The sequence below is a fragment of the Pseudochaenichthys georgianus genome, chromosome 11, assembly GCF_902827115.2.
Source record: "Pseudochaenichthys georgianus chromosome 11, fPseGeo1.2, whole genome shotgun sequence".
Taxonomy (NCBI): Eukaryota; Metazoa; Chordata; class Actinopteri; order Perciformes; family Channichthyidae; genus Pseudochaenichthys; species Pseudochaenichthys georgianus.
In genome coordinates this window covers 13,929,329-13,991,969 of record NC_047513.1, presented here as the reverse complement: position 1 = coordinate 13,991,969, position 62,641 = coordinate 13,929,329, and the positions used below count along the sequence as shown (strand labels likewise).

At 41.2% G+C, this 62,641-nt stretch overlaps 3 protein-coding genes across 4 annotated transcripts; all 3 read left to right on the top strand.

Moving 5' to 3' along the window:
* The first annotated feature begins 4,909 nt into the window (after window positions 1–4,909).
* Window positions 4,910–7,697, top strand: LOC117455560 (zinc finger protein 595-like). Its single transcript, XM_034095108.1, has 5 exons — window positions 4,910–4,990; window positions 5,447–5,578; window positions 5,657–5,772; window positions 6,263–6,406; window positions 6,506–7,697. The coding sequence occupies exons 2-5, from the start codon at window positions 5,479–5,481 to the stop codon at window positions 7,235–7,237; spliced, it is 1,092 nt and encodes a 363-aa protein (XP_033950999.1). The 5' UTR covers window positions 4,910–4,990; window positions 5,447–5,478; the 3' UTR covers window positions 7,238–7,697.
* Window positions 7,698–12,813: 5,116 nt separating this feature from the next.
* On the top strand, window positions 12,814–44,279 carry kmt2ba (lysine (K)-specific methyltransferase 2Ba). Of its 2 annotated transcripts, XM_034095106.1 has the most exons (36): window positions 12,814–13,187; window positions 17,050–18,487; window positions 18,720–18,892; window positions 19,317–19,403; window positions 19,701–19,857; window positions 21,771–22,056; window positions 22,484–22,545; window positions 22,699–22,944; window positions 23,048–23,157; window positions 25,976–26,080; window positions 26,403–26,516; window positions 28,672–28,818; window positions 30,560–30,652; window positions 30,814–30,931; window positions 31,072–31,185; window positions 31,452–31,642; window positions 32,646–32,747; window positions 32,932–33,042; window positions 33,540–33,616; window positions 33,778–33,959; window positions 34,342–34,427; window positions 34,589–34,723; window positions 34,892–35,050; window positions 35,520–35,637; window positions 35,768–35,846; window positions 36,258–36,418; window positions 36,590–36,751; window positions 36,856–39,331; window positions 39,845–39,964; window positions 40,251–40,369; window positions 40,589–40,714; window positions 41,393–41,645; window positions 41,775–41,885; window positions 42,486–42,569; window positions 42,655–42,784; window positions 43,314–44,279. In XM_034095106.1, exons 1-36 carry the CDS (start codon window positions 12,888–12,890, stop codon window positions 43,587–43,589), a joined length of 8,808 nt encoding a protein of 2,935 aa, XP_033950997.1. In that variant the 5' UTR covers window positions 12,814–12,887; the 3' UTR covers window positions 43,590–44,279. The 2 variants fall into 2 exon arrangements, with proteins under 2 accessions (XP_033950997.1, XP_033950998.1); XM_034095107.2 differs by lacking the exons at window positions 12,814–13,187; window positions 17,050–18,487; window positions 18,720–18,892; window positions 19,317–19,403; window positions 19,701–19,857 and adding exons at window positions 20,785–20,841; window positions 21,170–21,232.
* Window positions 44,280–47,046: 2,767 nt separating this feature from the next.
* Window positions 47,047–51,100, top strand: LOC117455105 (trypsin-like). The gene is made up of 5 exons (XM_034094474.2): window positions 47,047–47,086; window positions 47,237–47,387; window positions 48,297–48,550; window positions 49,204–49,340; window positions 50,454–51,100. Exons 1-5 carry the CDS (start codon window positions 47,047–47,049, stop codon window positions 50,601–50,603), a joined length of 732 nt encoding a protein of 243 aa, XP_033950365.1. The 3' UTR covers window positions 50,604–51,100.
* Window positions 51,101–62,641: the final 11,541 nt, after the last annotated feature.

Below are 62,641 nucleotides of genomic sequence, written 5' to 3'. Positions count from 1 at the left end.
AATGTTCACTTGCATAAAAATACATATTTTTTAAATATATTTTCCATTACAACTGCAACTTTATTTATTACAACCTCTCAAATCAGTCATTACAACTTGACGAATCTGCTCTGTGGCAGTATAAATCGACGAATCTGCGGTCTTGACTTTTGCTACACTTCTTGCGATAAATGTGTCGCAAAAGTAATTTTCACCTGTAGATGTGGGGGGAGGGAGGGGGGTTGGAGCGAAGGGGCGGAGCTATCAGAACAACGAGGCTTGGGTCAGTCACAGTGACAGTCAGGTCGAACCAGATGACTGCGGGGCTAACTGTTCGCTAACGGTTCGTGTCGCTACATCCATGGTCGCTACCAGTCCGCTGACATGGCGCGTCAATCAACGGTAAATGTTGCCCATTACTTGCCCAGTATTACTTTGAATATTATTATTGTGATTGAGGATTAAATCCGCTTTGAAGACCACCGTTTTATATCGTGCAGTTTAGCGGCGAAATAACGTCAGTCAGCCAGCTAACGCTAGTTTTGTTGAGTTTATGCCAGCTAAACAAGTAGTGGTTGTAGACTATACAGCAGTAATTCATATATGATAGCCTACTGCTTTGGCACTAACGGTTGATAACCGTTTATGAAAATAAAACCAATTGAACTGTACTGAAATAATGAGAAGTTTTATAATTGTCTTGGGCTCCTGCTGTGTTTTTAAAGCCTTTGTAAATTATCCATGCTATTTTCTATTTAGAACGAAGACTTCAGAATCTTAAAATCCCTTAACGTTTGTATGCAATTGTGCTAAATTCAACTCTGGAATCAAGCAAATATTAATATGTTTGCATGACATTAGTTATTTATATTTTGCCATCACTGAACTATACGTTTAATACATGTAAGTCAAGCTAAGGTACATGTGTACAGCTAGTTAGTGCTCTTACCTGTGATGCCTCCTCCAAACAGCATAATAACCAGACTGTATCATTAAAACTAAGTACCAGTTCTAGATCCTTGACTTTAGACAAACAATTCAAAAGACAACATGTATTTAAAGACCAATCTTTATTTGAAGGTGCCCCTTAACCTGAGATATTAGTTATTAATATAATAACCTAGGCTATAATATATGAATTACTGCTGTATAGACTACAACCACTACTTGTTTAGCTAGCATAAACTCAACAGAGCTAGCGTTAGCTGGCTGACTGACGTTATTTCGCCGCTAAACTGCACGATATAAAACGGTGGTCTTCAAAGCGGATTTAATCCTCAATCACAATAATAATATTCAAAGTAATACTGGGCAAGTAATGGGCAACATTTACCGTTGATTGATGCGCCATGTCAGCGGACTGGTAGCGACACGAACGTTAGCGAACAGTTAGCCCCGCTGTCATCCGGTTCGACCTGACTGTGGCTGTGACTAGGCTTGTTTGAGACAAGCAAGACCTGCGCAGACCTGCGCAGTTGCGATCAACGTCTTGCTAGTGCGTTGCATGATGGTTAGTCATTTTGTCTGGAGGCTCGCCTACATGAGACTTTGAAATCTCGCGGGACAAAGACGCCCGCAGCCTTGAGAGCGAGGCGAGGCGAGTTGGCGCAGTTGCTCTCCACGAGCTGCGGAAGCGAAATGCTTGATGGGAAACGGCTCGCTGGTATTTCGAGCTGAGCGCTCATTGGTGGTTTTTACCACATGCTGCTGATGAAACTCTCCAATTGGCTGGCAAAAGTTTGTTGTTTTTTTGTGTCAGTTTTACGTCGCCACATCCATTCCCATTTTTCATAATTGTTCCACAATGTTTATCATCATGAAATTAATATATATATATATATATTTTATACTATACTGCTTACCGTTTTCATACTTTATATATCTTAGCATATTCATACACACTGTTCATACTGCTCACAGGCTGATATCTAGTGTATTCATACCCCACTGTTTATTCATCATTCAATTCATTCTATATGTTATTCTGTAGATTGTGTACATTACTTTCCACTTCACTGATTGTTGCACCTGGTTAGAAGCTAAACAGCATTTCGTTGTCTCAGTACCTGTAATATGTGCAATAACAATAAAGTTTCTCTTTAAGTTAAACCAAATCATTAAAATAAAATCTATTGCATCCACTTCATCTGCAACGAAAAACGCCAACGCAAATTCCGCCATTGCAAACCCAGCCAGTCAAGCCGACTCCCAGCTGTCCGACTTAAGACGAGCTTTTTGACACCTCCCCCGGCTGCGATCGGCTACTCTCGTCTACTTTCGAGGCGAGCCGCAATGTGTCTCAAACAAGCCTACTGTTGCCCCTTTCACACCAGCGCCTTTTCAGCTCCGGCTCGGAGCTAGAGCCTGAAAAGCGCCGGGTTTTCCTGTTCACACCGGAGCTGCGCCGGCTCTTAGCTCCGGAATCCGCTTCATTTCCAGCTCCAAAAAATTGTCGGTCCAGAGGCAAGAGCTTTGGAGCTAAGAGGTGACGTCGCTTACGTCTCTCTTACGTCGAGGCGTGCAGGAAACTAAACCCACCTCCCATGGGTCGACTGTTATGCCTGCCTACAAGCAGTAGTGCCTATAAACACACTTTATAAAGTCAGGCAACACTAACCAGGCTTCGTGTGATTCTGTTTATTTGTGCCTTACTTTGACCATCCGTTCACTGTTATCGATCATTGTGGAGAGAGGCAGACGTGTTGTTTTGTATTATTGCAGTTATCGGATGCAAGTAGTCAGTTTAGCTTCGGTTGCTATGCTAACATCACCCGTTTTATACCAGAGAAACTTTCATAACAGCGTTGTGATACCAAACAGTGTCTCGCATTTTGCACCATATCTACCTTCATAGCCGGGGCTCCCCCCGTTAACAGGGGGCACTGGCTTCGTAGTGCACTGATCGATTAGGCTAAACCAGGGGTCTGCAACCTTTTTGACCAAAAGAGCCATTTTGCTCCTTTTTCCAAAACATTTTTTTGTCTGGAGCCGCAAAACATATTTCATAGTTTTTTATTGTTATATCAGACGAAAACTACAGTTTTTTTGCATTTATTAGGCTATTTATTACATGATATAAAACTGTTAACCTCTAATAAGAAACAAATAACTCTTATAAGGAGAATTACAAATAATACACAGGCCTACTTTAAAATAAATTAAACACAGCACTTGGGGAGTCCTCTGCACATTTGAAGGAAAAAAAATATATTATTAAAATGGGCCCACTTTGAAATAAATAAAACATATAGCTGCACCCTAAAAAGAGTTAAAGGTAGGGTAGGTAAGAATGGAGAAACCAGCTTGAGTGCGCTAGAATTTGAAAGTACACAACCGGAAAAAATATGCCTCTTCCTTCAGACTTTCTTACACTCCTCCAACACACACGAACGCGCACATGACCAATGAGGGCACGAGATAAATGTGTGCACAGATGGAAGGCTGACAGGCAGGTAGGCCATCCAGTTACTTTAGCCGGGCCGGCTCAGCTGATTGGTCGTGCTTTTTACAGCGCTACGGCTTCCACAGATTAATTTTTGTATGTATTTATTGTCAAAGCATTTAATATATTCATTGCTATCGGGACGTTAAGAGCACTCCATGGAATATAACAAAAAGTGTTTTCTGAAATAAATTACATACCCCATTGAATTATGACTGAAGATCGTCAGCTGTCTTCCTCTCCCTTGTTGTTCCTCGATACGTAAAGGCTGCACCACCGTTGACAACTTCTCTCTACATATCAAACATACCGGTAAACCAGCATCGTTTGCTGTGAAAGCATATAACTCTGTCCACACAGAATTAAATCCTGTGTTCCTCTGGTACTTTTCTTTGATAGTATCCATAGAGCCGGGGGTCAGGTTATTCGCCTCCAAGAAAAGGCGCTCGCGCGGGACCGTAGCAGGATGTGACGCATATTTTAGTTGACCTAATTAAAACCGTTTTGTTTTTTATTTATGTGTCACAGTATCACCTCAAAATACAAGATACGAAAAAATTTCAACAATGCAACAAAATATAAATAGTCCTACAAATACTTTTATTTTATTTCCTTCTTATTTTTGTCTAAGCTCAAGGGAGCCAGAGCAGAGGGCTTAAAGGGCCGCGGGTCGCCAACCCCTGGGCTAAACTAACCTGTAGCTGCTCCCTCCACACTCACAACAACTTCATACGGACATAAATAAAGCAGCTGTGTTCGCCATACAGGAAACACACATTTAAAACGGTTTTGCCTGCCGTTTTTGTGTACACAAGCATTCATCAATGGTTTGGAAAGTGGCGCTGTACCTTAATAATATAAAGGCTTGTATTTGCGTGCATTTCCTGTTCGGAAAGTGGCGCTGTACTGAGAGTGGAGGGTGTCCTGAGATTAGCGCCTGCAGGCAGGCTCCATGGAGCTGTCAGCTCCGGACTGCGCAAAATGCGTACATGAAGCGCTACGTCATGAACGCAAGAAATCTACCCTCGTGGGGGCGCGCTCATGTGATTGGCTTAGAATTGAGGAGACATCTGATTGGCTATAGATAGAAATAATTACAAGTACGAATCGGCTGACCGTCAGGGGAGTCTCAAAAAACCCACACACGAATGCACAGCCATCCGTGCACAGAAAGCTGTTTGTGAGGATCAAAAATACACATGTAAAACTTTTTTCTGTATTTGGATTTTATTTACATGTATATGAAACGGAATAGATTTGTGTGTGCATTGAAAAACACAAGTGTGGATCCGGAAATACAAGTGTGAATCCTTTTGCGGATCATGAAATACAAGTGTGAATCCTTCTGTGCGCATGTGTGTATTATGAGACTGTTCTGAGCCCATAATAAAGTACTTCTTATCTGATCTTAATGTATAAAATACTGTAACTCGATTAAAAGACACTCCACAAGCATAAAACTACAATTTGAAAAATCTCGCGAGAGCTCCGAGGTCGGCAGCCATATCCACCTCACGTGACTGGGGCAGAACACTCACTGCTGCTTCATCTCGGTGGATGTATCTTGCGGTAAGAAATGGATGCCTTTTTGAATTGTTTACAAAGACTTATTTCAAAATTATACACAATTTATCATATTTCTGCAGCTTTCAAATTGTAATTTACACGCGAAAGTATGCACATGGTGGCACTATTGAAAATATATGAGCACAACCGTCTCGTTTTCAGTGGTATCAGTAACCCTGCCTCTGTCCTCCTGTCAATAGCCACTGTTAGCTATTTGTTTCGTCTTTATTGTATACCACGAAAAAGCAGCTCCTCATTAGATTTGTATCTATTTTACAACATATTTCAAATGTAGAAATGTTCCCACTCTCCAGTAATTAAATAACAATGTGAAGCATTCCGATGATACCTCAACGCGGGTTATCTCCACGCTAGCCTCACTGCAGTCGTTTGCTGTTATGTTACATGAAGAATGCATGTTTGTTGTGTAAACCTCTGCTGTATGTTCCTATGTTACAGCTACATCTGACAGAGTTGTGTCTGAAAGAAGCATGGCAACGTTGAAGATAGAGCAAGTCACTGTTGGGAGTGACAATAGATCCACCTCAGCGGAGATCAAGTCTGATCCCGTGGTCGCCCCTTTGCAGTCCTGTAAGATAACATTTAATTGCACAGTTCATACTCGATGAGAGGCTGCCTGTTAACCTAATTCATTTCGTTGGGATACAGATCAGCATGAGAGTCTACAGTGTTTTCAGTGCTTCATCACCTTCACTAATTCCAAAGCAAAGGAGAGACACATGAGGAAGAGTCATCGGGACCAGTACAAGCAGCACCTGCAGCAGGTAGGGAAAAGACTGAGAAACATGTCCATTATCTTCTCTTCCGTTGAATATGAGAAAAACTGAAAATGCAAATTTCCAATGCAATATTCTGAACATTCTCTATAAAACTGCACACAATTATACAATTAATAAATGACAAGAATGTGTGCAGCACATGTGCTTCTTTTGCAGCATCAGAGGTCAAAGTTCAAATCATGTTGTCCAGTTACATTACTGCTGGATTGATTACAGTCTAAGCTTTGCACTGATATATGACTTCATGATGTTCTTTGCAACACTCTTTTATACTGGCTTTTTGAAAAATGATTAAAAAAAACAAATAGTTGTAATGATTGAGGAATGAAAGGAATGATAGCATATAAAAAGCTAACATTGCTGCAGTATTATATTATTTTGAATACTACATTTTTTTTTATAAAACTGTTGAATCAAGCTTTGATTTGTGATTGATTACACCTTTGTAACACATTTTCTTCTCATAATTTTGCAGACCGATACAGTCTTTACTTGCTATAAGTGTGACAAGAGCTTCCCCTTCTCTGAGGAGCTCAGCCAACACCAGGCCACCCACAGCACAGAGGAGAAACCCTTCCTTTGTGCATACTGCCAGAAGAACTTCTTTACCTTCACTGAGGTGAGGATGCAGCTGGCCACATGTTAACACATTTTCTTGTGCTTGGGAACTGATAAAATAGTTGTTGATTGTGTATGAAGAATGGTTAATGTGTTTCAGCTGAACAAACACAGACGACATGACTGCATCGAACGACGCTGTCCCTGCCGAGACTGTGGCGCCTTGTTCCCCAGCCCTTCACGCCTTCGCAACCATCGACTGGCAGTGCACCCTCAGAACCCCACGGTGGCTGATGACATCCACACCTATCAATGTTGCAAATGTAGTAGTGGTTTCCTGACAGAGGAAGAGCTCCTGGAGCATCAAGAGAGATTTGCCAATGATATCAATTGTGACGTGAAGCCGCAAGCCAAAAAACGTGGTCGAAAACCCAAGAACGCTACTCAAGGAGAGATGGTTGAGAGCAAGAAGATCAAACAAGAAGAGGAAGCAGAGAAATGCAAAGAAGACAATGACTCTTCAACAGAGGATTGCCCCTCTACTGAGCTGCAACCGGAGCTCAAGATTCCTTGTTCCGAGGCAAATTGTGACCTAATATTCCCTTCTGTTGCAGCCCTGCGGGCGCACAAAAGTGAAGCACATGGGCCTCCCTCTGGCAATGCTCACACATGCTCAGAGTGTGAAGAGAGCTACGCTTGGCCTGAGCAGCTAGAAGCTCACATGGCCAGGGATCACCAACCTGGGTACACCTGCCCCACCTGTGGAGAGAGCTTTGCACAAGAGAGCACCCTGACGACCCACCAGGACACCCACACTGAAGGAGAGGAGGCAGCAGAACAAAGATATTATATGGGAAACAACATAATTCAGGGTGTACTGCATCCTATTTAGTAGAAAATGTTTATGTTAATGTTTAAGGGTGAGAGTTTTTGAAGCAGTTATGCAACACATCATTAATGGAGATTGTTTCTGCAATGCTGTTTTTCAAGTGCTTTTAGAAAAACATCCTGCACTTGTGAGTAAAATGCTCCTCTGATCTATACATAACTATGATTTATGTCCAATACAAGCTTGTGTAACAAGGCTCCTTTTGCTGTCTATTGTAACTGAAATGTTTTTTTTGTATTCATGTAGACCAACTAGTACATTTTCCGTCAAGTTTGGAATGTTTTTTTATTTAAATTGACTATTTTCAGTATGTTCACATAAAGGTGACAATTACACAGAGAATGTAAATCCTAAACATCATACAATCCGATAAATGGATACTGTATACATTTCTGTACTAAGGGATTTCAATAATGTAATCTGCAAGTCTTTTCTCTTTCCAAAAGTAAATAATTGTTGCATTATATAATAGTTTTGTTTCTTGTGTGTGTGTGTGTGTGGGGCCCAAACAATTTTAGAACATTAAGAAAAACATTTTTAAGTAACCCATGTGATATCTTTTCATGGGGCCCAAAATCCCTGGCGGCGCCCCTGAGTACGTGCAATGTATTTAGACTTTACCTATGCAGCCAGTGGTGGACTGAGTCGAGAGACAGTTGAAAGTGCGCTAAAAATGTTGGAAACGTTCAGAAAACAGTCAGATTTTGTACCACAGCACGAGCAGTTTGGCGACATTCTTTTTGCACTCAGGACTTTATGGTTGTTCTTTCATAAGTCAAACTATCGGTGGATACAAAATATGCAACATCATATTCTTAAAAGTTTGATTCCAACATCAAAAATATAATTGAAAGACACTGTGATCACCGGACTGAGTTGCGAGTTCACCAAAAACACTCAAAGAATTACCACAAATACAAACACAAATATAAAACGATTTGTAGGGCAAAATAACACAAAATGCATAGCCGGAGCAACCATAGAGCGATGCAATTCAACAAAAAACAGGCAAAAGTAAAAAGGTGTGTATGTCCAGTGTATTATCGTAGCCAAAGTAGAACAGAAATGTTGTCCATGGTTAAGTAAATAATGTGAATACTTAGGTGTGTTGCTTTGTGTTTGATAGCTAACTGGAGCACACTCGTGACGCGCGCATGCGTGCACGCGTTCGGTGAAAGTGGGTGAATTTTAAAGTGTTCGCTTCCCACAGCTGCAACATAGCTTATACTTTGAGTCTCTTTTGAGTATCATTGTTTTTCTTTAGTTCAGGGGTCTCAGTAATGACTATCACTGCACGCTGTTATTTGGTAAGAATATCACTTGCTTACCTGTTGTCGATGTAGGAGGCATAATACTGAGTTAAATCAACCCATCTGTTTGTAATGTATTATTGCTTACACGGTCTGATTGGTTACCAGTCTGTCAGCTAAAAGGAGAGCAAGTTGCTCTAAACATCAACATGTTGCCATGATATAAGCATGTGTGCATCTATTATTAAAACCTTTTTTTCCTAAATGTCTAACATTGGCTTTTTATCTTTCTCCAGAAACCTGCGGAAGCTGAGTCTTTATGGAGACACCTGCGTTCTCCAGCAAGAGGGACTATTGGACAGCTCCAACCTGCACCAAATTCACCAGGGGGATAACAAGATCAACTAGAGAATGCAATTCCTGAATAAATTGCTAGTGGGAATGCTTTATGCTGAAAAGCTGACGCTAAACTGCTACGCTGAAATGTAATGTGTAAGAAGAAAGTGAATAATTTAGATTGAAATTATACATGAACACTGGGGGCTTGAATGTGTGATGAGAAAATAAAATAAACTAAAAAGGCTTGGAAAAGCAGCAGAACGGCATTTGATGACATCCCATAATACGCTTAGATGCGTTGATGGCTGCATCGTTACCAAACCTGTGAAGTTTTGGGCCATTTGGAGCATTCTATGGTGGCCCTGAAGTGCAAGACACCACAGCATTTCACAAAACACAATGCTGTAGTGTTTTGTGAAATGCTGTGGTGTCTTGCACTTCAGGGCCACCATATATATACATATGTATATAATAAGTGTCAGTACGATTTTATTTTGTATTTGTGTGCATTTCCTGTTCGGAAAGTGGCGCTATACTGATAGTGGCGATTTTATTTTGTAATTCTTAGCGTGCATGCACTTCCTGTCCTGAGAGTGGAGGTCAGAGTGGAGGTATCCTGAGACTGGTGCCTGCAGGCAGGCTCCCATGGAAATAGTGGCTCTGGAGAAGCCTTCCTCGACATTGAGAAACACCCCCTGTGTATCCTCGATTATAGCTCCTCCAGAGAGCCTCCTCGATGCTCGATGCTCGGTCCTCGATGTGCATTTAGAGAAATTAGATGTCCTTCAACATGGCACGCTGAAATCCATTTCTGGGTCACTACCGGAGGACCGAGGAGTCGAGGAGGGGAAATTAGAGAATTGAGAAGCCTTCTGTGTGTGTGTAAAAAGACGACCCACAAGCAGAGATTTGAGATCCACAAGCGCATTTTTGGTTGACAAAATAGATTCACAAATGCCTGATCGAAAGTTGTCAATGTTAATCTCCTCTCACACATCCCTGAAACTGGCCCTCCCGCTGTACTTCTCGGAGACTTCAACCTCCAGACAGGGAAGATAGACAAACTAACATCTCTGTTAACCGCCTTTGCTTTCTCACTGTCTCCATCCCCACCAACTCATAAAGCTGGCAATGTCCTTGATCTCATATTCTCAAGGAACTGCACTACTTCTAACCTCTCTGTAAACCCGCTCCACACATCTGATCACTTCTTCATTTCATTCTCTCTACCCCTTTCCAAACATAACAAACTAATCTCTTCTCATCCTGCACCTGTCTGCCGTAACCTCCGTTCCCTCTCCCCCTCTACCTTTGCGTCATCGTTGCTCTCAGCCCTCCCTTCCTCTGACTTGTTCCAACTCATGCCTCCAAACTTTGCTGCAGAAACTCTCCTCTCTACTCTCTCATCCTCTCTGGACTCTCTCTGTCCTCTCACATCTCGGCAGGCTCGTCAGTCCCCTCCTGCTCCCTGGCTAAATGATGCACTGCGTGCTAATAGAACCGTCCTTCGGGCAGCAGAGCGGAAACGGTGGAAATCCAAACACCGCGACGACCTCCTAACCTATCAGGCTCTCCTCTTTCTCTGCTTCGATCTCTCAGTTAAAAAGCACTTTCTTTCAAGATAAGATCCAATCTTCCTATTCCAATCCCAAAAAACTATTTTCCATCTTCTCCACCCTCTTGGACCCTCCCAAAGCCCCTTCCCCCTCCTCCCTTCTGTCAAGCGACTTTGTTAACCACTTTGAAAAAAAGGTTGATGATTTTCGCTCTTCTTTTTCTGACTCACCTTTACTCACCGCTGGGTCACCAGACCCTCCTTCCACCCGCACACTAACCTCCTTTTCCCCTCTCTCGCCAAGTGAGGTTCTTATCCTCATTACCTCTGCCACCTGTCCTCTGGACCCTATCCCTTCAAACCTCCTTCAGACTATCGCTCCTGATATTCTACCGTTTCTCACCCATTTCATCAACACTTCTCTAACTTCTGGTCACTTTCCAATCAGTCTCAAGGAGGCAAGAGTAAACCCTCTCCTAAAGAAACCCACTCTCAACCCGTCTGATGTTATAAACTACAGGCCTGTCTCTCTCCTCCCGTTCCTGTCTAAAACACTTGAACGCGCTGTCTTTAAACAACTCTCCTGTTATCTCCATCAGAACAACCTTCTGGATCCGCACCAGTCTGGTTTCAAGGCAGGTCACTCCACAGAAACTGCTCTCATTGCTGTCACTGAGGAACTGCACACTGCTAAAGCAGCATACCTCTCCTCTGTCATCATCCTGTTGGACCTGTCTGCTGCATTCGACACGGTGAATCATCAGATCCTCCTTCGCACTCTCCAAGAACTTGGAGTTTCAGGCTCTGCACTTTCCCTCCTCACCTCATACCTCAAAGACCATACCTACAGGGTAACTTGGAGAGGGTCCAAGTCCGACCCTTATCAATTAACTACAGGGGTCCCTCAGGGCTCTGTTCTTGGTCCCCTCCTCTTCTCCCTGTACACAAACTCGCTCGGATCTGTCATTAGCCCGCATGGTTTTTCATACCACTGCTACGCTGACGACACCCAATTCATTCTGTCCTTTCCCCGCTCAGAGACCCAGGTCGTCGCACACATCTCTGCTTGTCTAGCTGACATCTCTCAGTGGATGTCCGCTCATCACCTCAAGCTCAACCTTGACAAGACTGAACTGCTTTTCCTTCCGGGAAAATATTGTCCCACTCTTGACCTGACTATCAACATCAGCACCTCTGTTGTTTCCCCGACTCAGACTGCAAGGAATCTGGGTGTGATCCTAGATAACAACCTGTCCTTCACTGCAAACATCGCTGCTACAACCCGTTGCTGCAGATACACGCTTTACAACATCAGGAAGATACGTCCCCAGCTGACCCAGAAAGCGACTCAGCTTCTGGTCCAGGCTCTCGTCATCCCACGCCTAGACTACTGCAACTCCCTCCTGGCTGGTCTACCTGCATGTGCCATCCGACCTCTGCAGCTCATCCAGAATGCAGCGGCTCGACTGGTCTTCAACCTTCTTACATTTTCCCACACCGCTCCTCCGCTCCCTTCACTGGCTTCTGGTAACTGCTAGAATTCACTTCAAGACACTGGTACTTGCATACCATGCTGCGAATGCCCTTCCTACATCCAGGACATGGTTAAACTGTACACCCCAGCGCGTGCACTACGCTCTGTATCAGCCAAACGACTCGCTGCACCCTCGCTGCGAGGGGGATCCAAGTTCCCATCAGCAAAAACACGTGGGTTTGCTATCCTGGCTCCAAAATGGTGGAATGAGCTCCCCATTGACATCAGGACAGCAGAAAGCCTGCACATCTTCCGGCGCAGACTGAAAACTCATCTCTTTCGACTCCACCTCAAGCGATAGAATTACTAACAAAGAACTGCTAACAGAGCACTTATATACTAATAAAGGACTGGCTTATCTATAGCCAGTTGAGTAGCACTTGAAATACTTGGCTCTATGAAACCTGATGTACTTATATGATTCTGTTTTCTTCAAGGTTGTGTCTTCCTGGTCGAATATACTTATTGTAAGTCGCTTTGGATAAAAGCGTCAGCTAAATGCAATGTAATGTAATGTTAAAGAGATATTCACAAATTTCTTTTGTTTATTTGTAAATTAATTATAGTATTCACAGATCTTTTTTTTATTTGTGAAAATATTTTGCGCATTTGCAGGTCCGTTTTACATTTGCACATTTATTTGTGAGTTTGCAAATCTTTTAAATGCATTTGTGGATAGTGTTTTTCATTTACAAATCACATATTTACACACAAATTATTTTTATGTTCACACAAATATTTATGAGACAAATCTAAGCCCATAAATACCATTAATTAAATAAAAACTGATCTGCACAAGCGAAGTCTCCCAGTGTGTCGAGCAGGGGTCGCTCTGGGCCGGCGAAGTTCGTTTTCCCATGATGCACCTGTGTTTCCTTTCTATCTCGCGCCTTTGCTCGCGCAGACCATCTTGCCTCTCAGATCCTCAGATTGCTGCTGTCAGCCGCTGCCTGCTCCGTGTTGTTGTAGTAAATAATGGCGGCATCGGGAGGCGGATTATCCCCTCCCGCTACCGTGGCGGGCTTGAGCATTCAAGCGCCGGCTCGGGCTCGCTTCCCGGGTCGGCCGTGCACGGTTCGCAGCAGGCTGCGCTCGGAGAAACGTATCAAATGCGGAAGGTTGGGCTCGGACGACGGGGATCTGGCTTCCGAAGGGCCGAGGCCCGTAAACATCGGCCTGGCGTTGAGCGAGGACCCGGCCCTGCTGCGGCTGCTCGGGTTGTGGGAGAAGCACAGCAGGCAGAGAGATGCGGGCTTCATGTCCAGTGAAGAGGAGGTGAATAAGCTAACTGTAGCCCGTCAGCTAGATGTGTAACAAAGGGTTTAACGGGGCGCATAAAGCCAGTTTGTTCAAATAACGATATTAGAATTAAATTATTTGTTACTTACAAAAAGTATTTAGGCTAACGTAGAGCTAGTTAGCCGTAACTTGGATAGCAAACAGTAACCCAAAATAGGCATTATGCTAGCCGTCTGCCTGCAGGGTATCCTTAAGATTGGTTGAGTATATTATAATTATATTGTACAAAATATGAATTATGTCTTTTGACATAAATACATTGTGATATCATTGCTCTAAGTTGCAACAGCCATACATACACAGATACCAGCGTCAGTCCAGTTTGTTTGCATGATAAGAGCATTAGGCGGAAACTTTGGCGGTATGATGACAATCGTGAATGAGTGTTGTTGTTGAAACTACTAAATGTCTTTGTATTCATCCCCTGACGCGCTTTGTTGAGTTGAATTTCCCACTCTGTGCTGACATACACAGGCGGCTTATCTTGTCGTATTTAACGTTGCAGCTGCTTGATCTGGGTTCACACTCTCCACGTTGTAGCTGTCAGCTGACTGCTCGGTGTTTTGAAAATGATGCAAAGGGGACGCAAAAAGAAAAATCACCTAGATTTGAATCATTAAAAAACATTGGACCACACTAAATAATCTTAAACTTAATTCTGCACAGCCCTTTGTTTATAAACATTTATCAAGCCCATCATGACTCTCCCTTTTGATAATTGATGTTTTTTTGAGGTAAAGTTAAAGAATAATCTAACTTCTTCTCTTTATAAGATCACTCTATTTAAAATAGCAGGAGTTTTAGTTGATGGTCTGCAAGCTACAAGAAAGCATAATCATGTTGCTTGCACAGGCTTTGTCACAAATGAGGAGTTAATGCAAAGTGCCATCTGCTAAAATCAAGTCTGGCTGATTGACATGGATGAGAGGGGTCAGTAGCACTGAGGTAGAAATCGTGTTGGGAGAGATTTATTTAGTTTTTCCATTTGATTATTAATCATATTTAGGCTTTGTGGACATTCAGGGTTTAGGCTCACTTTATAAATAAACAAGCTTAATCAGTCTTTTGATGCTTTTTATGCACTCTGGCCTTATTTAGATTAAAAATGCAAAAGCAATTCCTGTCAGGAATCTATTTCTTTTTCATGTGAATATTTTTGTTGTAGTTATTTGTGGAACGGTGAAAAACATCCCCACCTTTGACAACACATTCAGTTTCTTGTCGGTGTGCTGCTCTTGTTGTTCTGCGTTTAATGGCGGATCACAAAACAAATGTTACAGGTGCATGCAGCCACCCACTAAATAATACAAACACATGTACATTTACCATTATCACCCAATAAAAAGTGTTTGGTGTATACAATGCATCCTTGGTAAGACCTGGATTCATTCATAATGAAACTCAATATTTTACGACAAACAAAAGAGGAATACACCCAGTATTTATATTATCTGTGTTTGTTTACAGAAGCAAGTGTCTTAAATGTCATTCACATCAAGGATGGTCTCCTTGTAGCTCCGTCCAGACAGGATCCGGGTTGATTATGGTATCATGCCAAATTTGTATCTAATCATATTATTTAATCCAGAGCAGGGGCTTTAGTGTCTGACATCAGTCGGACTTCACTGATGCAATCCCTTTAGAGTGTACTGTAACAGTCACATGGCCCGTGCTTAAGCTTGTGGGTGCTGTTCAACTGGAGAACCACACGTCACCTAGTGCCACACACTCATGTGCTCCTCAGGGGTTTGGAATATATATCAGTGGGAAGATTTCATATCCGACAGATCTATGGAGATGTTGTTATATTGCACAGGAAGATGGATGTGAGTGATATGGAATCGGGTCAAAGCATGATTTTGATCTGCTGTAGTATCTAATCTTTGCATCTCATGTAGAGGCGTGAAGGGGTTGCTGCACGCTGACTGTTCCAACGATCTACTTAAATATTTGTGGCGATATAGATGATTGTGTATTACCCAGTATTCTGCTTGATCAAAATCTCTTTTAGGGGAGAAATGGTTAGAAAAGCCTGCTTTTTATTCGAATGTAGCTTGAGTGTAACACTGTGTATAACTACCATTATCAATCATGCATATGCAGAGAATCGGCTGAGTTATTTCTTAACCCTTGTGTGGTGTTCGGGTCAAATTGACCCGATTTCCATTTTCAATGAATAAAAAAAAAATATATAAGGATATTTTCGTTTTACTTGAAACTCAATGGCCGGGGCTTATTTATTGTGAAGGACATGTGGAATTATTTTTTTATCTTTTTCCACTTGTGAAAAAATGCCCACCCGCATTTATGTCTGTGGGAGGCGTGTGGCGCAGTGGATAGAGCGTTGGTGTTCGGATTAGGGGGTCACAGGTTCAAACCCCACTGCAGTCAGCATGTCGTTGTGTCCCTGGGCAAGACACTTCACCTCAAATTGCTCCTGTGTGGATTTTCCACAGTATTGAGTATGTAAGTCGCTTTGGATAAAAGCGTCTAACAAGTAACATGTAATGTAATGTAATGTCCTTCATAAGAGGTTCGGGTCAGATCTGACCCGGATACAATACCCGGAAAAACACACACACATGCATAGAGAAGCTGTTTGAACCTGTTTTCCCTTGATCTTTACCCTTTGTCGTGTGTACACAAAACTATCCTAGAACATTATAAACATTTTAGATCTTCCAGAAATGTATAAACATTTTACATTTTCTCGCACTGTCCCCCTCGCACCTGCATGCCGGAGGAGGGACTAAACAGAGACATAATGCAGAACTACAATTATCTACCAGCAAAATGGCCAAAATATATTCTGAGTGAGTGGAATGCATTTAGAAGAACACGGTGAAGTGGAACAGGAAGACATTTCTGAAGATGAGGGTAATGTGGAGGTAAACTCAGAATTTGACAGCGAATTGGAAGATGAACTTGACTGAGAGCCAGCTGCTGGAAGACCCCCACAGCCAGCCGCAAGAAGACCCCCACAGCCAGCTCTGTGGACCCTCAAAGGACTCCAAGACACAGACTACTTGCAGCAACTGCAACAAGTACATCTGTGCTATACACATGAAGAAGTTCTGTACATCATGTGTTTCCTAAACGGACTTGCCCATTGACTCACATGATGTTCTGCAGCGTCACTTCATCAATATATTTTTCGGATATAATGTATTTTATGAATAGTGACTGTTAATTGTTTTGATTTGTTTTGTGTTTATATCTGTTCTGTCATTTATATGGATGTCTCATCATCTCTTTATATTTCACAGCCAAATACTTTTGGCTGAGTGGTTCTTGTGTTTCAATTGCTGTTAAATTGCTTTATTTCCTTCAGGGCTTTGATTATTATATGACAGATTAAAAATAATAAACATTAATAAAAAAATGTTTCATTTATATTTGTCCTAGAAAAGCATGAGCAAAATGTAAACCTAGTTTTTATTAGTGTTTTTTTTTTTAACATAAATTACATTTTTATCACAAAAAACGATGGGACACTTACATTGTTCAATTTGATCTAGCAAAGAGTATTTTCAAAAACTAATCATATATTTCATTTATATTGTTGGGGAGTGATAAATATGCATGTAATCTGGTTTACTTTCACAATGAAAACAGCAATAATCACAAGTGACCTCGAAAATGTTCAAATGGTTAAGATTTTCTTGACATTTTGGTTAAAAGTTGGCCCTTAAATTTAGTTTCATTTGTCACACTGATGTTGTGTAGGTCAGTCTAACGCCTAATGTAAAAACAAGTGGTCTGAAGCAAACCTATTTTATTTTCAACATGTCTAAATGTATTATGTCAATTTAATGGTTGTACTTTCTTTCTTCTTCAGGAGGACGTTTTCACTGGATTTGGGACCACCACAGCTAGTCCACAGAAAGCTCCTAGGTCGTCTTTACTCAGCCGAGCAAAGCTTCCCCCAGCTTCAGACCGCTCTCTGGAAATAAAGCCTCTATTAGGAAAGATTATACCTAAGACTCCAAAATCGTCTCTTATTGGAAAAATTGTGACCAGAATTCCTAAAGAAGACCATGGTTTCATAAAGAGCCGATCTAAAGACCAAGATATACCCAAGGTGCTGATTAAACTGCACGGCAAGCAGGTAGCTCCTACTGTAGCAGCCAAACATGCAGGCGCGCAGGCCTCAGATAGACAGAGCAGTACAAGAGCAGCAGACTTTATCAGGAGAGCAGGAAAATCGGCATACTCGCGCAACATGCGAAACCAAACAGCCGCTACCTCAGCTGGTGGCACCAGGCAAGCTTCCAAGGTCAAAGAACCAGGCGAGGTGTCTGAGGATTCAGACACGGACCAATCTCAGCCACAGAGATCTGTGAAACGCATGATTGGGCACACCAGACGCACCTCCCAAGCAGCAGCTCTGTCGTTCACATCCTTTCAGAAACGACAGAGGAAGAGAATGGCTAAGGGTATGGGTGCCTCTCCAGAGGCTGGAGCTGAGGCCCAGAGTGGAGACAAAGCAGCAATGCCACTCAAGTGTAAAGCCACAGATTCCCCTGAAAAAAGAATACTCAAAAGGCAACGCAAAAAATCTCTGTATGGGCACAAGCGAAAGCCGAAGCCAAACGATTCGCCAGAAGTTAGAAGTCCGAAAGTTCGTCGTCGTATTCGAACTACGCATGTTTTTTACACCTATGTAACGGAGCCCAGTCCAGCCCCACTGACTCCGGGTGGGAACCAGCAGCAGCAGCTGCAGAGTCAGAGTATCGCCCCATCTGAGGGTGACCCCAACACCTCCACTACTGTAACGACGAGTGGACGGTCCTCCCGCGTCATCAAAACTCCAAAGAGGTTCCTGGACGAGGAAATTATCCCCTTTCCGAAGGGTTCTCTGGCAACATGGCAGAAAAGTCAACAGAGAGAGGATGGAAAACCAAGTCCACCATACCATGACTCGAGTTATGATGGCAACTCGCTGCAGTCAGACTGTGACTCTACATCTGTGACCGACAGCCCGTCTGCAAAGTTTCCATCAAAGCCCAGGCCAGGCACGAGCCACCTCGAGATTTACAAGAACCTTAAGAAACTGACCTTGAAACTGGCGGAGAAAAAGAAAGGCCACTCAGACACTGAAGGGAGCTATCAACAAAGTGGCGATGGGTTGACCTCTCACGTCAGGAAGAAGCGGCGGTCGAAGCTCATGATGGAGGAGATGGATGCGCCGGGTGTTGTCAGGAAACTAGCCGTGTTGGTGAATGCTGATGTGGCAGCCCCCTCAAGTACGCCGTCAGGAGATACAGGCAGCAACAGTAAGAATTTGTTTGTTATTATTTAGAGAGATCTTGTTTTTACAGAAGCTCAAACATTACAGCACTCATTTGTGCAATGTATATGTTAAAAAATGTACCTGAGAATGAAACAAATATCTAGGCCTGAAAATAGAATCCATGCATAGGCTATGTGTTTTCAGTAGTTTGTGTGCAGTGATGATGTGTCTGGTTGTGCACAATCTAACCAGAGTTGCTTTATTAATGTATTTAGCTACAGATGAAGCGGGAGGCGTTCCCGGGGAGAACAATGAGGCGGTGGAAGTCAGCGGTCCCAGCTATCGCATTGGTCTCAGTGGAGCTAATAAGACCATGCTCCACCTGCTGAAGAAAGCCAAAGTCCAGCTCATCAAAATTGATCAGCAGAAGCAGCTGAAGATGTCGCAGGTAAGAACCAAAGATCAAGTCTTTGCAGAAGTAGGAAGGAAGATTTAAAACTTTCAGATTTGGATACCCTTTTTGAGTTGCATGCAGGCTCATTTGAATATACTTCTCCTCATCTGAGTACTTTAACCCAATTTGTATCTGAGTACACTGGCCTTTATTGCAGGAGGGAATTTCAGACGGGTTGAATAGATACATTTTGATTTTAAGAATGAATCTGAAATTGAGCATAATATGTCCCCATTTAAATCAATCTTCCCTAACTTTTTGCACTATGGATAGTTCAAAAGCCACTAAAATCCCTAAGGCTGAAATGATATGTCAATGATGCGGTTTTCAGGCTCTCAAAATGAGAATTTTGGAAATGGAAATGTTGCAGCATGTCTAACATGAAACCTTGATTTCCCCTCCTCGGCTGGGCCGACAGTTGGGCTCAGGAGAATCACGAGTGCCAGTGACGAGAAGGAGGAGGAGGAGGAGAGTTGGCTTATCTCCCAAAGATAAAAGTTCTGAGGTAATAAATGAAACCTATTCATGTCATTGTCATATCTGATTTGCTGGTGAGGTTCCCCTTTACAGAATATTTGTGAGTGCTTCAAATTAATCATACAGTGCTATAAACTTTTAACATATTATAAAGTTTATTTTACATTAGGAAAGGGTTGCTAAATGTGTTGTTAACCTTTGCACTTCACAATGGGAACTGTATCCTACTGTCAGTTTAATGTCAGATGAGTTTTCATAGTGAGGTGTTGCCAATATCTGTTTACAAACATTTCTGCATTTTACATTTTTCTTGGTTTGTGTTCAGGAGCAGCCGCTAGGTGGGCCGAGGATCAAACATGTGTGTCGGGCAGCAGCAGTGGCTCTGGGTCAGCCCCGCGCCTTGGTGCCAGACGATATCCCCCGACTCAGCGCCCTGCCGCTCCACGAGAGAGAGGGCATCACCTTTTTTCCCGCAGCAGAAGGTACAATGCAAACACATGTTTTTAGGTAAAATGTAGAAATGATCTTCACTTCGTCTTTAAAAGAGATGGTACATTTTGCATTGCACTATGTATTCGCAATGATTTGGATTTTAACAAGCAAGGAACTGATGTTTTCACTTGGTGCTGTTGTTGTGATGATGATGATGATGATGATGATGATGATGATGATGATGATGATGATCACGATCACATGAAGGAATAAAAGCAGCCAATAGATAGTTAACTGATCTTCCCTGCTAAGGAACTGGTTGAAGTTGTCCAGAAACTGACACAAAGGCAATAAGGGAATCAATCATTTTAGTAACTGCAGGACATGAAAAGTCTTAAAAGCATTCATATTTTTTAATTCTGCACAAGAAGGTCTGAAATGATTGGAGTTGTAGTTGCCTGTTGTTGGCAGTGATGGTTTTTCTTTCAGATTGTTGGCTGTTACACACTTTTATATTGAAGGGAGGATCGTTGTGAAACCGGATTGTTCCTCGGAGCACTGGATTGGCTGAACATCAATGTCATCAATCAATCAATGATTATTTATATAGCCCAATATCACAAATGTTACATTTGTCTCAGTGGTCTTCACAGTTTGTACAGAATATCAGTATGACAATATGAGGAAAAACTTCCGAAGAAAACACAGTTTAAAGGGAAAAATGGGAGAAACCTCAGGGAGAGCAACAGAGGAGGGATCCCTCTCCCAGGACGGACAGACGTGCAATAGATGCCGTGTGTAAATTATAATTGAACATAATTGAATTATTGTTTACATTTGAAGCTTCTATCAGGGTTTTCTAATGAAGCTTCATCAGTTATTAATAATTTGTGTTGCTGTCACCCAAAGTGTGCAGCATGAATTGTTGCTACAGTTATTGCCAGGACCGTGGGATAATTGTGATTTCCACTTTATTCATAGATTGATTGTAAAGAAATTGATTGACTTGAGACTGTATATAGCCATGCTCTCAGGTAGGTCAACTGTTTTTCAATTCAATTTCTCCTATTTGCTTCATAAGCGTTGTACAAACCTAAATATATTTCTGCCAGTTTCTGTTTGGCAAAGCTGATCTGCTAAAGTACTATACTGAAAACTTCACCAGCTAAAATATTCTCTCAAACTTAAGCTTCTGCAGTTATAACAACAACGTAAAATCTATTATTTCTTAAAAGAGCACAATATTTCTAGCTTTTGGTAAACGTTACCTGCTGAGCACAAAAATAAAAAAAACTGCTTTGTTAGCTAAATGTAGTTGTAAATAAGATATTTGCCAGCAAAAATATCTTTTGTCACACACAGATTAGCCACCGCTGTTGGAAAGCTTTACCCAACACTGGTCGAGTGAGCATCACTCAGTATGAGGTGAGGAAGTGCCGTTTGACAAGTAGACTCACTGCCCTGCACTTTGTCTCCTGAAGAACACATCTAGTGCTAATGAAAAACAGATATCCTTCCACAATGTAAATCCAGCTTTATTATTCACTTAAAATTATGTAATGTATTTTCCTTTTGAAGTTCCTCTGTGCCAGATGACATTAACACCACTGGGGGATGCCAGAGGTTGTCAAAGGAATTATTAGTTTTCAAATCTCAAAAGGTCAGGTAGGAGGATTTCTACCAACAATGGATTTGTCAGAGACTTTACCAGCCACCTAACTTTATTCTAAAGTGACTCTTTCTTATACCAACACTTTAGCAATGAGTGCCTTTTAGAAACCAGACAACAAAAGAAAATGTGTATATACTGCAACACATTAAATCACAGCATTTAGACCTGTAATGCCTCATCAACACTCAATAGTATTTGGCATCCAAAGATGCCGCCCCTACACACATGCACTGAATATTCAAACTGTATATTGTGGCTCTTTTACCCATCCTCTCGGTCTCTTGCTTGCAGATGTGGCCGATGATGACGATGAGATGCCTGATCCGGGCCGGGATCAGTGGTTTGTCACTCAGAATCACATTCAGAGGAGGAGGAGGGTCCGAGGGAGGGGGAGGGGCCAAATGTTCAAGAAGAAGAAGAAGAAGAAGGCCCAGGGTCAATATGCCATTGGGGGAGTCCGCTCCCGGCGCTGTGGATGCTGCAAGGGCTGTTTGATAGAGGAGGACTGCGCAGAGTGCACCAACTGCCTCGATAAGCCCAAGTTCGGGGGGCCCAACACCAAGCGGCAGTGTTGCGTGTAAGTTAGACTAATCAGGTTATTACATTCACGGAGAGGGCTGTTGACATTTTAGCAAATCTTTTATGGACATTAGAACGGAAGGCTATCAAGAGATGGCAGCAAAATATATGAACTATTCAAATATGGTGATCTCAAGTTTTGCATACTTGAAGAAATGCTTGAATACTGAACACAGTGTTTTGCTAGTTATCTAACTCTGATGTCACCTATGAAGACAAATAGGAAACATATTCTTTATTATAGTCAAGAAGAGTGTTTTACCAAGTTCTAATATATTGCAGTTAATGGTGCCTACAATACTGTTTACCCTTTAGGTTAAAAGCAAACCTATTTATGATTAATCTATTTATGATTCGTCTACCACTTACATTTACTCAGTTTTAATCATGTATATAATTACCTTTTACTGTTTCTTCTTCCTCAGATATAGGAAGTGTGATCGGATTGAGAAAGCGAGGATGGATCGCGTCATCAAACCATTGAAACGTATGTCTCTAATTCTCAAATGTAATAAAGAGCCTGCAATAATTGTATCCGTACATTTTGAAACGTGTTGCTGTAATTCATTTTCTTGAAAATATTCAACAACATATCAAAAATATCTAGCTAAAAATTAATCAAGGGGCTCCCTTTTCTCAGTCAGGGCAAGGCATTTCCTCCGCCCCGTGTCAGGCAGTGAGGATACGAGCTGGAAATCTAGAGTCGCAGCCGAGGGATCGCCATCGAAGGCGCCTGGCCTCAGGAAACATTCTCTACGTAACATCACGCCGCGCTCCTACAGCAGCCTGCTGAAGTCTGAATCTGAGGATGAGGAGGGAGTAGAAGAAAAGTACAAGGCTGATAAATCGCCAGTTAAGACGGCTGTAGCCTCTGATAACAAGCAAGGTAACTGAAGCTTAGGTTTTGTTTTTAAGCTTTATGAGAAGTTGGGACCAAACAACCACAGTCGAATCAGAATTGTGTCTTAGATCTGTTTCTTCTTTTGGAGGTCTCGTTCCTCAAGATGGAGGAACGCTACCAGGCGACCCTCCGACTGAGATGCCGAAGCCTCGCCGGCTGTTCTCCAGAGGACCCGGGACCAAACCCAGAGCTAACAAGGTAAAAACATCCAGCAGATTTCCCTCCTTGGTGATCCACCTGATCAAACCTGGGGCAAAAATGTTACATTTCCAAATAAGTGGAGTCAAAATGTAAAGATAAAAAAACGAAACAGTCTGTATTTATGATCATTTATTCCTCAATCAAATTGTTGTTGGTTTAAATTAAACACTTAACTGACTGTGAATAATCATGTTAAGAAAATACCATACATATTTCCAAGTAACACTTTGCCCAGGTCTGCATCTCACTTTCATTTGTTTCCTATTTTAATCTACTTTTCAAATTCAACTGTGCTAATTTTCTGTTTCTGACTTTTAAGTTTCTCCTTCATATTAAACACCTTGCATGTGCTTAACCTTATGTTTGATAAATGATATATGAGTCAAGCTGTGCTCATATAAAAATGCTGCCTATTTACCATCCAGTTTTGAAATGTAATCTGTATCTTAAAGGTCCAGTATGCAGGATTCAGATTGCAACCGACTAAATAGCACGCAATGTTTAGTGTCAGGTGATTATACGCTATTGTAACATAATATATATTGTAGTCCATTTCTGCCCCAAGTCTTACACACGGGACCATTCACTGGAACCCTATGAATGAGGAGATGGCATGGGTTGTTTACATGGGTTAAATTAATGACCTTATATTTTAATGTGTCAGCATTAAATACACAAACTTCCAACCACATTAGCTGAATGTTATCACACAGAATAAGATTTTTGTTTAATGAAAGTAGCACCACTTGAAATTGGTTAAAATAAACACAATAGTTATCTTATATATTTAACTTGAGCTGAAGTAAAAGAATGCATCTTGGCTGTGCTGCCTGACTCTTTGCTTGCTTTCGTGAGTTTGATTTAATCAATTCACATTCCGATCTAGGAACAGCTTGCTCTTGTCTTGAAAGTATTGCACATTACTTTTGGCTTGTTTTTCACTTCTGACATTCTTCATGAGAAATGTCTCTTTTATTATGTATAGTCGCTGCTTTCAATTGCTGAGTTAATCTCACTCTGTGTTTGCTAATTGGTTTGACTGGTTTTTGTCGAAGTACCATGTACCCATGCATACGCACCTAAAAACCTCTTCATGCATTTCACAATTGGAAAAATGTCGGCGACTGCCTGCTGCTCTTCATTGATGATTGACTCAATCCAGTCACTCCATCTTCCTCCTCCTTCACACACCAGCAACAAAGGAAGCCACCATATTTTGAAGACGAGAATAAAGAGGTAGCAAGTTCACAAAATCAACCACATGTGGTGTTTATAGGTGACATCGTAAACACCCAATTAGCTTTTGTTGGCTGCAGATCTGTTTGTTCACACATTGTTATATTTCCTCAGATAACCTGCATAAATGAAATCACTCATGCACTTTAAAAAATGTAGACATACATGAAGGCTCTAACGGATGCTTTTTTTTCTATTAAGGTTTGTAAAAAGCTTTTGAATGTCTGTTGTCATACTGCATATTGCACAGGGAACAAAGACAACCCCTCTACTGAAGCTACAACACTGGAGAACTCTCTTTGTTTGTGTTGTTAGCACAAAATCAGTGCCAAATCCTACTTTTATTTTACTCTTCTGCGTGTCCTGGTGAGGTCATAGGGAGGTTTAAATATACAGTATAAATCAAGTGTCTTTTTTAAATTGATCAATGGTTACATCAAGGTAAATTAACTTATCATATATTCCCGTACTGTCTGCCTATTTGCATGGCGCAGCTTACACACCTAAATGCTTGCCTTGTTAAATAACACAAAACATGAAAAGTTATTGGAGAATATAGCTTATAAAAATGATTTTATGATTCTGGAGACTTGCACACTTTACTTATCTAGTTCTTCTACTTGGAGCTTCCACTCTGGGTTATCTTTTCTACTGCGGAATGCATTTGCTTCTTCTTTACCTTTTCTTACTTGTTATTCCTGCCTAGTGTTGTTATTGCATTCCTTTTCTGTCACTTTGGCTGCTGCCAGTCGCCACCTCTGCATGTCACTAGTATTCGTGTCACTATGGAACCTGTCGTGCTGGTTGGCTTAGGCAGTGCCCTCCTCCACAGGAACAGGAGAACACGGAGCCGATGGAGTCCAGAGACACTTTACCAGAAACCAGCCCATCCAGAAGCCCAAAGCCGAAGCTCCAGCGGCAGCTACAAATACACTTACACCGCCTGCCTGATAATAGCCTGCAGTCCGCTCTGTTTTTGCTAAAGCAGTGCCCCCAGTGTCCGGATGTTGGTGCTGCAAAGTCACCTCCGATATTGACCCAGCTAATGACGCAGCCTGCTATTTCACATTCATCACATTCCACACCGCAGTGCTCTCCAGAACTTCCCCAGCCTGTAACACATCCCGCTGCTCCACCTTCCCCAGCATCCCCCCATCCCATAACAGACCCCTCACAGAAATTCCTGTCGTTACGATTGCCCCGCTTGCCTAAGACTCTGGCGGAATCAGCCTTGCATTTGCCCGAAATTATCCCATCATCTCAAGAACAACAACAAGAACCCCAGTCCACACTGCAGTCAGCTGTGACAGAGGTTTCGTCAAAGTTGTGTTTTCAGGAACATCCAGAGTCTGAGGTGCAGCCCCCGGATGTTTTGCCTGAGACGCACAGAGCAAACAAAGATAAACCTGTTCAAGTGCTCCCTCAGACCGTCCATCCACACACAGAGTTACAGGAGGGCCAGCTAAAGGAGCGGGAGGACAGGCCAGTGGATCAGCCTCAAAAGGAAGAGGAGGAGGAGGAGGAGGAGGAGGAGGACGGTTCTGTAAAAACTGACACACAATATGTCCTTCGTTCCCAGAATCCTGCAGAGTGTGCATCAGGGAACAGCCTGACTGGGTTAACCAACGGTTTTACCCAAAAAGGCCTGTTGCAGAACAAGTACAAGATTCGTGTGGACTTCAAGGTGAGTTTTTGCATACATTTTAGGTCATTTTATAGCATGAGGTGTACAACTTCACATTCTATTTTCTTAATGACGAGCTGTTTAGGGAACAGAGTCTGAAATTACTACTAAACTAATTAATTGGAAAGAAACTGCTTTGTCATTGGCTTAAAAAAATTCTAGCTTGAAAAGATGAACCACTAAATATTTTGTACTGCACTTGCCTAATCCTGGTATTATAAATAGGCCAGGTTATGGGAATATGAAGTAGATATTTGTTCTATACATTTGATTTGTGAACTGATACTCAAAATCCTTTTTTGTTTCTTTCCTTGTGTCCCAGGAAGACTGTGCTGTCCAGAACGTGTGGCTGATGGGCGGCCTGAGCGTCCTCACGTCCGTCCCCACCACCCCACAACCTGTCTGCCTGCTCTGCGCCAGTAAAGGACGACATGAGGTAATTCTTTATCAGAGTTTTACCAGAGCTTATAGAACAAAGGTATTATAGTTACCTATAAAAACACTGTTCTGAGAAATATAGCGGTTCGTTCAGTATTTCATATTTAATCTCCAATCTATGATGTCCTTTAAGATCCCCTCCACTTATGTTTAATCTCTTAAGGTCTGACCTTGACTATGCCAAGTTGTATCTGTATCTAATAGGGATGTAACGATCCCAAAAACTCACAGTACGATAATATCGCAATAACAAGTCCCCGGTACGGTATGTATCACGATATTGAAAAAGAAAGAAAGAAAGAAAATGTAAATATTTTTAACATTTATTTTGACCTGAGGTTATCCCAAGCTTGAATGACACACAGAGACCAATCAAGGGCTTTGATTTATGATCTGTATGACAGTGGCCATGTCGGCAGGCCACATCATGTAGACAGCCAGTCACCCTGTGTGAGGCAGGCCACTTAACAGGCCTGGCCATCGGGAAATCCCCCGGTCCTCCCGATGGCCAGTCCGGGACTGGGTACAGGAGGCGTAGAGCGAGGGATCATTGTCCACAAGTTAATCGATCACAGATGGCATCATAGTCAAGGACGAAGAAAAAAGAAAAGAAAAACCTAAATGGGTCGTGAAATATACTTGGGCGGCCGTTAATATACCTGGGCGGCCCGCCCAAGTATAGTCTATAGAGGCTTCTCAATTCTTAAATTTCTCCTCCTCGACTCCCCTCCTCGATCCCCCTCCTCGAGACTTAGTCCCGCCCACAGGAGATGCGAGCGGAGGACCGAGGAGGGGAACCGAGGAGAGAGGAGGGGAAGCAGCAGACGTTTAAAGAAATGAGAACTCCTCTCCTCTGAGCGGTCATATTAAAGTGACGTCCGTTCATTATTACGTGGCAACAGCTGCATCAGCTGTCGAGTGTTTTGTCATATTTTATAATCTCTGTTAGATCAGCTGAACATTGTTCCCCCACATATTTACTTTGAATTCATTGAGAGTGCGGTATAATGAGACAATAACAGGCTACAGATGCGGGGACACACACACAAATATATTTATATAAATATATGCAATTTAAAGTATGAGAGCACTCTCATAATAACGTAACACAATCAGAGACTGGATATATCCCCCCCCCCTCTCTGGTCGCTGAAATGGGGAATTTAAATTACGGGCCAAAAGTTGTATTAAAAGTATTAAAAGTAAGCAGAGGACACCAAACCAACTGAGACCTGTCTGTCCGCCGCATCTGCGCACACACTGTACCCCACACACACACCTACACACTGTACAACACACACCTACACACTGTACCACACACACCTACAGCTCCTAAAGCATAATCAGGCTACAGCCGTTGTGTATTTTATTATGTGAAGCACTAAATGGTTTTAGAAAAATATCGACTCTTTGTTTGTAGATATCTACTAAAGCAAATAAAGAGAATAATGTAGGCCTGTTATACTGAGTGATATATTGTACACACTGCTCTGCTTTCTGCAGGACCTCACAGCTGTTCTCACTGTAAACATCGCGTTGCGATGAGAGCAGTTTCTAAAATAATATCCAGGGGATGCATGCAGAGCTGTCATTGGCTGAGATAAGTCCGGCCGTGCGTCACGCCTCCACCGTTCCCGGAAATGCATCCGCGGAGGAGCCGTGGAGGAACCATCAGTGTATCCTCGGTTAGAGCTCCTCCAGAGAGCCTCCTCGACGCTCGATCCTCGGTGTGCATTTAGAGAAATGAGACGTCCTTCAAAATGGCACACTGAAATTAATTTCCGGGTCACTACCGGAGGACCGAGGAGTCGAGGAGGGGAAATTTGAGTATTGAGAAGCCTCTTATGTGTGGGAAACCCTGTCCCTAGTATCTAAAAGTCTGAGATTTAAACATTAAAAATTTTTTTGCCAGAACTTATTGCTCCAGCACATCACAATACATACAACTTGAGGTAGTGCGATCAGTGTTAAACGTGACGAGGCCAGATCAAGAATTTCTGGATGAGACTTTTTTTTATTTATGTGGGAAACCAAACCCATGCTTAAACAAATATTAATCATGGCATGTCTGGAGTTGGATTTTAGGTTGTTGTTAAGGTGTTCTGGTGCTCTGCAGTGCCAATAATAACACTATTGTTTCCTTCTTCCTTCAGATGATATTCTGCCAGATCTGCTGTGAGCCTTTCCACAGTTTCTGCCTCTCTTCCGAGGAGCGCCCCCAGGAGGAGAACAAGGAGAACTGGTGCTGCAGGCGCTGCAAGTTCTGTCACGTGTGTGGCCGTCGAAGCAAGAGCACAAAGGTATGCGACCCTGCAGCCCTTTAAGGGAACCCTTTTTTCTAAAACAGCTGTATATGTATTTATTTTCCTTGCTCGACATATTCCTTCAGTTCATACTGTAAATATAAAGACCCATTGGTAATATCCTTTACAGGGTGTCCGCTGGGTCTTAAAAAGTATTAAAAGTTGATAAATCAATTTCACGAAAATTAAGGCTATTAAAAAGTATTAAAAAGTATTAAACTGCATGTTCCAAGGTATTAAGAAGGTCCACAGCAACGACAACATGAAACACCCTTTAATTTACTGAAACAACATGTCGGGAAACCCCCTCAAGGTGGCCCCATGCATAGCGTGCCATAAAATGCTGCTTCTTATTTTAAGTTTCGTTGCCTTGCTCCGCTCTGTGGGGGGGGGGGGTTTATCTGCTGGTGGACTACCTGAGAGATATACAGCAGGAGAACACGCCGTCCACCGCTGAGAATAATCAGAAGGGCAACCATGACAACCATGCTCCGGGGTCTTCTTCGCTGCTTTTGGTGTATTTTGTGGCGGCAGCAGCGCCACTTACAGGCCTGGCATATGTACTACAGCGTGTCCAGCATTTCCAGCGGTCGAGTGAACGGACGCGTAAATGAATCGAATGCGTGTGAACGGAAGACTTTTTTGCGTTTGCGTATGCGTTTTACTGTATGCGTTTTACTGTATGCGTCCTCGTGGGGCAGGGGTCTAAGCCAAACTATATCCGGTCACAGAGATCTGCTATTTTAAAGTAAGGTCAACACATATCGACCCTAAATATAGTCTATATTAAGAACGAGAAAAGTCTTAACATATCGTTTTTTGTAAACATATGACAAATGTGTGAGGGTGATGACGTTAGAGCATCGTCCTATGTGCCGGGCTTAGCCCCGGACAGCCCCAGCCCAATTTAACCCCTGGGTATTTGTGAGGGAGCTCCTATATGGCATTACCCCGCTGAAGCTCACCAAAGTTTAATATATTTCATAGTTCAAAGTTTTGTCAATTGTTTTGTTTATTGGTCAAATACTGGTTTCTGAGGAGTTCTACTGGAATGAAAGAGCACAGAGCACAGAAGCAACAAAGCAGCACACTGCATTAAACCTGACCTTCACAGAGAGGTTGCAGTTCATGTGGAGAGGAGGCTTCAGTAGTCTGTCTGCACTCTGTTTAGTTGTCTTACAATCAATATAGTAAATGTGAGGTAAAGTGTGTCGCCAATGTAACCGGTTAGAACTCGAAGTTGCGATGAGGTCTTAAAATGTATGGAAAGGGTCTTAAAAAAGGTCTTAAAAGGTATTACATTTGACTTCAGGATTCCTGCATATACCCTGCTTTAGTAGTGGGTACAAAACCAACGGTATTAGTTTTAATTAGATAGCTTCCACACAAGCAATATGAATAATTTAAAATATTGTACATGCAACTAGGCAATTCATTCTTGGAGTATTTCCATTTATGGATTTCTTTAAAGAGAAATGTATATCAATAGTGTCTTTAGGTAACACGATCATTACTTTTTATACTGTTTTGGTTTTTATTAATTTCATATCTATTTCTTCTACTTTATGTTCTGAATTAACACGCTATGTTTTTCCAACTCCGATGCAAAATATACTATAGGATAATAGGTAGAATAATAGATCATATTGCTTTATTTAGATGATGAGGTGCTAGTCAAACATTTATGCTATTTATTAACTTCATATTAAAGTACTTTTCTGTTTTCCCCCCTCTCTAGCCAGTGTTGCAGTGCATGAGATGCCAAACCTCCTACCACCCCTCCTGCTTGGGACCAACCTACCCCAAACCTATGAACTGCAGCATGCCTTGGGTAATATACAAATAGATATTCATATTTCTATTCCTTGAAATGTCTTGGAGTGTCTTGGAGTGTTTGAAGGATTTTGAGAGATAAACCATAACAAAAATTGCCTTTTCATCGTGATCACTCCTATAGCCTCATGCTTGCTGTTTTGTGTTGTCTTTGTGCAGGTGTGCATGACATGCATTCGTTGTAAAAGCTGCGGCGTGACTCCTGGAAAGTCCTGGGACTTGGACTGGAACCACGAGCAGGATCTTTGTCCTGACTGCTCTTCTCTCCACAAAAAAGGTAAGACCTCTTTAGTGTTTTCTTTATGATTTGCAGCCATATTTTTAAGTGGCTATATGTTTGGAAAGCTGACCTGAATTTCTATGTGTGGCTCTAGCAATGGATGATGTCACTAATTATATGATCTGTATCTCCATCAGGTAATTTCTGCACCGTCTGCAACACGTGCTACAACGCCAATGATCAACACGCACAGATGATTCAGTGTTCGCAGTGCAGCCACTGGATCCATTACACATGTGAAGGACTTTCGGGTGAGTAACTCTGTGTATTTATTTATTAAATTCCAAAAATGATTCAGAGTTTTATATTACAAACACTAATTCATTTCTTGTTAGTTAGATAATCACCATGTTATGTTGCAGTATATATTATCATAGTTTCGTATGTATAATGAAACATAAGTTTTAATGTAAAAATAATACAAGTGCATGCTTTAACTTCAACTACAGCTTACTTATTTTAAAGCCGAAATGAATGATAAATCTGTATAATAATGAACTGTCTGTTTGTCATGCAGATGAGCTGGTTGGGATGCTGTCGAGCCAAACGGAGAAAGTGCTTTTCAGCTGCTCCCCCTGCAGAGGGCAGCCGACTGAAGGCAGCAGCTTGAAGGTGGAGCTGCAGGGGAGGCTGGTGGACGGGCTGGAGGAGGTGCTCACTGACCTCCTCTCCCACAACACCACACAGCACCTCCTCAAGTGCAAAATTGTAAGAGCTTATCCACTGGACATTGCCTTTTTTCTTCTGTCATAATCATTCTTAATTTTTCTCCGAATTTGTGTATTAAGCTCAGGTTAAAAGTCTAACAGTTTCTTTTCCTTTTTTTTTAAACATTTATTTATTTATTTTTTACATTTATCACATTACACAAACGCATCCGAACAATCCCCAACATTAGACATATGGCAGATTACAAAATAATGCTAAAATAAAAAGTGTGCAGTTACTAGAAATCAGTTTAAAGTACAGACCAAGAATATAATTACATTTGCAAATTCAACAAAAATACAATAAAGGCACATCCACAAACAGAGCAGAGTACAGCTTACAATTCTCCAAATAGATCAACCATAGTCAACATTTCCTCACAGTAGTTTAGTCTTTTCACTCTAACCTTCCATAGCTTCTGCAATGTCCCCATTTTTTATAAATTCCCAAAACAACTTCCAAATGAAGTACAATTCAGAAGCTTTCTTCCTTACTATATATGTGAGTTTCTCAAGAGCCAGACTCGAAGTTAAATTGTTAAACCAGTGGCCCAGGGAGGGGCAACCAACATTTTTGAGCAATTGAGCGCCTGGCTTGTAGAAGGCATAGGTTAACCATTTTTCTTTCCCTAACCGATAGCGAACGGTCTTCTTGATAAATGCTTAAAATACAAAGTTTAAGGCTTAAAGGTATTGGAGATGAGGTTATTTGGGAAATATATCTTGTCACCGAAGTCCAACATCTTTTCATTTCTACCCAATCCCACACGCAATGATGCAGGGTAAAGTCTTCCAGTTTCTTAAACAGAACAAGCACTGTTTTAAAAGATAATACCCCAAGATTCTAATACTTGACTTTAACACTGATAAACAAACATTTGTAACGCTTTCCTTCCCTTAAAAATCCTCGGTTTTGTTGCAAGTTTGTTATTGTTTTTTGTTTTTGTATATCTACCAGATGGCGGAATTATTCCTCTCATTGTCCTGTGGTTTCTGTGTTTCAGTGTCGGGAAACAAACGACACACAACTTATCAGGGAACAGCAACCAGTGTGTGATCTACAAGCCATGGAAAACAAGTTTCAAGTGGGCGGATACAGCTCAATAGTGAGTATATTCTTACTGACAATCTACCAAGACGAGCCCTTTCTGTTTTAAATTCCTGTGCATGTACAAAAGCAGTCAGAAATAAATGAGAGTAGCAATGACATTTTCCTTTTTGGATATCTACTGTTGTTAAATCCTCATAATTGAAGCCCTGACTTTCTTTCTCTCTTCCTTGCTCCTTCAGAAATCTTTCCATGCGGATGTTGTCTCTGTGATGAGGAAAGCGCTGAAGGAGGAGGAGCTTCTCCCAGAGGAGCTGAGACCCACCAGTCAGGCCGGGGAACGCTATGTCAAAGTAAGCTTTCCTCACAAATCTCCCACGGTATTAGTTTATTTTCAGAGATCAACGTTTCAAAATGTCCTCTAGAAATCTAATCATTTGTATTCCTTTTTCCACATTAACATCACTAGGAGGGGAAGACATCTTATAGACACAATCTTATATCTTTATGTCTATTCACTTAGGCTATTGGTGTTGCGATTTTTGCCTTTTTAATTCAATATTTGTCTTCTTTTGTTCTTAAAATATGTGTTAGTTTCTCAATTTCTTTGTGTAGGGGAATCCTTTCCATACCATGTTCTACTACGATTTGCTTTCCTGCTATCAGCCAGCAAAACCTAGACTTGAGTACTTATTTTAGTACCGTTTCCTCTGTCAGATTACCAAGATTAAGTCACTGCTAAATTCCTCTGGGTTAACAGGCTGTCATTCAATTATTAGACCCAAAACATAGCCAAGAAAAGACGCATAACATTACCCGTGATCTCACTTTAATTCTTATTTTCTAACAGGTCGTTGAGCAGATGTTCAGTTGGTTTCCTGCAAGCCAACTGAAAAAGTGGAACTTGTCATCTGGAGAATTACCAAGGTAAAAAACCAAGTAAAGTTTACACACATTAGTTCCTTAATATAAGGGTTTCAACTAACATCACTTTTTTTATTATCGATTAATTTGCAGACTATGTTCACCTAGTCCAAAACCCCCCCAAAATTTGGTTTGATATATAACAAATACACTTCTCTTTGTAGTGGCATGCTCCCTGAAGCCGTCCTCCCTCCATCTAAGGAGCACAGCTATGCGCAGTGGATGGAACGGACATACCAGCCCAAAGAGCCCAGGGGCCCACAGGCGGGGAAAGATGAGTCTGTGGTTTCCTCAGTCACGACACAGCAGTTTGATGTACCGCACGGCCGCACTCTGTATTCACATGGTATGTAAACTATTGTATTTGTATCATGTTTTATCAACCTTTTGACAACCAACTGTTGTTAATTTATGATAGGGAAGTATCGTCTTTACAGGATTCTCACATGCAATTGCCAAAAAGGTGCTTTCTTTGTCATATTTCTGTAGTATCTGAAAAGTCAAGACCTTAATCATGAATTAGTTTATAAACATAATAAGGAGAAACGTTTTAAATATTAGTGAACATGTACACATATAAAACTCAAGGTAGTTATATATAGTAGAATATGTTTAATATAATTGTGTAGCCGGAAATGCAATATCTTTGAATCTGTACTTATTTGTGCTTTCTCGAATTAAATATATACAGTATGATACAGTATGTTCTTTTGTATGTACGTTCACAGGTGTAAAGGGTGATCTGAATAGTACCAACACTGGAGATATGAGGCAGTGTGCCCTGTGCCAACAAAATGGAGATTATCCTCCCAGAGTGAGTTTGGCTGTCTTTATGTGTTTTTGGTGCAGCGGCTGCAACTACTAAACATTTCCACCAGCAACTATTTTACACTTTATTTCCTTGATTCATTGTTTGGTGTAGGCTACTCTATCTGCTGCTTATTTATTGACATGATTGTATTTCCCTCCTGACAGGATGCCGGGCGGCTGCTGTACTTGGGACAGAATGAGTGGGCTCACATTAACTGCTGCCTCTGGTCTGCAGAGGTGTATGAGGATAACTGTGCTCTTTTACAAGTGCACAGCGCTGTCTCAAGAGGGCGCCACCTGGTAAGATATTACCTGGAAATAAAGGCACTGTTTCTTGTAGCTGGATAGTTATTTTGTCTCTCTAGCGCTAAATGTTTTAGGATTGGCTTATAAGTGAAAACCTGTGTGAAACATTTTATGATATCATTTTTAGTCAATAAAACATGATTTTTGTCCTTGATTCTCCAGCGCTGTGATCGTTGTGGGCAGTCAGGAGCCACGGTGGGCTGCTGTCTCTCCACCTGCCAGAGTAATTTCCACTTCATGTGTGCACGTGCCCAGCACTGTGTGTTTCAGCGGGACAGGAAGATGTTCTGCTTCAAACACAGAGATCTTGTCAGTGTGAAGGTATAGACACAATTTCCTCCCAGGTTTCTCTCGCGTTTGTTTTTAAACAGTAGTGGAAGATGAACTCAGATGTTTTATTTAGGTTACCAGTAGAATTACAATAGTTTAGACTCTGTAATAAACTCATTTACTCAAGATTAGTAAAGTATACGTTTCCAAAAATATAAGAGTACCAAAAGGGAAATTATTAACATCGAACATTTGCCAATTTCAAAAATATTATCATATTGTTTTGATTGGTAGGGATAGGACAATATAGGCTTTTGTTACGGGTCGGTATAAAAACAACTCATACTTGTGTTAATTTTCCATTATTGGTATAATCCTGAATATTCGCACATTAGTGACTTGGAAAAGCTGTCTATTAATTGAATATTAATAGATTTAAAAAAATACAGGAATTATCAGAAATAACAGACTCACACAAGGTGCAAGTATATATCGATGTGTATTGATTTGTGTCTCTTAGACGGTGTCTGGGAAAGGGTTTGAAGTCGCTCGGCGGGTATACGTGGACTTTGATGGGATCACTCTCAGAAGAAAGTTCCTCACAGGCCTGGAGCCAGAAACCATAAACATGACCATAGGTGAGATTATCTTGTATGCTGTCTGCGGTTGATTTGAGCCACTTGTGTCTCCATAAAGAGAGGACATATTACTGCTAAAGGACAGACTGCCCTCAGTGTGCTAAAACACATCATTTCTCCTTTCTTCAAGGCTCTCTGCAGATTCAGAAACTTGGTGTGTTATCAGAGCTGTCGTCAAATGGGAGGATGCTGTATCCCGTCGGCTATCAGTAAGTGCTCATTGACAACATTCAACTGATAGATCTCTCATTATGTTGGTGACTTAAAAACTAGAGATGCACTGATTGTAATATTTCATTTTTCAAAAGGATTTACTATTAAACAACTTAAGAGTATCTAAAACTGAACCAATTTCCAGGACATTCTGCCACTTTTACTCAAACCATGTCAAACTAATTGTGCTGGAAAAATCAAATCCGACTTTAAATTAAATGTAACCCATTGAACTTGCTGTTTTACTATCTGTGTCAGTAAAACAGCAAGTTCAAGTTGTATATCGCACACAACAATCATGCTGCACGTGTGTTCACTGGCAAAATAATCAGATGTATTGGATTATATAATTATTGTTCTCAAAATGACTTGATTTATGTAAATGTCTTCTTCCCTTTCTTTACCAGATGTTCCCGGCTGTACTGGAGCACTGTGGACCCTCGCAGACGCTGCAAGTACACATGTAAAGTGACAGAAGTTAGCACGCCTCTGCCTGGCGAGGAACAAGATCCACGGTGGGACAATGAAGATAATCACACCATAATCCACAGCCCCAACCACCACAGAGGTCAGCAGGAACTTTGTATTTCTTTATTGAATGACAGACAGACTGCTGTTCTGAATCCAACTGTATTTTTGGTTGCGCTAAAGTGTTTATCTTACAATGCTAATAGTAGAGGATAAATGATTCCGGTTGCACGCTGGTTGTGTTTGTTTAACACTTTTTCTTCCCTGCCAGATATGGAGTCCCCGGAGCGTTTAAGCTCGTCATCCAGCCCAGTGAAGTCCACTACTCCATCACCTAACTCCAAACAGCACAACACACCCGGGTCCAAAAGTCCTGGTTACACACAGACCAGGAAACCAGCAGGAGGGTCTTCTCGACCTCTTCCATCTCCAGGTAAATAGTTTGGTTAATATGTTTTGATTTTAAAATGGTACTATATTCCTGAAGTAGACCTCACTGGTGCCTTCTCTTCACTCTTTGTTGTTTGATGCCTTCAGGGTCCGCTCTTCCCAAATCGCATCACATCCTGACACTGAGGGACCTGGAGGACACCCGGCGGCCTCGCAGGCTCTCATCAAGAAGCCGCTGCAGTTCCTCGCCAACAGATAGCGACCCGTCTGTGCCGATGACCCTCCGCTCTGGAGGCACCATCCAATCCAGGTGTGCTCTGTTCAGCTCCCCTCCAAGGACATCCAATTTGGGGGCAGCGTCTCCTCCTCTGTCACGACAAAACTCAGTATCACCACCAGTCTGGAGCTCACCACCCCGATCCAACTCCAGCATTACTGCAGGGCTGTCACCTCGGCAAGGAGCCATCACACACTCCCCCAGAGGGAGGCAGAACTTTAAAATCACCACACCCATTTCTGCAGAAGTTCCTCAGGACTTCCTAGCATCGTCTGAGGCAGAAGACGCAGCGGTGGCTACGACCAATGGGATCTCACTAGCACCTGGTAACCTAGAGGAGGAGGTGGCCCACCTGATGGCCCAGGAGCTGCCGTACACGGTGTTCGACACGGACACAGAGGTAGCCGTGGCCTCCATGCTGAACGCTAAGCTTGACTTTGACGAGGCTCTGCTTACTGAGAACGTTGGCCTTCACTGTGTGGCACCGGGCGGGAGGGAAGAGGTGGAAAACATAGTGCAAGATTTGCAGATGCAAGAAGACCACCGGGAAAATGACTCTGAAGTTGAAGACTCAAGCCATTACTTTAAATTTGCCCGCACAGTTGTGTGTGAAGCAGCTAGCAGCTCGGACGCCTCAGCACAGCTCACTTCAACGCAGTCCATCTCCCAGTTAGATGGAGCGGACGGAGGGTCGGAGAGTGATGAAAGCGAAACGATCGATGATGAAGCTCAGGAGGACACTCCTATAGAACATGGAGCGAGTCAGATCCACAGCACACATAATACACCAACTAAGCAGCTGACCGTCACTCTTCAGAGGTTGGATTCAATCTACAGCATGCCAAAGTCAAGCCATGACCTTGAGGTACATGAAAGTACTCCACCGTGTGATATCCTTGAAAATAGTTATGAAAATGACGAGGTGTCGGTTCAGGAGGAAGAAGTTCCCATGAGCTTTGAAACGCCAACAGCTCAAGCGGATCTGTTTCTGGATTCCACCACAGGCCATTTTACTTCTTCTGAAGTTGTCACTGAAGTTGGCCCTGAAGTTGTCACTGAAGTTGTCACTGCTGTGTGCACGAATAATATTGAATTAGGCCTCAAAGAAGACAGCTGCTCATCGGTCGACTCTGTTGAAGGGTTTAAAGATGATTTGAAAGACCTTGACTACTCTCCAGATCGTGCTGAGGGTCAGGAGCGTAAAACCAAAAAGTCTCCCACAGCGCCGATGAAAGCAATCATCATAAAGACAAAATGTCCACCAACAAACCTCCATCGCTTGTCGCCAAAACCTTGTCTTCCACAGCAGCGCACCTTCAAAATGATGTTGCCACCTCGGCCTGTACAGATTGTAAACAATTCTTCCCCCGCTGTTGTCACTGTTCCTCGCACAATCACCTCCCCGATCATGATCAATGGTTTAAACGTACCCATTCAGGCTGCTGCCACACAGGGACGAACCATCGCCATTCGCCTGGACAACCCGACAGGAAGTCAGCATCAGGTTGCGATTCAGAATCAAGCCGCAGCCACTAGCTCGCCGGCTCCCGCCCCTCAGGTCCTGTTGGTCAACCGACAGGGTCAGATCCTGATCAAAGACCCGAGATCCAACACTTATCAGACCCTCAGCACAAACTCTCCTGCCTATAATAAAATAAGCCAGATTGCCAAGATTCTCCACAGCGGGAATGCTTTGCAGCGCTCGGTCCCTCGTGTTGTGATAAAGCCGCGGTCCAGCCTCTCCGCCACAAACGTCCCCTCCGCCAGTAACAACACCACAACCACCGAGAGAAAAATCATCGTCAGAGTGATGCCTATGAAAAGCGCCGCCACTGCAGCTGCCATGACCCCGGTGACCCTGCAGACGGCCCTGCAGACGACCCTGCAGACGGCCCTGCAGACGACCCTGCAGACGACCCTGCAGACGACCCTGCAGACTACCCTGCAGACTACCCTGCAGACGACCCTGCAGACGGCCCTGCAGACGGCCCCTGACGCACGTTTCTCTAGCATTGAAGCGAGCACAGCCCAGGCTATCATCGACAGAGCCATGGCCACCCACCGCGAAGTGCCAAAGACTACACCCCTCATCCTCAGTAAAACTTGCCGGTCAAAGGTCAGAAAGCCATTGCCGGTTCAGGCTTCAGAGGTCTCAGATCAGTCACCAGCTGCACATTCAGAATCCCACAGCAGTTTAGTAATCGAACCAGCACTAGCCTCGTCATCACGCCAGCAGGTCAGAGTCAAGAGAGTGTCGGCGGTGTCCGAACGACCCTCCAATAAGAAATCCAAGATGGACTTTTTGAGGGATCCCTCAAGTGAGCTGGATCAAGTTAATGAAGCTAGGTATTTAAAGATTCCATTCTTCTCTGCAATGCATGTTTAACTTAGTACCTGTGATAATAATTATTAAAAAGGATGAGAATGGATAATATTTTCTTATTACCAATGTCATTCGATTCTAAAAAGAAAAAGGATTTTCTGTTTCAGTCTGAACTTATTGTTAGCGTCTACCTACCAACATTTGAAAATGTTACGATAAATAACAATGGTGCTTTTCTTAAAGGGATATAACTTGGAAGACACATTACTGATAAATGCAGCAAAATTACATTTGAATAAATCACAGTACTCCTTTACATCAAGGAAAAAGCTTGAACAAGACATTTCCAGCAGTAGATGCAGAGTTTGACGCCATAATTCATGAGTTTTTGCAACCCTTAACTGTCAGATAAAACATGGTGGCATCAATAGAACTTGATGACCTTGGAGGCATAGTATTTCAATCAATCGCATAACGTTTTAGTCTCAGGAATAAGTCATTAAGTCATCAAAATCTTTCTCGATTTCTTCCGTTAGACCGAGTGGTGTGAGGATTAAAGCTCCATCAATGACGGACATCCTTGATATGGACCAGGAAAAAAAGTCGCCTGAGCAGTTAAGGATTACCACTCCACCTCCTCCTCCTACACCCTCCAGGTAAGTTCATCTGAAAGGATCGCTCAAAAAAAGAGCCTTATAACTGCTATAAAGAAACAAGAATGATTGGAGTAATGATTGCTGTTGGGTTTCATGAATTTAATGATCAATGTTTACCCATCTCCATGTGCAAGATCTTATGTATGCTTTTAGTATTTCTATTTTGGAGATGACCAAATCATGCCAATTTTTTACATTTAATTTACATGTGTTCATTTGTGTAGGTGCTGTATTATATATTATAATTATATAATTGTTTACTTAAATGTTTGTCCTCTCTGTTCAGGCACCCTCGGGTTGAGACTCCGTCCGCACCTGTACAAACCAACAGTCCCATTCAGAGTAAAACACACACGTGGGTCGGTGCTCGCCACGGAGACCTCTCTGAATGGGGCCCTTATTCAGGTTTGCAACTAAACATTATCTTCAATTGTTTAAAACATTCAGAGACTAAAACTTTTGTATTCTGGCAATTTTAGATCTTGTTCTTAATTTGCCACACATTATATATCTCTCTATCTCTTATTATTGACTTTAATACATAGGTGTTTGTTTAACTATGTATAGCTCTCAATGCTTTCTGGAAATGTAACACCTTTTTGTGATAACTATTTACGTGTACAGGTTTTAGCTCAGAAGAAGATGCACCTGCACCCAAACACAGGAAGAGGACGTACATGAACCAGCCACACCTGCGCTTCGAAATCACCAGCGAGGACGGATTCAGTGTGAAGGCTAACAGCATAGAGGGTAAGAGCTGCGTGTGTTCTGTCCTTAGCTCTGAATATGTTAACAAAGCTAACCTAGTAGCTGAGGTATAATCTTCTAGGTGTATTGTGCTTGGGACACTGTTTTGGAGCTGGCTTATATCGTAACCTAAAACTAAAACGGAGAAAATAAGTGAAAAATAATGTCCTAATCTGAAACTAAACAACAACAACAACAACAACATATCCTTTCAGGAAAAACAAAATGTAACTGATATGATATTTTCTGGTTACAAATGATGTTATCATAGGGACTGAAATAATACTGCCAATTTTGGTTACATTAAACCTCTGGCTTGAAGAGCCTTGACATTCCAGCAGATGGCGCTATGCTGCAATTACTTTAATCCCTTTTAGTTTTTCGCATGAGTAATTAAATAACAAGAACATGATTTAAATATCCTGCATTAACTGCCATTTAACCATGCTTTTCATCTTAGGTCTAGTGTTTTCTTCTGGGTGTATTGGTGAAACAGTATTTAAGATGATTACCAAATTAAACGTTTGTGAACACTTCTACGCTGTTGTTAACACTATTTTAACTAAAACTACTGTTAATCTTAGCATGGATTAAAGCATTTGAGACAAGCAAAACAAGAGAGTCTGGTCAGCTTGTGTGCAGTTCAATCCTCACACCCTCTTATCTCCGCCCCCCCCTCAGTGGCCTGGCGAGCGGTGATTGACGGCGTCCTTGAGGCCCGCACAGGCTTCCACCTGAAGCAGCTGCCTCTGGGCGGGATGAGCGGGCCGCGGGTGCTCGGCGTCGTTCACGATGCCGTCATCTTCCTGCTGGAGCAGCTGCATGGTGCCGCCAACTGCAAACGCCATCGCTTCCGCTTCCACCGCTGCGAGAACATAGAGGAAGAGCTTCCTCTCAATCCAAGCGGCTGCGCTCGTACTGAAGTCTACACACGGTACCGTTTTTTTGTCATAACTGGATTTATTTTTTAGGAGTTAATTTGCTTAGGGTTGGTTTGTGTCTTCTTCTTGTTCAGGAATTTAAATTGCAACTCAAATTAATTAACTTTTTTCCCTATAATCAGGAAAGCGACTTTTGATATGTTCAACTTCCTGGCATCGCAGCACAGAGAGCTCCCTGTCATGGTGGGCCCCTTTGATGAAGAGGAGGATGAATTCCCACTTAAATCTTCCAGGTAAGAGGATTACATTAGTGGCACTTTATGATCCAAGCTTAAAAATCTTAACTTGAACAGTATTATTCCAGGTGGTAATTTATCTGCCCCTGTCCATGGTAGGGCTGTATCCGAATATTCGTTCGTTGGAGTACTATTCGGGTTTCAATTTCGTTATCGGATATTCGTTTTGTTTGTTTTTTCCCCATTTAAAAAAAAAAATGAATTTATTGAAATCTCCAATATCAATGTAAGAGCTTGTGCCTCTTCGGGGGGTGCTAACACTTAACCATAAACATTATCGTTTACTTTCTCCGTCTTTATATGTAGCTATGACTTTTCTCCGTTAATCTCCGTCACGTTGTTTCCAAAGCAACACAAACTTCCTGTCAACAGCGCTACCTCTCCTTCAAAATAAAAGCATGTCCATAATTAAGAAGCCAAGCCAAACTACACTTAAGACATATACAACTGCAACGAAAGTAACAAACACAATGCGATATCCTTTTCGGGCCGAATATTCACTGCTGATTACTACCGAATATCCAGTGCCTGAAAAATGGTATTCAGGACAGCCCTAGTCCATGGTGACGTCATCCTTTCTGTGTCTCACTCCCACAGGCGAGCCACCAGCAGTGAGCTTCCCATGGCAATGAGATTCAGACACCTGGAAAAAATCTCCAAAGAAGCAGTAGGAGTTTACAGGTAAAAGAAAGACAATTTCATTAATGTCCAAAACATCTTTTGTTAAAATGTATTTAACTGATCCTAATCTGAAATCCTCTCTTAGATCTGAAATTCATGGTCGCGGCCTTTTCTGCAAAAGAAACATCGAGGCTGGCGAGATGGTGATCGAGTACGCTGGCACCGTCATTCGCTCTGTGCTGACTGATAAGCGGGAGAAATATTATGACGGCAAGGTTAGAAAACACACTATTATACTGTCTTAGTCTTCATAATCACACTCAACTTATTACGATTATACAATATTCAGCAGAACTTAAGGGGTAAGGTTAGAAAAACAGGGTGGAATAAATGAAAGATAGTATGGTATAATGTATTTCATATATTTCCTTTTACAACTGCCTGGCAATTACAGCATAATAGCACACGGAAAAGGCAACGTACATGGAATCTCAAACTGTTTATTTACATAATTAACATCTAAGGTTTTTGAAAATATGGTCTGGGAAAAAAAGTCTGTACATTTCTAAAAGTATGTTATTCCAAAATAGAAAAGATTTGTCCAAAACCTGATAAAAGTCCAGAAAATGTTGATATCCATCACTCGTAACTCACACTAACATAATCTAGATTGATGAATTGCTCTAAAGTTAAGAGTAAATATATGTATTTTAGATTTTGGGCTCAACAGTACCTTTTTTTATTCTTTAAGATGTTCCATGTACTGAAAATGTGAAATGTGATGGTTTCATCTCCCTCCCTCAGGGAATCGGCTGTTACATGTTCCGCATCGACGACTTCGACGTGGTTGACGCGACGATGCAAGGCAACGCGGCTCGCTTCATCAACCACTCCTGCGAGCCCAACTGCTACTCTCGCGTCATCAACGTCGACGGACGCAAGCACATCGTTATCTTCGCCCTGAGGAAGATCCACCGGGGCGAAGAACTCACCTACGACTACAAGTTCCCCATCGAGGACGAGAAGAGCAAGCTGCACTGCAACTGCTCGACGAGGCGCTGCCGTCGCTTCCTGAACTAGTACAACACACACTCGCACACAACGCACAAATAGCCATCTTGACAAATGCACTTGAACTCAGGAGGCTGACTCTGATGAACTGATGAAGGCGACTGTTGTGACGTAGCCATGAGAGGGAATTCTTTGATTCACAGATCTGCTTTGCTTTGTTGGAAACATAATTTATAGACTGGTGGAGGACATTGCTGTCCCCTGAACTGCTGTGAACCAGATTAGAGCCATATGTTTCTGATGAGTACTATTTAGGTCAATGCTGGGGTGTTGGTCTGTGAGAAAGTGCAGTTAAATTAAGGACAATGCACCGTTTTTGGGGGATTTTTGTACCGTTTCACCATCTCATACACACATTCTTACTTTTGTACATTCAATTTGTCAGGAGCCTCTGCTAGAAGGCAATTATTACCAGCTACAAACAGTGCAAGCTAAGATAGCCCGATTGCAGCTATTACTGTTATGCTGGTATATTTGTAAATACAAGGTCACAGAGGAGGATGAGGAGAATTTATTCAGCACCTTACTTTGACACGACCTTCTCCAGCAGCACTGGTGTCGCAGCAGGAGGGACGTTCAAACACATTCATCTCCAGGCAACTTTAGTGCAGGCTGCGTTTTAACTTCAGTCTGGAGACCACAAGGTGCTGGTGACATTTAACCCAAAAGGTAGTTTTAATATAGTTACCCAAACCCTCCCCCCCCCCCCCCCCCCCCCCCCTCAGTTGAAATGTCCTGTTTTTATTTGTGACTGCAGAAATGCTGTGATGTAAATGCTTTTATCCCGCAATTACTGTCTGTTCTTTATCTCTTAATTTGTAATGTTTGTGTATTTGAGGTCTATAAGGGAGAGTTCCCTGGTGCAGCCAGGGTTCAAACTGAATATAATGATTTTGCTCCGCTGAGTCCCTTATACACCTTTTTGTATTTTTGTATATTTGAACAATAAATGTATATTCAACAAGCTGATGGAAATAAATGTGTTTGAGCTTTTAACTTTCTCTTTGTAAATTGAGGTTGAATTTATAAACCGAAGCTATTGCTGAGTTAATCAAAGTTTAAGTTACATTTCACATCCTCTTGTCTCTCACAGTTGTACTACCTCAAATATATTATGAAGCAAGATTTAATGAATTTGACGACTCATTTGGTAAAATAAAGATTCCTTATTGTTCAGTTTCCAATCATTACTTCTTGATAAAACAAATAACATCAATAATAATTATTGCTATTCTGCCTGCGACCTACCCCTTTGTGCAGCTGAGTTTAGCTCCTGGATCTAGAGAGATTTGAGACATTTTAGTTAAAAGGCTGAATGCTGTGGAAATATGTTTTCTTTTATTTATTGACACGCAAAGCTTTGTTACTCAATTGGCTTATTATGGATCCTTGCTTGTACAAAATTGTATAAAGAATTTCTAAACCTGTTAAATATTTTTTTACCTTCCATTTATTTTTTAATTTATGTTCAATAAAAATTGGAAATGTTAAATTGTGCCTTGGATTTTCATATGATTTCAAATCAGTAAACATATTTTTTTAATGGAGATGATTAAGTGAACATGTGCTGTATAAATACCCGTATACATTTTAAATGTGTCTAATATTTTTTACATTTATGGTATTTTTTCCTGATAGCGGAACCAAGAAATCTACAGATCAGTGACAAACTAAAGAACATTTAAAAAACAATTCAAAAGTGTAAGGGTGTTAACCTGCAGCAGGTTTGTGCTCAATGGCAAAGCCTCTAAAGTCTGCTGACTGTTTGAAATATCTCTATGTCTTCAGTTTGTTTTATATCTGGTGACGGAGGATTCATAGCAGAATTATATTGATCTTTAACAAACTATTTAGAATCCTCTATTGTCCTGTTTCATTACATGAGTGTTATTTAAAGGGGCCCTGTTGTGCTTTTTGAGGTTTTCTCTTTCCTGTAGTGTGTTGTATAGGTTTTCTTGCATGTAAAGCAGGGGTGTCCAAACTACGGCCCGGGGGCCATTTTGAATAGGCCCTCAGCAAATTCAAAAAGTATAATGACTTGAGTATAATAAACTTCTGCTTGTCTTATATTGTACTTCTTAAATATATATGTTCAAATATATTACACAGTATTCATGTGTTAAATAGACCACTTTTCAAATAAATTCAGTCAATTAAAGTTGAAAACATGGAAAGCCAAATAACACATTTACATAGCAACCTTGAAATATACCCTTCATATTTCCTCTTATAAGCGATCTGAAGCATCTGTTTCAAGGAATGAGCTGCTAACAAGATAAATGAAACCCTATGGAGAGCTGTGATGTAGGCTGTTTTTTTCAAGTTTACCTACATTGGATTGATTTTTCCAACTTATAACTTAACTTATGAGGCGATATACCTCATCTCTGGGAGGGGCCCATTCCTTCATATATCTTTCTGTATGTGGCTCCTCAGTTTGGACACCCCTGATGTGAAGTGTCTGCAAAGGCTAAAATCCCAAAGTTCATGCCAGTTATCTGGGCTGTGGTTTCAGACAGAGGGTGAAAAGAGTGGCTGCAGCCAAAATGCCTTTTTGAACATTAAAGCATGTAAGCATGTCACAGTAGAAGCACAAACTTAAAAAACAACTTTAAAAAACATTAGCATAATAGTTCCCCTTAATTTATTGATGATTTCACTTAATTTGTCACCTATCTGTATGCACAAGTATTTCCTTTACGTTGTTCCTTTTTTCCAGCGTTGCTATAGTTTTGGAAAGAAAGTCTTATTAGCTTTGAGTGGATCACTGATAAACCTATTGAATGTTCCTGCAGCGAACTGCTGAGTAAGGAGCACCTGCTCAACTGCTGTCTCACACATTATTGACAGATAAGAAATGTGACATCAGTTCAGTGCACATCAGCATCTAAAACTGGACTCCATTGATTCTCAAAAGTGCTGGCGTCTGTGAAAAGGTTTCATATTCATTATCTACATGATCATGATATATGTATAACTTATATCTGTGATGGTTAATAGATGTTTTACTTTTTACTTACAAATATATAACTCTGTACCTGGTAAAAAACTGACTATTTTAAATGTCTCTTAATGTTGAGTTCCCTATTCTTGATTTTTCCCTCCTTTTAAATGTTTTGTGTGTGTTTTCAGTTGTATTCACACTGCTGCCTACCTTAGCCAGGTCTCCTTGAACACACATACAAACACATATTCACGAGTTCTGATCTACTCAATAAAATGCACATAAAACATACAAATACCTAATTGCTGAACACATAACAAGTTTGCTTTTTAAACAGAGTTTAATCTATTAGTTCTCATGTCGTTCAAGGTCTTTTTGTTGCCTGCAGCCATATGGCTCTTTCCCAGAACAGTTTTTCATTTTACCTTCCCGACCTTGAGAAATGTGCGAACGTAAAGAGCAGGAGGCGTATATAAAGAGTTACAGGCTGAACTTTCTCTGACATTCAAAAGATAAGTTACCATGAAGGCCCTGATATTCCTGGCTCTGCTTGGAGCAGTGTGTAAGAGACTTGGCGATCACTTTTTATTTCTCTGGTTTTGATAAATGAATATTTCTGGACCTTATAGTTTAAAACAATACTTTTAACATATTAATGGTTTTGTTTATTTTTGTATTCATGGTAATAAAGTGACCTAATGTGCTGTATCAGTTGCTGCTGAGGAGGAGAAGGTTGTTGGCGGGTACGAGTGTCCCAGAAACTCGGTTCCCTACCAGGTGTCTCTGAACGCTGGATACCACTTCTGCGGAGGATCCCTCATCTCCAGCCAGTGGGTGGTGTCTGCTGCTCACTGCTACATGTTGTAAGTACAGGAAGTCACAACGTTTTTCCCCTGAAACCCGAGTCTGGAATAATACTTTTCCTCATCAAGCAGATTTTTTCTTGTAACCTCAATCCCTGGTTATTTTTTGAAAATCTTAAATAAGGTAATCAATCATAACGTCCCGCTGCATAAGAAAAGGAGAAACCGAAAGATGTTGTGAGTTGGTTCTTTTGTACATTTCTGTATTTTTTAAATATAATTATATGTTTTACTACTCTACTATGATAGCAAGCTAGAGTTACACCAACTAGAGTTAATGCTTTGTAATCACAGTCAGTCAAAAACCTAATACATCTGAAATTAGATATACAGTATGCATTTTTTTGTATTGGAAAAGCATTTGTTTAACATTCATAATTTTACAAAACATAAATATTACTGCAAGTAAATTCACATGTAAAACCAACATGTTTCAGTATATTTGATAACCATTTTATGTGTGACTCTCCAATAATTTTATTTTATGACATCAGCTTTCATGATTTATAATTGTAGCTTAGAAATTACAATAAGCAAAAGAGAAGTTAGATGTGATAACATATTTTAAATCACATTACATTCTTCCAATAAGTCTGACCTCGAAGGTTTAGTCTACTCAGTCCACTTAGTGCAAACCCGTGGAAAAGAATCTTGGGAATTTGAAGGAAGACTTCAACCTTTCCAAAATATATATTTCATATATTATTTATATCCGTTTATCAATAGTGTGGCTCTGAATTAAGCCACTTCCTTTTGACAGACTTACTGCCTGCTGCTAGAAGTTTTGTATATGTTTATCATTGATAATCCACCCTTTAAATGAGATCCACTGATGTATGTGACGCCAAATACATTATGATTGTAATTCATTTGAAATATTTCTAAACGTAACTTTCATAATTCCACCAGTCATATCCAGGTCCGCCTTGGCGAGCACAACATCGCTGCGAACGAGGGCACGGAGCAGTGGATCGATGGAGTCAAGATGATCAAGCACCCACAGTACAACAGCTACAACCAGGACAATGACATCATGCTGATCAAACTGAGCCGCCCCGCCACCCTCAACAGCAACGTCCAGACCGTGGCCCTGCCCAACCGCTGCCCCCAGGCCGACGAGAACTGCATGGTGTCCGGCTGGGGCAACCTCTACGCCAACGGAAGTAAGGGATGACTCATGCCCAGGGTTATTTACAGAGTTACACAATCGCATAACAAAACACATGTAATTATAATCAGTCACTAAGAAAACATATGTTGTTCAAATGTTTTTGATTGGTGATTCAAGGAGTTACATCTGGAAATATTATTTTCAGTAAAAAACGTTAATTAAAAAATATAGCAGTTTTTTTTGCTTTGTTCCCATCTTAACTCCGGTTAAATACAAATTTGACAGCAATTAAAACATTTTGTGGAGCTTTATCGCCCAGTTAAAAAAATTGTTAAAACCTTATCCCGAAGTAATCAAATACAACTCAGGAAAAAAATTAAAAGACCACTCAAAATTGTTCTTAAATCTCAATCTCTACATGTATGGCAGCCATTCCATTCCAGTGTCTGTTGAATGCCAACACAGGGAAATGTTGTCAGTAGTTTACAGAATAAAAACAAATGTTCACTCAAACACATACCTATAAATAGTAAAACCAGAGAAACTTATAATGCTGCAGTGGTTTCCAGAGCTGTATATATATGGATTAATTTGCAAAATGGGAGTCATTTAACTTTCCATTGAAAAATGAAGTCATCTTACTTCACTCCTAATATTTGAATATTGGCAGATACAGTAACTGAGACTTTCCTTCTTGCTCCACAGACAACTTCCCTGACAGGCTGCAGTGTCTGAGGCAGCCCATCATCGATGACAGGATCTGCAAGAACGCCTACCCTCACTTCTTCACCGACAACATGCTTTGCTCCGGATTCATGAGCGGAGGTGCCAGCAGCTGCCAAGTGAGTCGGACTGAACCACAGTGAACACACAGGGGTCAGGATGTGCAGAAGTGTGCATTTCTTCCAGCAGTACATAGACACACTATAGCACTTATTTCACTGAGAATTTAGATGATATACTCCTTCAATGCAAATGCTGCATGAATCCACTCTAAAATCCTTTAATTATAAAACAGATACGTTTTCAGTGTACCCGTTTTTAATTCACACCACTGCCACTGCTGTGTCTGTATTGATGACTGCAGGAAGATGATGCAACAGTATTGCAAGAGACATTTTAAATCACTGGATATCCTTCATTTTTTCAGCAGAGACCGATAATTACATGCTTCTCATGGCATACACTGATTAAATATCCGATCATTTAAAAAAAAATGTCTTATTTGAAAATAAGTTGATAACCTGTAAAAGTTATTAGTGCCATAAGGTAAAAAAGGCCAAGATGCAGCGAGCAAAGAAAGATGATAATTCCACAGCTTTGAACTTACTGAATCTAACCAACCTATTAGTATCTATTGGTAACAAAGGAAAAACAGTTCTGACTCTGCAAATTATTATACATTTTAGTAAATTAGAGTGTGTAGACTATGGGCGTTTTAATTAAGAACAACTTGGTATATGAACGGCTGATCATTGACAGGCTATAATTAAATTAGCGGAACAATAAATAATAATGTAAATTGGTAATCCTTTTGCCCTGAACCCGATATATATAGTTCACCCCTAGGTTTTTATATTTATATGATCAATGAAAGAAGCTTAAAGATTACAGATGCGGTGGGTACTTGTACAATTGGATGATGATGAACATACAGTATATGATATATGTATTAAGCAGCATATAAAATAATAAAGAGATGTATTTCTGTGAAAAATAGTCTCTCAATCCACAACTCTCAACCACCTGCAGCAGTTTTGCATTATAGAGCAAACATCCGTCAACACATTTTCATTCATAGGCTACAAATTATACAAATGGGTACTACATGTCATTCCATGTGATCTTCTTTTGAAACCTTCAGAAAGACAGTTTGAATGCAATGCCTGTCATGTACCGTGTTTGTACTATTACAGTAAAATGTAAACCTGTGTCTTCTTCTGCTTGTGTTGCAGGGAGACTCTGGTGGTCCTCTGGTGTGTAACGGTCAGCTGCAGGGGGTCGTGTCCTGGGGTTATGACTGCGCCATGCAGGGACATCCCAGCGTCTACGCCCGAGTGTGCCGCTACAACAGCTGGATCAGCAGCACCATGTCCAACAACTAAACACACAGTCGCCCATACATCCACATGCAAGCTGACTTTGTAACACCATACTGTTGTTATATTTGTATTTTTTTCATATACATCTTATGAATCACATGTTAAGGCATAATATTCAAAAGAATCGGACAACTAAAAAATATTTCATTAGCATTCCCCAAATCTGTTTTGTTTAATACATTGAGTTTCAAAGTTATTTGACAATAAACATGCTTTGTGTTTTAACTTATTTTGTTCTCTCACAAGGCCACTACTGTCTTGAGATTCATTTTTAAACTATACATTTTGGCAAATAAGCCAAATATAATAGTTAATTTGTACTAATTGTACTATAGACACATGCAAGTCTACAAAATGCTTCCTGCACTCTGGGCAATGGAGTGATATGTGAGACAAGTAACTTGTGTAAATAAGAAGTAAGGCAAAGAAAAGTGCCCCAATGAAGGCATCATTTGACACCATGAGTATAAATCCCACGTGGTATATACTTATACAGTATGGACATGCATGTACTTAGGTAAGGCTGAAGTAATCAATATTCCCATTGTTGATTACTAAAGAAATAATGTTTTTGTTTAACTGTTAAGTCTCTAAATTGAAGGAAAATAAACATTCTGTCATCCAGTTGCTTATTATTTCTGAGAAATCTGAGAGGCAAATCCTTGACATTAGAGAAGCTGGAATATACCAATTTCCAACATTCATATTCAGTGAAACAATTAATGAATATACTAATCGTTTCAGCTGTGGCAGCAGATGAATCAATGCAAGGGGAAACACTGGCAGTGTGACCAACCTGCTCTGGTGTAAAACCGCTTGTCATCGCAGAGAGCCAGCTTCTTGTGTCTGGCAGGCTTCAGTGTCAACCCATTCTGGGACCTTCAGTTGGCCAAACCTGAAAAATCAATTATGATTTTATGTGATGAACCAGCTGACTGGACCGTTTTCTCAAACAACATGAGGCAAATGAAAATGGGATTTATTCAACGCATATGTATGGAATTTTAAGTTATTACACAGTAATAAGACTGATGGGGGCAGGACCAACAAATAATAATAGGGCAAAGGCTGCATGCAGTTTTCTCTATACTAGGAAGGTCCTTGTATAGAGTATATTTTTTTACTGTGTAATACTACTTTAACTCAAGTTAACAATCTAAGTACTTCTTGCACCACCGGTTCCATCTGATTTTCAGATGCATTTAATAAGCTTGATACAGAGAAATTAATAGCGAAAACAATTTAAGATATGGTTTCCTTGATTAAAATGTTGACATTGTATTTCACTAGTTCTAAATATTACTACACTTACAGCCGTAAATAAATCAGAGACAATGCATTTCCTTGTTGTTAAATTTGCGGCAGACTTGGTGCTGTCTTTCTCCTTCTGTCACATTATCTATATCCTGTATGCCAGTGATGATTGACGTATGCCATGTTGTCTGTAGCCAGGTCGTCTTCTGGGAGTCTGTGACATTTAGCAGGCTCTAAAGGAAACTGCAGTGCCAGGTTTCTGCCGCAGCATCCCTGCTGACTCCCAGGCTGTTACTGTGATTTCTCGCATACATTGTAGCCCACATACAATATTTTCTAACCACATTTGCTTTTTTATTCCTTTCACACTGCCCTCTGCAGGCCCAATACACTTTACACATTATCCAATTCCAATTTATCAAGTGCATCTTTTTAATATCTTTCAATTTAAAATTCCTTGACTGACTTTATTTAGTTGAATACACTTAATAGTTAATTTGTGTCTGTAAACAACATCATTAATTAATTCTTAATGTTAAGATACTTATAATGTATAAACTATGCATCTTTTCATGTAAAACCTTTGGTTAGGATCAATACAGTATTATCTTATCCATAAATAAAAAATTACCACTAAATTACCACTATAGGCCTACTATAATATTTGGGTTACAAAAACGTCAACCAAAAGTGCCTACAATTCTTTTTTGGCAAATCCGAAACATAATTTCAGGAGCAGCCATGCGTAACAATGCTCCAATAATATCTGCAAACATTGTGCTGTAGTAGGCTACATCAGTGAATAGGGCATTAAGAAAGGAAACATGTATTCAAGTACACAACTATTTGCAGGAACATTTGACTAGAATCAAACCGACCAACTTCTCTGATCATGAGAAATAGTTTTGACCTACAAAGCTATGTGGAAGTCAACAATCAAGCACATTTCTGATTTTGTTGATATTTATACAAAAGTATATGAAACCTAATACCTAGGATGTAAGGTATTCTCAATATTATATTTAGTTTTTAGGTGTATGTCAAGGTTGTGTGATTGGTTGTTTCTTTGGTCCAGATATTATACGAAATATTGAATAAGTACACTTGTGTGTTGGGCCCTTTTTGTTCAATTTGCATACAGCCTGTGTAATTGGACAGGTGGATATCAGCCATTTCATAATTTCTGAGGTGAGCTTACAGAACCTTCACAAACTCCTGCTGCTGGTTGACATCTTTCACCTTGACACATTAAAGACAGACTGGTGAGCTCAAATTTAATTTATACTTGTATCATAATGCCTTTTTAGAACTACGCTACGCCCGTCGCAGCCGTTGGAAAGGATGACACTTTTGCTAGTTAGCTGCAAGCTAAAATATAGCTAAAATAGTGAGCGGTTAGCTAACGTTAGCCAAAGTTACTGATAGCACTCATGACATAATATGCTCTATCAGTTAATACCGACACATACGCCTCTCAATTTATGAATTAATACAATATATCTTCCTTTTCATATATGCTCCAAAGCCATGTGGTCGGGTTTTGGATGTTGGTTTGTCTCACTTTAAGCCATGGCAGCTAATGCAGCTGGAGGATGGATTCTGAGGCGGGAGGGAGGGAGATTTCCCGATTTAAATGGATGATAGTCTGAAATGACCTCCATAGCAGCTCCAAATTCCTCCTAACCCAGCCTTTAAACCAAAATAACTCCCCCACTGACGGTAATATGAATTGTATATTTAATTTGCATAGCCTGCCTCGAGTTCGTGTCAAATGGTGGTTTAAACAATGTTTAATGAGCTTCTTCACCGTGATGGTGATGCTGCGTATGAACTATTCCCATTGTTTCCCAGCAGAGGGTAGTGTTGTTGTGGCACCCATTTCACATCATCTCTGGTTAAAACAGACCCTAGGAAGACTTTTCAAGAAGTGTGCTGCAGTCAGTTTACGAGAAGGCAACTTCATGAGAAAACAGCACCAGTGGATGGTAAGAAACATTTTACTTTGGCTTCTTTTATTTTCAACCAACCAGGAGCCTTAGCTGCCTAACTGCATCTTTGATTTGACTTGTTTAGAGTGCTTATGGATTTAAACAAATAACGAATTCATGTCTATCATAATATATTTGAAATTATGACCTTTGATAACACTTTTCATAAAATATACAGTTTGTCATGCCATCTTTTTGTTGTGTTCCAAGGTGGAAAGTAATGCATTATGCAGTGACTACTATGAGGGTGTTATCAATAAAATACATCGTACCTGGCCCGAATGTAGTAATGTCTAAAGACAGCAAATAGATGAAGCTTCATAACCAATTGACATACATGTTCAGTAGCTCTCTTGACCTGCCATGACCCGCCTTTTTCTTATTTGGTCTCACCTGATAAAATATTAGTAACATGTATTAAATCATCTCAAAGCATTATAAATGCCACTCTCAACATCTGCAGGAAACTTGTGGCAAAACATAAAATTATTTTATTTCTAAAGATCACTTATTTCAAAAACCTCTCAAGGTCACAGTATGTAAGTTTTACTCCGCTTTTTACTGTATAACATTTTAACACAATGGCATATATGCCAACCTTCATCCCAATAGTATTGTTATTTATTCTGACTTGTTGCCACGTAGAGTAGAAAATATAGAAAGTTTAAAAATGTTTGTGACCAGCGAATGCAAACCTGACAATATTAATTGTCTATCAGAATTATAATATTTTAATTTTCTATTAATTCAAAAGTAAAAAAATAAAATACGATCTGAGCCAAGTCTGACGTGTGCATGTCACAATTGCAGGCTTGCGCTAAAGATTGAGTAATAACTTGCCAAATAAAAAACAATCGATTCATTGTGTACTTTTTGTAATCTTTGGTGAAAATACCAAACATTAGCTTGTAATAGCTTCCTAAATGTGAGGGTTTTCTCCTTTTCCGTGTCTTATTTGATTGTAAATTGAATCCCTTTAGGGTTTTAATTGTCAATTCAAAAACATAAGCCAACTGAAGGCATCACTTTTTGTCTCTGGTAGCTGAAGATAAGACTCTTTCATTATTTGTGAGATTTTTGGACTGAATGATTCACCAAGAAAATAAAAGTGGGATTAATTAATGAACATCCAATCATTGCTTGCAGCACTAATTCAATTGTAGGTCTCCAAATAATAATAATAATTAAATTATTTATTTCTCTGACCCCAAAAAGTAATGTATTTCCTTTCTGGTATGTAGGCTAACATGATATGCGGATTACCAGCAACGTGTGAAACAGTGCATCTAAAGCCAAGGTAGATGAATGTGAGTTTACAAATGTGCAGACACGTTCACACACACACACACACACACACACACACACACACACACACACACACACACACACACACACACACACACACACACACACACACACACACACACACACACACACACACACACACACACACACACACACACACACACACACACACACACACACACACACACACACACACACACACACACACACACACACACACACACACACACAGAGCAGCCCTGTGCTCTCTATGTCAGCCGGTCTAAGCTTCTTCCCCTCCCCCCTCTCAACATCTCTCTCCCCTTTTTTGTCCCCCTCGCCCTCTCCTTTTCCCTCCCGCTTGCTCTCTCCTGCCTGCTAGCACTATTTCAAGCCTCTGCCTAGGAGAGAGAGCGAGAGAGGGAGAGACAAACAGATGCGCAGAGAGAGGGGAGGGGAGGGGAAAGCAAACAGGATTTAGAGTTCAAGTGCACGCGCAGAAAATAGGCTGTATAGAGGAGAGTCACTTCAGAAAGGAAACCAGGAAAAGGAACGATAGGGGCGAGAGACAAAGCACACAGTAGCTCTTTCTCTTCTTCCTTCCTTTCTGTTTTCTTCCCACAGAAAGAAAAGGTATAAGCTGTAAAAGAGAGGGGGAAAAAATGCAAGAGCACAGAATTCGAATACCGTGAGCATAAGAAAGACAAGCAGAAAAATGTATTCCTATTTCTGCCCCCTCCTCTTTCCTCTCCCCACCGACACACTCCTCCTCCATCCCTCCCTCTTGGATATTTCTCCATGAACCCCCAGTCTCTCTCTCTCTCTGTCTTCTCGCTGGCTCTTTTTTTTTCTTTCTCTCCTCCCACCTCTTCACACACTCACCCCGGAGTCCTTCCCACTCCTTCCCCTCACGCGCCGGAGACCGACAGCAACTAGCTCCGTTTTATTCCTTTTACTTTCTATTTGCTTTTGGTTATGCCCTCATATACAGAGGCACCATCACCCAAAATGCGTGGCGCCCCTGTAATACACAGGCCGTGGATTGTCCCCGCTTTACAGTAAATGCTAGAAACCGCTTGTCCTTTCCTGTTAACAGTTTTTTTCTATTCTTCTACAGTATTCATTCAGTCAGAACCCGACTTCTGTTTAGATCTCTTTTTTAAAAACAGTATCCGTATTCTGAAGCGAGAGCAGAGGGTGGAAGAAAAGAAAAAGAGTGTCCGATGAATGGACAGATGAAGGGGACAGGCAAAGAATTAGGGGAAAATGGAGAGCATGGTCTGCGGGAGAAAGCGAGAAAGACAGAGAACGAGAGAGAGAGAGGTAGGAGAAAGAGTACCGGCACATGCAAGAAAAATAGGAGGGGGAAGAGAAGGGAAGGGGGACCAGTAGGGGATAGACTTAGGAAGGAGGGACGGCTGGATAAGAATTGGCAAAATCGCGGGAAAAAGGAGAAAAAACAAAACTCCAGAATGAGAAGGAACTGGACTTCTCGCCAAACTTAAGCCCTGCGGTCCGTGGTCGCCTTTGATTTTCATTTTTTGACATGATTTTTCATCACTTCTCCGGTCACCCTCTCATTCATCTGTGAGTATACTGTACATGCACGTCCTTTTCCATACTGTACATTCATTTTCTCTTGCTTTCCATTTCTATTTAAAAGCATTTTCCTCTCCCTCACCAACATTTTCACCAGTTTTTTTTAATTCTTGTTTTAGAAATGTGTTCCCTAGGTTGCTAATCCCCCCCATCCTGTTCATCTATCCCATCTCGCGCTTCACCTCTCTCCCTCTTTCTCTCCTTCCTCCTTCAGCTGCTCTATATCGTGGGTTATCGCTGTTCTCTTAGCCTCGCCTTGAAGGATTACCTCTGCTCACATTTAGATGAGGGCTTTGGAAAGGGATCACTGAGTGCACCCAGTTTTAGGGGGCCCATGCATGGGAGGGTAGCTCATGAAGGAGGCAGGGTGTGTGCATTTCATGTGTGTACCTATCTGTGTTAGTCATGTGTGTCTGCATGTGTGTGTTAGTATGTTGGGGTGTGATTTAGAGTTAACGTAGCTGGCAGTGGTGGACAGTCACTCCTGAATACGCATGCGCAGATTCGCACAATCACGTTTCATGTTTCATAGTAGTGAATGATTGCGGTGGTGTTTGTTATAAAACGCAACTAAACGAAAGGTGACGTTATGGAATGTAGCAAAACAGTGAATTACTGTAAGTATTGCGGGATTTCTTCTTCTCCTCTCATTGCTCCCTCCCATGCTTCTCCCCCTTTTTCTATCCCATCATCCATCCGTTCATCCGGGTATCTCCCAATCTATCTTTTGGTCCGCCTGTGAAGACAAAACCTACGGTCCGAGATGTGGTTCGGTATCATAAAAAAAAATATGGGTATATTTATTACAAAGCATAATCTAAGTTTAAAAACTTGAGTCCATTTCGACAAGTTTTTTCAATTTTATAACCTGCGAATTTGGGTGAGATTACTTTAGTTTGGTGGGGAAGTTACAGGTGAGGCTGAAGGCTTTGTCACATATTACTACATGTCGACAGTAGCAGATAACATGAATGCGTTATTGTACTGAAAGTACGAAGGACCTGAAGACTAGACAGAGGCATTTGAAAGTCTGCTATCGTCCATTTGCAGTCCATCTGCTTTAACCTCGATCCAGTATACCTATTTCTCCCTCGGTGTCACCCTCAGATATCTTCTGCCATCTCTTTACTTTTCCTTTTTTACTCCTGTGTGTTTTTATATCTGTCTGTTGTGTTTTTTATTTAGATTGACTCCTGTTATCTCTGCCTGCATTTTCTCTTATACTTGCTATAGCTGTTATCTGAATCCAAGATTATCAACTGGTATCGTTTCGAGGGGAGTGTGTGTGTTCCTCCGCCAACGTTTTTTTATTGGTGTGTGTTGCTAAGGGATAATTACAGAGACACCTTTGAATATTTGTGCTTGTCCTTTTTTTGGTTTTAAATATTTATGTCATCTGTTTTTGAATGATGTGAGGTTATTGAAGTTTTGCGAGGAGGTGGTGGTAAAAAAAAAGTCCAGACATTTTCATACTACACACTGCATATGTGGGGGGAAAAATGGCTGATTTGAAATCAGAGGCCGTTAGATAACAGTCACGGGCCTAGTTCTGTAATAATATTCAGAGTCTAAATGTGCGGTAAATTAATTCCTATGCAAGGAGTTGATTAACACGCAATGATATGACATTTATGGGCAGACAGCATCACTGCATTCTGTGATAAGCCAAGCACGTTTCTGTTTAGCGGCTTCCCAGGCTCGACCTTTTCATGACCTCCACTGTAGCTCTCAAAAAAATTAAAGGAGAAATCTTTGATGTAAAAAATGTGGAGGAATAAACGTACGTGATTTTTTACGAGAGCTGTCAACTTGATCCTATTTGTTTTTAAATCTGACTTTTATCTTGCCAAACCTGCCTAGCACCTTTGATTCCACTCCTGAGGAGATTTGCTGGTAATGTCAGTACAGTGGGACCCCCAGGTTATGAGATATTACTCAAACAGACCTGGTGTTATGTAATCTTACATAACTGAGGCGGCAGCTCAGCAGGTTCGTGATCAGAGGCTCTGGAGGAGAAGCTATATGGGTCTGCTTATGGTATGAACTCACTGGCAGGGTCAACACACTCTGGGCCTTAAAGGGAAAGGGGCCCCAGCTGCAGGAAGATACTGCAGAATTCATACATATGGACTCAAGTGCCTGACACATAAAGGCTGAGGAAATAGAAAAACCTCACCTATAGTAGGAAAGACAATAAAAAAACAATTCCTGCTGAAGAGAAATATAGCTATAATTAACTTTAAATCAGTAATTCATCTCTGATTGAATTCAATCTATAATTTAATAATTATAATTCTCTGTCTGAAAACTAGCATAAATCTGAAAGCAGAATCTCTGTAGCTTCACACAAACAGAAAATATTCACGGTACTACAGTCGACAGCCATGACCCATGATTCTCTACAGGCTCTATGTGAATGTGAAGGCTTCTCATTCATAATTGATGACATTTAACCGCAGCATACATTAATGGATCAAACAGACCTCAGGAATTCCCATGCAAGCTGTCATTGTTGTGTAGCCGGTTTGAATTTGTGCTGCTGAATTTGTATTTTCCCAGCTGGAAACTGACTAGTGCCAGTACAACAGCCTAACAGGCGTGGTGTGAAATTTTAATAACACAATGAAATGTAGCCCAACAATCAGAAGTGTTGAAACAAATCGAGGATTTAAAAGATCTGGAAACATAGTTTCTAGTATAGTAATGGTATCTGGAAAAACAGTTCACAAATCATATCAAAATATCATGTTTTTAGTATCTACAATTTTCAAGGTTATTTACAATGCGAATAAATGTTTAATAATATGTCTGTTTTTCAGGTTGAGCCTCTGAGACAGCCTGAACCGTTTCATTGAAGATCTGATTTTTATCAGGTAAGAAAAGATTTGCTGTTCATTTATTTAACTCAAAAAAAGGTCCCGAATAAGCCTCTGATCCTGCACGTTCCTAAAGATTAAATCTATGTATAGGTTTGTTTAAAATCAAGTGCCTTACCGATGAGAGTTTTGCTTAATGGCACTCAGCAGTCAGGAACACTTGGTCAGCCATTTTAGTCTGTGGCCCGATCGAAAAGTCGATGCACTTTTAGAATAATTGAATTACTCTTCCCTGAGTCATTCTGTCCGGATTAACCTCACAGATATGTGCTAACGTGAAAGCAGCCGGCAGACAATCTTTCATTTTGCTGGCATGCCTGTTTGAGTCAGTTTGGTGAAACACTTTAGGCTGTGCCTTATCTCAGTAAGCAACAAGTAGAAGGGTCATATGTTGGTCACATCCAGATTATCAGATGTTGCTGAAAAGTGAGAGAGAGCGGGTATAAAGAGCGGCCTGTGGTCTAGCCTATGAGCTAGCTTTGGAGATGCCTCACATTACATTTTTGTCTTTGTGCTGATGTCACCCCCATGCCCCCGGTCCAGCAGCAGGAGAATAAGAGCTACATTCTGCCTCTGCGACACAATAGAGCCCTTCTTGCCCTGATATTTTCACAATGTGTTTTTGCAGGGCTCTATGCACACATAGACCGTGGATTCAGAGCTAGTTGAGCTGTGCACTTTACCTGATATTTCCATTCTTGTTGAAGGTGTTTGCTCAGAGAATTCAAGCTGTTTGCTTCCGCTGTCAGAAAGAGCTTTGTAAATACACTGCAGGTCTTTTATTCTATTTTAACATTAATACGCAGCAGCCACTCAAAATGGGAAATGTTAATGCTGCTTCGTGAGCTGTGTCGGGTCTGTAGCATGTGTGAGATTATTAGTGATACTTTCATGGGTCAGGTAGTGGAGCCATGTGAGCCACTGCAGTACAGTATGGTGGTGTGGCATGAGTTAACGTCTGAGGACAGGAGGAATGTGTCCGGGGAGAATTCCTCAGTCTTGTGCGACTAGGTCACTGCACTGACAAGAGTCTGCCACCTATTTTAGCTTGCGCATTGCCCTCCTCTATCTTTTTATAATTCTACCTGCCTGCCTGCCTCTCTCTCTCTCTCTCTCTCTCTCTCTCTCTCTCTCTCTCTCTCTCTCTCTCTCTCTCTCTCTCTCTCTCTCTTTCCCCGTCTTCCTCTGTCTGACTCCAAGTCTGTCCTTCTCTCGCCTTCCAGTCTTTTCCTTTTCATCATTTCATCTTTTGTTCTTCCTGCTCGCTCTTTGTAGTTTGTGTCTCTCTCTCCTGTCTCTGTTAGTTAATCTGTCTGTCTCTTACTATAGCCGTCTATTTTGCTGTCCTACTTTGCCGCATGTTTTTTGACACTCTTCTGTCTGTTATTTGTCCCCGTGCACTTTTTGCTCGTGTTGTTCCTCTTCAAATATTCATGCCTGTAGGTGTTTATTACGCTGTTGTTTGTCCTTTTTTTTTGTTTCAAGTCTGTCTCTCCCACTTTTGTCTCCTTCTTTGGCACATTGAGCTCAGAGCTGCAGGTGCTTTCAAGAGGACATGTGGGGGAGTGAGACAAAAAGAAAGATATCATATACACTCTCTATATACTTTTGTATCTGACACTGGTGCCTGGTGGTGCTGGTCATGTATGATTTATACTGCGTGTACGTAACACACAGGCCGAGGGCTTTCATAGCAGCTTTCTGTGTTTGTGAGTGAAGGAGTTTGCAGAGTCTCACCTTTTCATTGGCTGACAGCGGGGGTGACAGACAGACCCCCAGGTGGAGGATAGTTTCCGCTGATGGCAGATGTGGCGATTTGACACAGTCTGAACCTGAAATGGAAGCACATTTCTCCCTTTTACACAGATGTAGGCTGTGCACAGTTTCATAGCTCATGAAGAGGGATATGAACAGCCACATCTGGAGAATCTCTTGTTCTGCTGAGCTCTGCATCCACAGACATGTGAATTACTTTTGGAATAACTGGCTTAAACCTTTTGTGATTTATTGTTTCACTAAGTTGAGAGATAGTATTGGTTAAAAAAATAGAATGATAGTTTTTTTAAGTAATTATAGTTTTCTGTGATTGACATTATGCTACACCATCTGTTGTTTTTCTCCTGTATAAACTTCATATATAATATCATGCTAGAGTATTATTATTATTCAAATATTTGTATTGATTTTCCACATATAACAAACAGCAGCACACAAAGAAAGTATACAAAATATCAATTGACATCCAGAAGAGATACAAAATAGGTATATCAAAAATAAACATAAATTATTAAATTAAAAACGACATGGTTAAATAACCAAGAGTCACAATGAAAACATAAATAAATAAAAACAAGGAGGGGGGTTGGCTACGTTGTTTTAATGTCAAAGAATTCGTTCTCAAAGTAGGACGGAAATGGTCGCCAGACCTTATAGTACTTTGCGATAGAGCCCCGGGTAGTGTCCTTTAGCTGCTCAAGTTTAAGATGGGACATTACTTCCTCTACCCAGCGTTTATGAGACGGCGGTACAGCCTTCTTCCAACTAAAGAGTATCGGACGTCTAGCAAGTAGGGTAGAGAATGCCACAGCCTCAGCCTGATCAGTTGTTATTCGTGTCTCCTGTGGGACCACGCCAAATAATGCAGTCAATGGGTTTGCATCTACAGCCGTGTTACACATGTACGAAAAGGTTTTAAATATACCAGTCCAAAAAGGGGCCAATTTTGGACAGAGACAAAACATGTGACTTAGGCTGGCCGGGTCCCGACTGCACCTGATGCAGGTTGGGTCTAAACCTGGGTAAAATGTGGCCAGTTAACTTGCAGATAGATGTAACCTATGCAAAACCTTGAATTGTAGCAGCCCATGTCTAATGCACATTGAGGATGAGTGGACAAATGTAATAGCTGCCTGCCAAATAGTATCTGATATAGTTATTCCCAGCTCTTCCTCCCATTGCCTCATTACTGTAAGTGATTAAGCGACGGGGCGGCGACCCTCTGAATATTGTCATATAATACAGACACCAGACCCCTGTCACA

What these genes read in the sequence shown, in the direction of transcription:
- LOC117455105 (XM_034094474.2), top strand. Translation starts at nt 47,047, where the DNA reads ATGAAGGCCCTGATATTCCTGGCTCTGCTTGGAGCAGTGT. An exon ending in GGCTCTGCTTGGAGCAGTGT is followed by an intron (nt 47,087 to 47,236) that starts GTAAGAGACTTG and finishes GTGCTGTATCAG; the next exon opens with TTGCTGCTGAGGAGGAGAAG. An exon ending in GAGGTGCCAGCAGCTGCCAA is followed by an intron (nt 49,341 to 50,453) that starts GTGAGTCGGACT and finishes CTTGTGTTGCAG; the next exon opens with GGAGACTCTGGTGGTCCTCT.
- LOC117455560 (XM_034095108.1), top strand. Translation starts at nt 5,479, where the DNA reads ATGGCAACGTTGAAGATAGAGCAAGTCACTGTTGGGAGTGACAATAGA. An exon ending in ACAAGCAGCACCTGCAGCAG is followed by an intron (nt 5,773 to 6,262) that starts GTAGGGAAAAGA and finishes ATAATTTTGCAG; the next exon opens with ACCGATACAGTCTTTACTTG. An exon ending in ACTTCTTTACCTTCACTGAG is followed by an intron (nt 6,407 to 6,505) that starts GTGAGGATGCAG and finishes AATGTGTTTCAG; the next exon opens with CTGAACAAACACAGACGACA.
- kmt2ba (XM_034095106.1), top strand. Translation starts at nt 12,888, where the DNA reads ATGGCGGCATCGGGAGGCGGATTATCCCCTCCCGCTACCGTGGCGGGC. An exon ending in TGGGCGGATACAGCTCAATA is followed by an intron (nt 32,748 to 32,931) that starts GTGAGTATATTC and finishes TTGCTCCTTCAG; the next exon opens with AAATCTTTCCATGCGGATGT. An exon ending in CTGTATCCCGTCGGCTATCA is followed by an intron (nt 35,847 to 36,257) that starts GTAAGTGCTCAT and finishes TTTCTTTACCAG; the next exon opens with ATGTTCCCGGCTGTACTGGA.